This window comes from Rana temporaria, chromosome 9, assembly GCF_905171775.1.
Source record: "Rana temporaria chromosome 9, aRanTem1.1, whole genome shotgun sequence".
Lineage (NCBI taxonomy): Eukaryota > Metazoa > Chordata > Amphibia > Anura > Ranidae > Rana > Rana temporaria.
The window spans coordinates 171893367-171965455 of record NC_053497.1 but is presented as its reverse complement, the minus strand read 5'-3'; the positions used below and the strand labels follow the sequence as shown (position 1 = coordinate 171965455).

Here is a 72089-nt window from a genome sequence, read left to right as displayed (position 1 = left end):
TCACCTTATAGACTGACTGTCTTGTAAAGCAAAGAACACCAACTGATAGAAAAAAACGTTTTTTTTATTTAGAAAAAGTGAAGGATTTCATACATTCATGGACAAAAAACAATAACACTGATAGAAACACAAACAGTTTTTGTTTGCAACAACTTTTTTTACACAAGAAATTGGAAATGGAACTGGAATATGTGGCACCCTACATATAGGATATAGAATTCCCAAAGATCTTTTATTCTCATTTCCCAGATCTATCTGTAAAACCCATGTATGGTGGGCTTTAGTTTTCTCCAGTAAGAACCACTATAGCTCCGGAACCAATTTCTCCTTGGTCCTTTCCAAACAGATCTGTGTTATCTCCAGAACCAATTCCTTGGTAGTCCTTTCCAATCAGACCTGCATTTTCTCCGGAACCTTCCACTCCCTGATCCTTTCCAAACAGTCCTGTGTTATCTCCAGAACCTTCCACTCCTTGGTCCTTTCCAAACAGTCCTGTGTTATCTCCGGAACCCTCCACTCCTTGGTCCTTTCCAAACAGTCCTGTGTTATCTCCAGAACCTTCCACTCCTTGGTCCTTTCCAAACAGTCCTGTGTTATCTCCGGAACCTTCTACTCCTTGGTCCTTTCCAAACAGACCTGTGTTATCTCCAGAACCTTCCACTCCTTGGTCCTTTCCAAACAGTCCTGTGTTATCTCCGGAACCTTCTACTCCTTGGTCCTTTCCAAACAGACCTGTGTTATCTCCGGAACCTTCCACTCCTTGGTCCTTTCCAAACAGTCCTGTGTTATCTCCAGAACCTTCTACTCCTTGGTCCTTTCCAAACAGTCCTGTGTTATCTCCGGAACCTTCCACTCCTTGGTCCTTTCCAACCAGTCCTGTGTTATCTCCAGAACCTTCCACTCCTTGGTCCTTTCCAACCAGTCCTGTGTTATCTCCAGAACCTTCCACTCCTTGGTCCTTTCCAAACAGTCCTGTGTTATCTCCGGAACCTTCCACTCCTTGGTCTTTTCCAACCAGTCCTGTGTTATCTCCAGAACCTTCCACTCCTTGGTCCTTTCCAACCAGTCCTGTGTTATCTCCAGAACCTTCCACTCCTTGGTCCTTTCCAGTCTGTCCAATTTCATCTCCAGAACCATGTTCTTCGATAACTTCATTAATGTAACCTTATAGTAGAAAAGAAAACAGTTATTAATTTCTGAGGAATATTTTTGCTACACATGATTTCACGTTCAATAATAAAACTATAAGATGCTGTAGTTATCTTCTTTACAGGAGGAGAAACATATTCCGGTACTGAATAAAGCCCAGTATACACAGGTGGAATATCGGTCGGTATTGGCCGGTTCAACAGAAACCGGTCGACATTCGGCCCGTGTGTACAGCAGCCTGTCCTACAGAAGCCGGCCAAATGGCCAGTTTCTGTCAATGGGGCCAAAAAACATCTGCCGATCTGTACCCGATCAGTGCTTTCAGCCAATGGCTGGGAGGGCTGACCGGTGTGTTCTGGCGAGGGAGCCGAGTGGACCAATGAGATCTTCACTTGCAGGAAGACAAGGCTGGATTCAATGGACTACTAAGTATTTTTTTTTTCTATATTTTCATACAGGGACAATTTATAGGGATTTTTAATTTTATGCAGATATCTAGGGTGGAGTTCCTCTGCTAGCAACAGTTCTGGACATACATCCTTTTGTGTCACTTACCAGGATTTGTGGTTACGTAACAGTCATCACCAACGCATATGAGGGAACGCACCATGCGAGTCGCTGAAAGATAAGGACAGAATATTAGGATTACAGAAGACTCTGGACATCAGATTCATATTGCTGGTTGAACTAAGCATACTCAGTTGAGAAAAAATAATAATAGTAAAAAACAATTTTTTTTCTATAACCTCCACTGAAATAAAACTTGGTCACTAGAAGAAACACATAGAGGCTTACTCAATAAAAAGTGCATGGAGAAAGGTGTTAAAGCGGGAGTTCACCCGAAATTTTTTTTTTTAAATCAGATTGGGCCTAATTACGGGAAGCAGAATCGGGTGTTTTGTTTACAATCGATGCAGTACTTACCGTTTTAGAGAAAGATGTTCTCCGCCGTTTCCGGGGATGGTTTTCGGGACTGGGCGTTCCTATTTGATCTACAGCCTTCCGACGGTCGCATACAGCGCGTCACGAGTTGCCGAACGTTGGTGCGGCTCTATACGGCGCCTGCGCACCGATGTTCGGCTACTTTCGGAAACTGGTGATGCGCTGTATGCGACGGTCGGAAGGCTGTCAATCAAATAGGAACGCCCAGTCCCGCAGCCCATACCCGGAAGAGGCGGAGAACATCTACCTGTAAAACGGTAAGTACTGCATTGATTTTAAACAGAACACCCGATTCTGCTTCCCGTAATTAGCCTCAATCTAATGTTAAAAATTGATTTTTTGGGTGAACCTCCACTTTAAGTGCAATAAACCTATAGAAACCAATCAGAGCCGACTTTAGTGCAGTCAGACAATTATGGGGTAAATTCAGTTTGCTCTATGAGTAAGAGCAAGTCTCCGCGAAAGGCATTGGAGACTCCTCACTCCTTGTATGGTCCCTGTTTTAGCACAATAAACAATTTTGCATCATATGCTGGACTATACTATCATTCATTGTTAATGAAGTGTAAGCACCAAGCACTTAGGCATATACATGCGCACCGTGTGGGTCGGGTGTGTCTGGGCACACCCTAATCACCCTGTGAGATGCAGACTCCCCCCTGCTGAGTCTACAGAGAAAGGAACTGGGGAATCTCTGTCCTCAGTCCCTTTCACTGCTATTTCACCAAAGCCCCTCAATGGGGCTCATAACGTTGTAAAAATAAATAAATAAATAATAATTATATATATATACCCAAGCGCTTAGAGGCCTTCGGGTAATGACTGCGCTCCCAATAAGCATTTTTATAAATAAAATAAATAAATATATATATAAATATATATATATATATATATAAATAAATAAATATATATATATATATATATATATATATATATATATATATAAATATATATATATATATATATAAATATATATATAAATAAATAAATATATATATAAATAAATAAATATATATATAAATAAATAAATATATATATAAATAAATATATATATATAAAAAATAATTAAAAACGAAGAATAAGACTTTGTGTGATGACTATAGTCAATGGAAAAACGGTAAACAAGACAAACAGAGAGAGTGAATCTTCCTAATACAGACACAGACAGCAATACAAATCTGGCAATGGTTCTAATCATCACCACCACAAAAAAGTTTTGCCTTTTAGTTATACTTTAAATAAACAAAAATTGCAAGTGTGTGTGTGTGCTCATTTAAATTAAGGATCTGTGGAGAAAAAAAAATCAAAAAATTACCCGTTTTTTTTTTTCTCTATTGAAAAGCCTGTGTCGTGCAAAACACAACCCAAAAACTCCACCCGGTGCAGGAAAAATGTGCACACACAAAGTGTGACACAAAAAACTGATGGGTGCATCGTCAAATGGTCCTACGAAAAAGGGCCCAACTCTAATCCCCCGGGGCGTTAGGCTCCTGGGGGGACTCGAGTAATCTGTGGCCCGTGCAGCCGAAGTCGACACGGACCCAACATCCTCAGAGGGTCTGCCGAAACAGAACCCTCCTCGGTGAGGCTCCCCCGAAGGGAGACCCCATGAGAGCAGGCGAACTAAGCCAGAAGGCCATGTCCGCCCACTCCCAAGACTTTCAGAGCAGGCCCGAGGAGCAGCACCCTACTCATCACACAGTGCTGTGCACCAAGAAAAAAAAGACGTAAAGTGACAAACAGGGGCAAAATAAAAAAGAAAGTGGGGGGAAAAGGAAGGTGGGAGAGGTGAGTGGAAAGTGGCCACCGTGCAATACGATGGCCGGCCCTCCGGCCAGGAACAAAAATTCCCCTGGTCCTAGTTATTAACTAAAATTGCTGGGTTTGCTATAAACTAATAAAAATAAATCTACACAGGATCCAGATCATGGGATTTTATGGGGTCCCGGATGACTCATGGAGATCCTTATAGTAACTTCAATGTATTTAAAATCCCCACAAGAGAGTGAGAAGCAATTGTATTATTATTATATTGTAATAAGTATCTATATAGAGAGAGAAATAAATAAAGAGAGAGAAATAAAAAAAAGACACAATATCAAAGTAAGAGTAAAATAAATAGGGAATAAATAATAGAATAAAATAAATAGGGAATAAATAATAGAATAAAATAAATAGGCAATAAATAATAGAATAAAATAAATAAATAGGGAATAAATAATAGAATAAAATAAATAGGGAATAAATAATAGAATCAAATAAATAGGGAATAAATAATAGAATAAAATAAATAGGCAATAAATAATAGAATAAAATAAGGAATACATATTCACCATAGAACTTGCTACATTGTAACAAATCACACCAGAATAGATATAAGAGAAGTAGAATTACCTGGCCGAGATAAAACTTGATGGAAGAAGCACAAAGTGATGAGAAGAACGACCTTCATTTTGATGGTGAGCTGTGAGTCCAGGTAGGAGGGTGGGGGGCAGATGGTGACGAGGGTCTTTATATAGCACAGACCACCTCTACATTGTCTGGGTGGGATTACACTAAACAATAAAGTCTCCTCCCAGTAATTTGCATTCAGATAGCAAAGCCTAATGTAAAAAAAATCTAATCAAATGTTGTTTAACAACTTGTACACCCCCCTTGAGTCCTGAGGCTTTTTTTAGGTTTTGGACATAAGACCAAAATGGTAGAATTTATTAAAAAATAATCTGTTGATCTTGAGCACATAAAAAAAAGTAAAAGACAGTGTTTTTTTTTTTCTGAAATAAATTCTTGTATTTGTCTGGAATCAAACAATATGAAACATGCCTGTTTATTCCAAATTAATTCGGAAAACATAATGTGTAGAAATAATAGTGTATATATTACATTTTATTTATAAAGCTTATTTCTCACACTTTGACTTTAACTTACATGCTTTCATTTTCATGAAAGATACGTCGAACACTGCCGACGACGTGAACGTAACTTACGCACAGCCCTATTTGCATACGACTTACGCAAACAACGTAAAAAGATAGGCTTGTTCCGACGTCCATACCTTGCATGGGCTGCGCCACCCTAAGATACGACGGCATAGGAGACTTACGCCGCTCGTATCTTAGCCTAATTTAAGCGTATCTGGTTTCCAGAATACGCTTAAATTTCCGACGGCGTAGTTTCGGAGTTACGACAGCGTATCTACTGATACGCCGCAGTAACTCTCTCTGAATCTAGCTATATGACTTTAACTTACATGCTGTAATTTTTATAGAAATTAAAAAAAAATTGGTGAAAATTATGAAAAAAAAAAAAAAAATTCTGTTGATTTTGACCACATAAAAATGTAAAAGACAAGGCTTTGAGTTTTTTTATCAGAATTGTTTTTTATTAACTGAAATCTAGTATGACATTTGACTGTTGTTCCAAGTTATGGAGAAAACATATGGTGTGGAAACAAATAAGTATATATTAGATTTTATTTATGGTGCTTTTTTTCCTCACACAATGGCCCGGATTCACAAAGCACTTACGCCGACGTATCTGGAGATACGGCGCGTAAGTGTAAATATGCGCCGTCGTATCTATGCGCCGTACTCTGAAACCGAGATACGCCTGAAAATAGGCTTCATCCGACCGACGTAACTTTCCTACGCCGGCGTATCGTGGGCGCATATTTACGCTGGCCGCAAGGGGCGCTACCATTGATTTCCTATTCAAATATGGAAATGAGGGGGATACGTCGATACACGAGCGTAGTTGCGCCCGGCGCATAATATACGCGGTTTGCGTAAGTCCGGCGTAAAGTTATTCCCCATATAGAAGGCGCAACCCATGCAAAGGTATGGGCCAGGGAACACAGCCGTCGAATTTTACGTTGTTTACGTTGTACGTGAATATGGCTAGGCGTAGGTTACGTTCACGTCGTAGGCAGTGATTCGACGTATCATAGGCAGTTGTTCCGACGTGATTCTGAGCATGCGCACTGGGTTGCGTCCACGGGACGGCTCATGCGCCGTTCGTTTGAAATACTTGTATGACGCTCGGCCAATCATTTGCATGGGGTCACGCCTCATTAGCATGCCTCACGCCCACTTCCACCTATGACGGCTTACGCTGAGGGAACCCAGCGCAGTTTGGGAGGCAAGTGCTTGTTAAATTTGGTGCTTGCCTCTCTTCGAAACGTCGGCGTAGCGTATATTAGATACGCTACGCCGGCATAAATATGTGCCAATGTATGTGAATCCCGGCCATTGACTTTCAAATGACAAACTTTATAAAAAAAAAAAAAAAATTCTATTTAGAAATGCGTAAAAATAATAAAAAAATAAAAAAAAAACAATTGTCTGTTGATGTTAAAAATGTAAAAGACAAGTCACAGTGTTTTTTCCTGATTTTTTTTTTTAACTTGTCTGAAATCAAATATGAAATATGACTTTTTTCAAGTTATGGGTGTAGAAACAATAGTGTATATATTACATTTTATTTATGAAGCTTTTTCTCACACTATGGCCCAGATTCACGTACAGCGGCGTATATTTGAGCGGGCGTAGCGCAGCTCATATGCGCTACGCCGACGTAACATAGAGAGGCAAGACCAGTATTCACAAAGCACTTGCTCCCTAAGTTACGGCGGCGTATCGTAAATGGGCCGGCGTAAGCCCGCCTAACTCAAAGTAGGCAGGTAGTGGGCGTGATGTATTGAAATTAACCGTGACCCCATATAAAATGAAGGGCCGAACGAACGGCGCATGCGCGCGCATGCTCAGAATCACGTCGAAATTTACGCCCTAAGATACGACGGCTCAATGGCAACGACGTGAACGTAACCTACGCCCAGCCCCATTCACATACTACTTACGTAAACAACGTAAAATCCGACGGCTGTTCCGTCGTCCACACCTTTGCATTGGCTGCGCCTCCTATTTGGTGGTTTATCTTTACGCCGGACGTACGCCTTATGTAAACGGCGTATACTCATGCGACGGGCGCAAGTACGTTTGCGAATCGGCGTATCTCGGTCATTTGCATATTCGACGCGTAAATCAATGGAAGCGCCCCTTGCGGCCAGCGTAAATATGCGCCCAAGATACGACGGCGTAGGAGACTTACGTCGGTCGGATGAAGCCGAAATTCAGGTGTATCTCCTTTGCAGAATCGAACGCATAGATACGACAGCGCATCCATGGACTTACGCGGCGTATCTGTAGATACGTTGGCGTAAGTCTTTCTGAAAGTAAGTCAGAGAGGCAAGTGCTGTATTCACAAAGCATCTGCCTCCTAAGTTACGGCGGCGTAGCGTAAATGGGCCGGCGTAAGCGCGCCGAATTCAAATGAGGAACAGGGGGGCGTGTTTTATGTAAATTAATAGTGACCCGACGTGATTGACGTTTTTAACGAACGGCGCATGCGCCGTCCGTGGACATATCCCAGTGTGCATTGCTCCAAAGTACGCCGCAAGGACTTATTGGTTTCGACGTGAACGTAAATTACGTCCAGCCCCATTCACGGACGACTTACGCAAACGACGTAAAATTTTCAAAATTCGACGCGGGAACGACGTCCATACTTAACATTGGCTAGGCCAGCTGTTTGTTGGACTAACTTTACGCCTTAAAACGCCTTACGTAAATGGCGTATCTTTACTGCGACGGGCAAGCGTACGTTCGTGAATAGGCGTATCTCGCTGATTTACGCATTCTAGGCGTAAATCAGCGTTCGCACCCCTATCGGCCGGCGGAACTAGACAGCTAGGATACAACTGCGCAGGCGGTCGTATCTTAGCTACATTTAAGTGTATCTCAATTTGAGAATACACTTAAATGTAGGACGGCGCAGATTCAGAGTTACGATGGCGTATCTACTGATACGCCGGTTTAACTCTTTCTGAATCTAGCTAATTGTCTATCTTTGCACATGTATGGCCAAATCTAAGATCAGCCAATCATTAATATAAGTTAAGTTTAGGTCGTCATCATTATTATTATTATAATTTTTTTTTACATTTTTTTTGTTTCATAAATATTACTATTATTATTATACAGGATTTATATCACACCAACAGTTTGCACAGCGCTTTACACCATGAGGGCAGACAGTACAATTACAAAACAATACAGGAGGGATTAGAGGGCCCGGCTCCTCAGAGCTTACAATCTAGGAGGGAGGGTCAGGAGAAACAAAAGGTGATACCTGTGGGGGATGAGGTGATGAAAGAAATAAAAGTACAGTTGTTAGGTGGGGGCAGGGCGGGTCATGTGACTTTATCTTTTCAGGCACAGCCAATTTCAGCGTCAGGCCAGCCAAAGTTTCAGTTTTTGGTAAATTCTGAAGTCTTAAACCATTAGACATTTTTTTTTACTAGTAATAAGTTAAAGTTTGAGTCGAGTTCAGTATATAGTTCATATATGGCGAAGAAATAATTCGCTATGGCAAAAGATCTTCAGGGTGGATATATACCTCAATCTGAAAAGGAATTGTGGCCTATAAAACGTTTATTGTAAATTCCGAAGAGAAGTCAAAACATGTTGGCAATGGTTTCGTGCAAAAAGCTCCTCATCAGTCCAAACATTTTTTGGGCTTGATGAAGAGATCTGTGTTTTGGCGCAATGAAGGGCTTATTACCCCCAAATCATTGCCAACATGTTTTGACGCTGTACGGCAGGGTTGCCAACCAATGCGCATATAGTTACCCTTGCTATATGAGGCGTACTCAATATTAAGTATGGCCCTCGTTCCCGCGTCGAATTTTGAATTTTTTACGTTTTTTGCGTAAGTTCGCGAATACGGCTATGCGTAGAATGACGTTCACATCGTAAGCATTGGCTTGTTGCGGGTTAATTTCGAGCATGCGCACTGGGATATAGGTGTGAGAGAGGGCGCTAAAGTGGTGAAAAACCTGCCACCAGGGGCGGACTGACCATTGAGTCACTCGGGCACTGCCCGAGGGCCCCATGCCACTAGGGGGCCCCATCCGGGTTGCCAGGCTCAGTAAAACCAGGGACAGTATGTAAAAATCTGTGTTTTTTTTAGATCTGTCCCTGATATGTCCGAAAATGACATGCTTTTAATGTGAATATCCCAAGATTTTAGCTGCCCGCCTCTGCACTACCTCCTGGCGTGGTGGTCATCTGTAAGCCAGAGGGGCCCCATAATCTTCTATTGCCCAGGGGCCCCATGAGTTGTCAGTCCGCCCCTGCCTGCCACTTGGGACACCCTGTGGTGAGAGTCCCAATATAGCAAAAAATGTGGTAAGATTATATATAATATACCATAAGGAGAACCTATATACAAAATAAAATGCTCAATATGTGACAATATTTACATCTCTAATAGATTCATAAGAAGGTACAAGCTTAATTAATGACAAGCTGATTAGTGACAAATATATGAGCAAGAAGGTCAATAAAAGGCAAAAAACGCACTGGGATACCCCCACGGACGGCGCATGCGCCGTTAAAAACAAACGTTGTTTGCGTCGGGTCACGACGTATTTAAATAAAACACGCCACCCATCACAGCCATTTGAATTCCGCGCCCATACGCCGCCAAAGATACACTACGCCGCCGTAACTTACGGCGCAAATTCTTTGAGGATTCAAAAAAAAAAAAAGTTATGGCGGCGTAGTGTATCTTAGATACGCTGCGCCCGGCGGAAAGAAGCGCCGAGGTACGTGGATCTGCCCCTATAACTTTTGCGCAAACCAATCAATAAACGCTTATTGCGTTTTTTTACGAAAAATATGTAGAAGAATACGTATCGGCCTAAATTGAGAAAAAAATATATTTTTTATATATTTTTGGGGGATATTTATTATAACAAAAAGTAAAAAAATATTCATTTTTTTTCAAAATTGTCGCTCTATTTTTGTTTATAGCGCAAAAAATTAAAACGGCAGAGGTGATCAAATACCACTAAAAGAAAGCTCTATTTGTGGGGAAAAACAGGACATCAATTTTAGATTTAGATATAGATAGATAGAGAGAGAGAGAGAGAGAGAGAGAGAGGGAGAGAGAGAGAAATATATATATATATATATATATATATATATATATATATATATTATACAAGAAAAATGCAATGAGTAGAGACTTCTATCTGATTACAAACTATACAGTTTATATATATATATATAAATAAATCTGTCTATCTAGAGATAAATATATATATATATATATATATATATACACACACACACACATTGTATATATATATATATATATATATACACACACATACATACATATATTTATTTATATACATATATTTATATACATATATATATATATATATATATATATATATATATATATATATATACACATACACACACACATATATTTATATTTATTTATTTATATATATACATACATACACACACACACATATATTTATATATATATATACATATATTTATATATATATATATATATATATATATACACACATACACATATATACATACAAATATATACATATAAATATATATATATATATATATATATATATATATATACACATATTTATAAATATATATATATATATATACATATTTATAAATATATATATATATATACACATATTTATAAATATATATATATATATACATATTTATAAATATATATATATATATATATATATATATATATATATATATATATAACTGTATAGTTTGTAATCGGACAGAAGTCTCTACCTATTGCATTTATCTTGTAGAGTCAGCAGAAAGTCTGGAATAACGGGCTTTGTCTCCAGGGCAGTTTAATGTAATCATCAGGTCCTGTTTATATGATAATAATGAATTAGCACATCAATCGGTGGACATGAAAGGAAAAAGAACAATCCAGTGATGTTTACATTAGATAGGTCTGCCAAACTGCCACCTCATTTACATAAGATAGCATGCAATCCAATCTTTTGAACCGACTTATGCATAGACATTCAGTCTCAGACTCCGCATGTCTATCAAATTACAGCGGGGAAAACAATTCTTCGATCCCCTGAATATTATGGAAGTTTGGCCACTTGCACAGAAATGTATGATCTCAAATTTTTATCATAGGCGCATTGTAAATAATAGAGACAGAGGGCCAGACCCACGTAGCGCGGGGCATTCTTCCGTCCGGTGTAGCGTATCTCTGATACGCTACGCTGCCGTAACTTACAGCATATCTTCGGTATCCTGAAAGAAATTGCGCCGTAAGCTACGGCGGCGTAGTCTAACTTTGGCGGGGTAAGGGCGCGCAATTCAAATGGATGTAATGGGGGCGTGTTTTGTGTTAATACGTCTTGACCCAACGTAAATTACGTTTTTTTTTTTAACGGCGCATGCGCCGTCCGTGGGGGTATTCCAGTGCGCATGCTCGAAATTAACCCGCAACAAGCCAATGCTTACGACGTGAACGTCATTCTACGCAAAGCCTTATTCGCGAACAACTTACGCAAACAACGTAAAAAAATTTGAAATTCGACACGGGAACGACGGCCATACTTAACATTGAGTACGCCTCATATAGCAGGGGTAACTATACGCCGAAAAAAGCCTTACGGAAACGACGTAAAAAAAAATGCGCCGGCCGGACGTACGTTAGTGGATCGCCGTATCTAGCTAATTTGCATACTCGATGCGGAAATCGACGGAAACGCCACCTAGCGGGCCAGCGTAAATATGCACCTTAGATCCGACGGCGTACTAAGACGTACGCCAGTCGGATCTAGCCCAGATACAGGCGTATCTTGTTTTGTGGATACAAAACAAAGATACGCCGGAGCAAATTAGAAGTTACGCGGCGTATCAATAGATACGCCAGCGTAACTGCTTCGTGGATCTGGCCCAGAATATCAATCAAAAATCCAGAAAAAAACACATGATGCAAATATTATAAATTGAGTGCCCATACACACGATCAGACTTTTTGACAACAAATGTCCGACGGACGTGTTTGATCGGACAATCTGACCGTGTGTATGCACCACCGGACAATTGTTTCCGCTTTTTCATCGGACAAATGTTCGGTGTGAATCGCGGGCTTCCGCTGAAATTTTTTCAGGGGGGGGGGGGGGGGTATCACTTCGGCTATACAGTCGCATTTAACCTTTTCTTCAACCGCTAGCGGGGGTTAAAATTGCTCCACTAACTGCCGAATAGCGCAGCTAAAACAATGGCAAAATGCCGCTTTTTAGCGGCGCTTTACCGATAATGCGGCCAGCTGGCACTGTGTAATAGCTCTTGAGATAATTCAGCTTCACTCAATGCCCAAATAAATATAGCCTAGAGAATGTACAGACCCCCACTCTGCACAGACCCCCCCACTCTGCACAGACCCCACCATTCAGTACAAATGGACCCCCCATTATGCACAGACCCCACCATTCAGTACAGATGGACCCCCCATTATGCACAGACCCCTCCATCTTTGGAGCGGTGAAGGAGCAGTGTGTTTACCGCTCCTCCATCGCTGCCACCCATTGAAATCAATGGGACAGCGTGGCTATACCGCCGCAATGCGCTGCTTCAGCGGTTTTTAACCCTTTCTCGGCTGCTAGCGGGGGTTAAATGCACCCCGCTGGCGGCCGAAATGCGCCACAAATCCGCCCATAGCGTCGGCGGTAAAAATAGCGGCATTTTAACGCTGATGCTATGGGCGGCTCGGTGTGAAAGGGGGCATAGTGTGAACTCAGCCTTAGGTGTGACAACCCCTTTCGGATCTGCCTGTCCGTTTTTCGGGCGGATCTGAGTGGGCCATTCATTCACACCTATGAGCAGGCGGATGTCATCGGAGATGTGTCCGCTGCCACCCAATCCGCTCAAGACAGACGTCTTGGCGGATCGGATGGGTTGAGATCTGATGAAAGCGGACATGCTGTCCGTTTTTGTCCGATCTCCCCATGGGAATCAGTGGGGCTCTGACAGGTCTCTCCCCGCTCACTAAGCGGAGAGGGACCTGTCGTCCGCCGGTTTAGCGGAGATCAACGGAGCGATCTCCTGCTGAGCTGGGGGGGACTCCGCTAAACAGATCCACCCCGTGTGGAAGGGGCCTTAGAGTTTAGAGGGAGCGGACTATGGCCAGTAGGAGTAGAAGATGTTCTGGTGTTGGTAACAATGGCCCATCGTTGGTGTCACATAGAGGAATAGTGCCCCATCATTGCTGTCCTTAAGAGCAATAGTGGCCCATCATTGGTGTCAGTGGGAATAGTGCCCCATTATTGGTGTCAGTGGGAGGAATAGTGTCCCATCATTGGTGTCAGTGGGAGGAATAGTGCCCCATCATTGGTATCAGTGGGAGGAATAGTGTCCCATCATTGGTGTCAGTGGGAGGAATAGTGTCCCATCATTGGTATCAGTGGGAGGAATAGTGTACCATCATTGGTGTCAGTGGGAGGAATAGTGTACCATCATTGGTGTCAGTGGGGGGGAATAGTGTCCCATCATTGGTGTCAGTGGGAGAAATAGTGTCCCATCATTGGTGTCAGTGGGAGGAATAGTGTCCCATCATTGGTGTCAGTGGGAGAAATAGTGTCCCATCATTGGTGTCAGTGGGAGGAATAGTGTCCCATCATTGGTGTCAGTGGGAGGAATAGTGTCCCATCATTGGTATCAGTGGGAGGAATAGTGTACCATCATTGGTGTCAGTGGGAGGAATAGTGTACCATCATTGGTGTCAGTGGGGGGGGAATAGTGTCCCATCATTGGTGTCAGTGGGAGAAATAGTGTCCCATCATTGGTGTCAGTGGGAGGAATAGTGTCCCATCATTGGTGTCAGTGGGAGAAATAGTGTCCCATCATTGGTGTCAGTGGGAGGAATAGTGTCCCATCATTGGTGTCAGTGGGAGGAATAGTGTCCCATCATTGGTGTCAGTGGGAGGAATAGTGTCCCATCATTGGTGTCAGTGGGGGGAATAGTGTCCCATTATTGGTGTCAGTGGGAGGAATAGTGTCCCATCATTGGTGTAAATAAAAAAATAAAAAAAACACACTGACAATTCACTCCCCCCCCCCCCAAAAAAAACAACAAAAAAAAACAAAAAATAATTACTGTAAAAAAATAAAAAAAATTGTACAAAAAAATATAAAAAAAATACCACTGTCACATGAGATTAAAAAAAGTATCGTTATTTGCGAGTACTTGAAAAAAAAGTATCGGTAAAAAAGTGGTATCGGGACAACCCTAGACTCTAGGCTATATTTATATGGGCATGGAGTGAAGCTGAATTATCTCAAGAGCTATTTCACACTGCCAGCTGGCCGCGTTATTGGTAAAGCGCCCCATAAAAGTGCAGCTATACCATTGTTTTAGCTGCGCTTTTCAGCTTTTAACCCCTGCTAGCGTTTGAAGAAAGGGTTAAATGTGTATCGCCGCTGTGGAAGCGCCACGCCCATGCTTATAATCACTGGACATTTGTTGCACCAAAACTTTCAACAAGTTTGAAAACCTCCGTGTGTAATAACCAGCATTTCCAGCTACCAGAAGTGCTCATCCCTTCCCCCGACACAGGCCCCCCCACATGGCCTAATCCTTGGCTTGGAACGGAGTCGGGATGTCTATGGCCAGCCGAGGACAATGTGTCAGGACTTCTCCTATGGTGCTACACAAGCAAATAAATTAGCACTTTTCGCATATGCATGACGTTGAGTCTGTAAAACCGGCAATTGCAGCTTCCAGAAGTGCTTGTCTGGCCAGCCTAGGACAATATGTCGGGGCGTTTTCCTACATTTCTACACATACTCATCATTAGGACTTTTTGCATATGCGCGCCATTGTATTTGTTTTTGAAATGTTAATCAGATTCCCTTAAAAAAAGTTCCATTTGGTCCTCAAGCTGCTTGACTTTCAGTTGGCTAATAAGATGTGGGACTGTTTTTTTTTTTTTTTTTTGTAAATTTCATCAAAGCCAGATCGCAAAGGGGCAGATTCACGTACAGCCGCGCAATTTTGTGCGGGCGTAACGTATCCGATTTACGTTACGCCTCCGCAACTTACACGGGCAAGTGCTGTACTCTCAAAGCACTTGCTCCGTAAGTTGCGGCGAAGTAGCGTAAATCACCCGGCGGAATTCAAATTCGGCGGGTAGGGGGCGTGTAGCATTTAAATTAAGCGCGTCCCCGCGCCGAACGAACTGCGCATGCCCCGTCCGCAAAATATCCCAGTGTGCATTGCTCCAAATGACGTCGCAAGGACGTCATTGGTTTTGACGTGAACGTAAATGACGTCCAGCCCCATTCACGGACGACTTACGCAAACGACGTAACTTTTTTAAATTTCGACGCGGGAACGACGGCCATACTTAACATTGGCTGCGCCTCATATAGCAGGGGCAACTTTACGCCGGGAAAAGCCTAACGTAAACGTCGTAACTTTACTGCGTCGGCCGCGGGTACGTTCGGGAATTCGCGTATCTAGCTAATTTGCATACTCAACGCGGAATTGCGACGTAAGCGCCACCCAGCGGTTAAAAAAAAAAAATGCAGTTAAGATCCGACGGCGTAAGAGACTTACGCCTGTCGAATCTAATGGATATCTATACGTAACTGATTCTAAGAATCAGGCGCATAGATACGACGGTTTGGATTCGGACTTACGATGGCGTACATGGCGCTACGCCGTCGTAAGTCCTCTGAGAATCCGGGCCAAAGACTTTTTTTTTCTTTTCGGTTTGAACCCCTTTCATGGTTTTATGTGTCTTTATTAACCCCCCCAAGGATTTGGCTGCCTAATGACCGGGCCACTTTTTGCGATTTGGCACTGCGTCGCTTCAACTGACAATTGCGCGGTCGTGCGACGCTGTACCCAAACAAAATTGGCATCCTTTTCCCCCCACAAATAGAGCTTTCTTTTGATGGTATTTGATCACCACTGTGTTTTTTTGCGCTACAAACAAAAAAAGAGCGACAAGTTTGAAAAAAAAAAAAAAGCAATATTTTGTACTTTTTGCTATAATAAATATCCCCATTTTGTTTTAAAAAAAAAAGCCAATTTTTTTCCGCAGTTTAGGCCGATACGTATTTTTCTACATATTTTAGGTAGAAAAAAGCGCAATAAGCGTATATTGACTGGTTTGCACAAAAGTTATAGGGCCAGATTCTCGTACAGCCGCGTAAAATTGTGCGGACGTAAGTGTATCTGATTTACGTTACGCCTCCGCAACTTACACGGGCAAGTGCTGTATTCTCAAAGCGCTTGCTCCGTAAGTTGCGGCGGCGTAGCGTAAATCGGCCAGCGTAAGCCCGTCTAATTCAAATTTGGATCAGGGGGGCGTGTTTTATGTAAATGTACTGTGACCCAACGTGATTGACGTTTTTCCCCGAACGGCGCATGCGCCCTGTCCGTGGAATTTCCCAGTGTGCATTGCTCCAAAGTACGCCGCAAGGACGTCATTGGTTTCGACGTGAACATAAATGACGTCCAGCCCCATTCACGGACGACTAAAGCAAAAGACGTAAAATTTTCAAACTTCGACGTGGGAACGATGGCCATACTTAACATTGGTATGGCGCACTTACGCCACCATATAGCAGGGGCAACTATACGCCGGGAAAAGCCTAACGTAAACGGCGTAACTTTACTGCGTCGGCCGGGCGTACGTTCGGGAATTCGCGTATCTACCTAATTTGCATACTCGAGGCGGAATTCAACGGAAGCGCCACCTAGCGGCCAGCGTAAATATGCATTTACGATACGACCGTGTAACACAGTTACGCTTGTCAGATCTAAGGGAAATCTTTGCGTAACTGATTCTAAGAATCAGGCGCATAGATACGACCGCTCAACTTAGAGATACGACGGCGTATCTGGAGATACGCCGTCGTATCTCGTTTAAGAATCTGGGCCACAGTGTTTACAAAATTAAGAATAGATTCATGGCATTTTTATTATTCGTTTATTTCTTTTACTAGAAACGGTGGCGATCTGTGATTTTTTATCATGACTGCGACATTATGGCAGACACATCGGACACTTTTGATGCCATTTCAGAACCATTGTCATTTATACAGCGATCAGTGCTATAAAAATGCACTGATTACTGTGTAAATGACACTGGCAGTGAAGGGGCTAACCACTAGGGGGCGATGAAGGGGTTAACGAGGAAGTAAATCCCAAATTTTTTTCCTGTAAAAAAAAAAAACCTGCAAGAAAAAGGCACAATGAGCCAGTTGTCTGGTTGGGTTTACAACCACTTTAAGTGTGTCCTAGGGAGTGATTCTAACTGTAAGGGGGGTGGGGCTTACTGTGTCACAACACCGATCGCTGCTTCCGATGACAGGGAGCAGTAGATCAGTGTCCTGTCACTAGGCAGAACAGGGAAATGCCTTGTTTACATAGGCATCTCCCTGTTCTGCAGCTCCGTGACACAATCGCGGGACACTGGCGGACATCAAGTTCACAGGTCCTGCGGGCACGGTCGCGGAGTTCGCAGCAGGGGCGCGTGTGCGCCCTCACGGTGGCACATTCTAAGGGACGTACAGGTACGTCCCTTTTGCGCAGCTGTGCCATTCGGCCGCGGTAAATGTTTGTGCGGCAGTCGGGAAGTGGTTAAGGAGATTTACCCCCATTTGCTGTCCCTGTAAAATGGAAATGAAGTCTCTCAGTTACACTATATTGTCAAAAGTATTGGGACGCCTGACTTTACACACACTTTGGCCCAGATTCTCAAAGGGCTTACGACGGCGCAACGCCATGTACGCCGTCGTAAGTCCTAATCTGGGCCGTCGTATCTATGCGACTGATTCTTAGAATCAGTTACGCATAGATAAGCATTAGATCCGACAGGCGTAAGGCTCTTGCTAGATACGTAAATTCCCGAACGTACGCGCGGAAGTTACGACGTTTACGTTCGGCTTGTCCCGGCGTAAAGTTTCCCCTGGGTATATGAGGCGCAATCAATGTTAAGTATGGCCGTCGTTCCCGCGTCGAAATTTGTAAATTTACGTCGTTTGCCTAAGTCGTCCTGTGAATGGGGCTGGACGCCATTTACGCTCACGTCGAAACCAATGACGTCCTTGCGACGTCATTTGGAGCAATGCACCCTGGGATATTCTTTGGACGGCGCATGCGCAGTACGTTTCTTGGCGGGAACGCGCTTAATTTAAATGCCTCACGCCCCCTACCCGGCTCATTTGAATTAGACGGGCTTGCGCCGGGTGATTTACGCTACGCCGCCGCAACTTTACAGGCAAGTTCTTTGTGAATAAAGCACTTGCCTGTAAAACTTGCGGCGGCGTAACGTAAATGAGATACGTTACGCCGCCGCAGAGATACGCCGATCTCTGTGAATCCGGCCCATAAACTGTAGGCTACATGCACACAGGACGTTTTGAAATGTCTTTCTGGACGTTGGACTGCTGGCAGGAAACCGCCGCTGTAAAGACGCGCGTCTATCAGCATTTTTTTAATAGCGTTTATGATCGTTTTGAGTGTTTTTTAGTGTCAGCGGATTTTTTTTTGTCAATTTTACACCAAGAACACTTTCAGCTCTGCAAGGTCAAAAACGCGGACACTGATAAATGCAAGTTTTTCAGTGTTAGGCGTTTTTTTGTGGTCAGAAGAACTGCTTTGAATGCAGTTTTAGGGCGTTCTGACAACAGCACACAAACTCCTCTGCTGATAAACATCAACAAAAATGTCCATGTGCACATAAGATAACAGGGGGGGAGGTTAAGGACTGTTAAAAAAAAACCTCCCAAAAACTTGTTTATCAGCTTCAGTGTGCATGAGGCTTTAATGCGGCGCAGCGTACCGTATTTACGCCGTAACTTACGGCGCAAAATCGTTGAGGATTCAAAATTCCGCCAGGTAAGGTACGGCGGCATAACGTATCTCTGATACGCTGTGCGGATCCAATTCTCTCTGGATCTGGCCCAATACCTTTAATTCAATAGTTAGTAATAGTCAAGTTATTATTAGTTCGTTATTTTCAAATTCCGAATTTCTGAAATTCCGAATTTCTGAAAATTCAAATTTTTGAATTTCCAAAATTAAGAATTTTCGGATTTTCTAATTTCCGAATTTCAAGGTTCCGAAAAACAGGAAAAATTTGAAATATTCAGAAATTCAGAATTAACAGATTTAGCCAAATTCGTTACCGTATTTATCGGCGTATACCGCGCACTATTTTGCCCTGAAAATCAGGGCAAAATCGTGGGTGCGCGATATACGCCGATACCCGCTTTCCCGCCATGAGTTTGAATACTGCGCCCGCATATAGCGAGCGCAGTACACTCGTGAATCTTCGGCCAGTCTCGGCGCCTCTCGTACTGACGTCCTGACGTCCTGAGCGTACAGGACGTCAGTGCGAGAGGCGCCCGAGCCTGCCCGAAGATTCACGAGTGTACTGCGCTCGCTATATGCGGGCGCAGTATTCAAAGTCGTGGCGGGAAACGAGCGGGTGGACGCCGCCGAAGGACGCCGAACCCGCCGAAGATGGACACCGGACCCGCCGAAGATGGACACCGGACCCGCCGAAGATGGACACCGGACCCGCCGAAGATGGACACCGGACCCGCCGAAGACGGACGCCCGACCCGCCGAAGAGGACACCCGACGAGGCCGCAGAAGGACGCCGCGCAAGACATCAAAACTGTAAGTACAAAACAACAAAAAATCTTTTTTTCCCACAGGATAGGGGGCCACTTTGGGGGTGCGCGGTATACGCCACCCCCAAATACGGTAATTCCTAATATCTGAATTTCCGAATTTGCACATTTTTCTGAGTATCCGAATTTGCAAATTCGAATTTGGAACTAAACAAATTGCACGTCTACTCTTGAGAGAACAGCCATTTTTTTTTAAGCCCAGTGTGCATGGAGCCTTACAGTGTTTTGTTTAACCGCTTCCATACCGCGCCATAGGAAAATGACGGCGGCAGGAACCCCTAACCGATCCGGGTGGGCGTCATAGGACGTCCTGTGTTCCCGGCGATCTAGGGCGCGCAGGCCCCCGCGGCCACGATTGCCGCCGGGTGCCCGCGATTGCCGGTAATCACGGCAGGAGTGTGGATCCACCTCCTGTCAGCGGTGAGGAGACCAATGTGTGTTCCCAGTACAGAGGAACACACATCGGTCTCCTCCCCTTGAGAGTCCCCTCCCCCTTCAGTTAGAACACACCTTAGGGAACATATTAACCCCTTCAACGCCCCCTAGTGGTTAACCCCTTCCCTGCCAGTCACATTTACACAGTAATCAAAGCATATTTATAGCATTAATCACTGTATAAATGTGAATGGTCCCAAAAAAGTGTCAAAAGTGTCCGATGTGTTCGCCGCAATGTCACGGTCACAGTAAAAAAAAAAAAAAAAAAAAAAAAAAAAAAAAAAAATAAAAAAAAAATCGCAAATCGCCGCCAATGCTAGTAAAAAAATTTATAAAATAAAAATGCCATAAATCACCTATTTTGTAGACGCTATAACTAATATACGATTATTGCGATCTTTTTTACCAAAAATATGTAGAAGAATACGTATCGGCCTAAACTGAGGGATTTTTTTTTTTTTAAATTGTGATATTTAGTAAATAAAAAAGTAAAAAAATATTGTGTTTTTTTTTTTTTTAATTGTTGCTCTTTTGTTTATAGCGCAAAAAATCAAAACCGCAGAGATGATCAAATACCACCAAACGAAAGCTCTACTTGTGGGGGGAAAAAAAACAAAGATTTACTTTGGGTACAGTGTTGCATGACCGCGCAATTGTCATTCAAAGTGCAACAGCGCTGAAAACTAAAAATTGGTCTGGGCAGGAAGGGGGTGAAAATGCCCTGTATGGAAGGGGTTAAGAAACTTCTGTAGGAGACTGGTAAAATGTTGGATGAGAAGGCTAGAAATCGCCGCCATAACAGTCCTTTTACAAATTCTGCTCCCGTTACCGATATGCGAGACCCAAAGGCTGCACAAGGAATGTCAAAATGGTCTCAGGTTGACCTGTAAGGATGCAAAAAAATATTTTATTTTTCCATCTCATCTTAAATCTATCTTAGACTGCAACTGGGTCTGGTGAGTTTGTACTCTTCATAATTGATGACGGCTAAGATACTACGAAGGAGGATTTTTACATCGTTGATCACTATGGTCTACATGGGAACTTTATACATTATTTGATGGACACTTGATGCATTATGGATAAGATGCAATTATATGGTATAGCAATTTTATAAGCGCTGCATTTTTCTTTATATGTTGAAGACGGTGTTCTGTATATCTACACTCTCTGACCAAATCAGTACCAACACAGGTTCCATAGTGTAGCGGTTATCACGTCTGCTTTACACGCAGAAGGTCCTGGGTTCGACCCCCAGTGGAACCATTTTGTAACATGAGATCAGATACTGACTTTCTGAAAGGCAGAGTTAGGAACGCGCCTCACACAACGCAATAAAAGTTGAAGTTCACTTTTACAGATAATCTGAATTTATAATGGACCCCCCCGTCCCGCTGTGCCAGTGTTTTGTGATCCCCTGCTGTCAGATTTCAGTCTGGGGATTTCAAATCTCAGCGGCTTAATCTCCTCAGCCTGTACATATTGGGGGCATTCTAGTTGCTCAACATTGTACCATGGACAGCGCTGACCAATCAGAATCCATATAGTCTGTCCTGTCAGCACTGGATGAAAGGAGAGAAAGCAAGGATTATTTCAAATCCCCAGACCGCTGGAGTGGCATACAGGTGCCTGATAGCAGAGGATTGTGGGACACAGGTTCAGCAGGACCGGGGTGGATGGGGAGCAGGTCCAGTGTAAGTTCACCTTACAGATCTTTCTTTTAATCACTTGCCTACTGGGCACCTTCACCCCCTTCCTGCCCAGGCCAATTTTCAGCCCTGTCACACTTTGATTACACAGCCCTCTGGACCTCTTTACATTACACAGCGCCCTACACCTATGGATCCCTTTACATTACACAGCGCCCTACACCCATGGATCCCTTTACATTACACAGCGCCCTACACCCATGGATCCCTTTACATTACACAGCGCCCTACACCCATGGATCCCTTTACATTACACAGCGCCCTACACCCATGGATCCCTTTACATTACACAGCCCCCTACACCTATGGATCCCTTTACATTACACAGCGCCCTACACCTATGGATCCCTTTACATTACACAGCGCCCTACACCTATGGATCCCCTTACATTACACAGCCCACCTTTACATTACAATGCCCCCACACATCTGGATCCCTTTACAATACACAGCCCCCCGGCACCTATAGACCCCTTAACATTACACAGCCTCCTGCACCTCTGGACCACTTTACATTACACAGCCCCTACCCCTTGCAGCTCTGCCCCCTTCTACCTTATTGCAGAGCAGGAGGCATGCAGACAGAAGCACTGAATAGACAGTGGGAGCTGCCAGATTTAATGCTCCAAATTAACCAACATGTGATTGATTGGTTGGTTGGTGGTCCCATCAACCAATCACCTGCTGGTTAACTTTGAAAGTCAACTCTGGCAGCTCCCGCCGTCTATTCAGCACTGCCGTCTCAAGTGGCGTTGCTATGTGGGTGCGGCCCACATAGGGGTGACACTGGGGTCGCCGCGCCGCTAAACACTGCACTGTATTGATTGTAGCGGAGTGGTGCGAGCAAGTCATCCAGCCATGCAGGGAGGCTGCGAGCACAACACTCCACACCAGGAAGAAAGCCTTGCATTACGGTGTGGAGTTACAGACAGAAGAACAGAAAGTGAGGATTTCCCAGAAGAAATAAGGACATTTAAAAGCAAAAATGGAAGGATGAGGTAAGTGAAGGAGGACTGCACTAAGGTAAAGGAAGCTATTTAGGGAAAAAAATTGTACCTTTACAACCCCTTTAGGTAAAAATTGCTATATTCTAGGAGACATTTACACACAGGGATGGACTGGCCATTGGAACTACAGGGAGTTTCCCGGTGGGCCGATGGCTCAGTGGGCCGGCTACAGTGACAGCGGCCTGGGAGTTTCTCACTTCTGCCATAAGGGGGGGGGGGCACCAAACTGATTCTTTGCCCCGGGTGAAATAATGTCTAGCTTCCCAATGGTACTGCCTATAAGAGGACCAGTACCAGCCGTTCTACTCTAGTGGCTAGTGAAGGGGGAGAGGGGGCTTGGGTGGCCGGAGGGGGGGGGGGGGTGCGGGAGTGGTCCGGCCGCTGTGGGAGAAACCCATCAAAGTGGGCCAGTCTGGATGAAGTCCAGGGCCAAATTGTTGTCCCAGTCCAGCCCTGTTTACACATGTTAATTGTTCCTAAGCAGTACCCTGTAAAATGCTGATTGGCTGCAGCTGCCGATCAGCAAAATGTTTCCAACAGTCCCAACCAACTTCTGTAATCTTGGCCAGTCTCTGCTGAACCAGATGAATTTCAATCCATCTATGGGCAGCCCAATTCCAGAACTTGGCCGACTTGTCACAGAATCTATACATTTTTAAGAGGTGATAATTTATAATAAACACTCACAGTTTAGAAGAAAAAAAGTTTATTGTCCAAGAACATTTCACTGTCATCCTAAATACAATAAGAAAAAGTCACATTAAAAGCAGCATATAATACTGATATTCCACTCGATGTGCTGGTCATAGGAGGATTATCACACATCATTGGTAAACACAAAAAAAAAATTCCCTTTCGGTCTCAGAATACAGAAATATCACCAATATAAAATACATGTGAGGTCCATCAAAAAAAAAAAAAAAGATCAGCTAAAAAGAAAGAAAGTCGCTGGAATCTTATACAGAGAAAAAGCTTAAAAAAACACCTGCAAAGTCTTGTATAGTAGCAAAAAAAAAAAAAAAAAGCTAAAAACCTATAAAATCAGATATAAGGGGCTTTACTAGAATGAAAAGATCAGGTCGCAAAAGATTTCAGTTTTGAGGGTTAAGAAAAAAAAATGTTTTTTTTTGTTTTGTTTTGTTTTTAGTATATTCACCTATATTGTGTGCGATTATTCAATAATCTTCAAAATGCTAAAAAAAAGTGATCATTCAAAACAGAAAATAGATTAAAAAATTATGTTTCCCTGATTTTTTTCGGTCTATGGTAAGGATTACTCAAGTAAAGAGTTGCACAATTTTTCCTAAATGAATGAGTGTTTGCACACAAGCCATGCAGACCCAAGCAAGTGTCCCCCCCCCCCCATAGCAGACTATATTCACCATCCCATTGCTCCGCCATGGCTCCATTCTCCACCAGAACTCAACACGAAAAAAGGTACTACTAGGTACGTGGGTAGCATGCGACTGTGCTGGTGCTTGGTCACTCAGGGGTGTCACACAGGGGGTGGGGAGAGAGGTCTCAGCCCTGTGTAAGCTCTGGCTAGGACAGATCAAAGATTTTCTGTCTAGCTGGGTAAGTGCAGTTAAGGCAAGTATAACTTGCTGTTGGGGCCGGCTTTAAAGTGAAGGCCACTTCCCATCAGTCAGGTCCACTGTGATGCATTAAATGCATGGGCAGTAGCATGCCTTGTGTTAAAGCGGCCCGTTCAATTCAAATGGACTGCCCAACGGACAAAGAATGGTCAAACATTCCCATGGACACACTCCTAAACCTTGTGGACGGCCTTTCCATAAGATGTGAAGCTGTTATAGCGGCAAATGGGGGATTAGAGTGTACATAACCCATTATGTCGTGTCAAGTAAACATCCCTCCTGCCCATAGGTGTGCGCAGACTTTGGCATTAGGGTGTGCACCCCAAAGCTCAAACACACTCTGCCGATCACTCACAATGTTTATTCAGTAAGGGAAGGGGCCGGTAAATGGCATATTTACTAGCTCCTTGCCCCACTGATCCTAAAACATCCACAGCAACAACCGGTGGGAGAGGAGGAAAGCCAGTAGGGGAAAGAGGGGAGCCAGGTCAGTAGGGGAAATCCGTTTTGCACAGGGCGATTAGGGTGTGCCTGGGCACACCCTGTACGCACGCCTATGCTCCTGCCATATTGCTTGGGAAGACCAACGCATAAAGCAATTTCTGTTTGATGTCGCTCATCGTGTGGATATGCTGGAGTTGAGGGGGGGAACAGGGAACGTCATGCCCAACCATGGCTGTTCAGGAGACAAAAATGGAGAATTTGCATGAAGGGGGCAACACTGCAGAGGGAAGATCAGTCTGCAGGAGAGTTGCCACCGCTAATGAATTTCAAGATACTAGCAGGATCACCAGGAATTTACCATTTACTGAAATGGATTTGCAGTAAAATAGGAGTACCGTGGTGGAACCTTAGATCACGAGCATAAGAATGCATGTAATCCGAAGCACTCACATATCAAAGCGAGTTTCCCCATAGAAGTCAATGGAAACAAAGATAATTCGTTCCGCATTGACTTCTATGGCAATACCGCATGTGGCCAGAGGTGGGTGGGGGGGCACCGAACAGCCTTGGAAATAGCTTGGCCGATCTTGGTAACACTCGGGAACAGAGTATTTCCAAGTGTTTCAGAGTATTTTTTCTGAACGGCTCCGAACCGTTTCGGATGTCACCGGCGCCCCCGCGGCACCTCTGGCCAAATGCGGTACTGCATACCCCATTAGGTTGAATTCTGCTCGTTTTGCGAGACAACACTCGCAAACCGAGTTAGAATAAAAAAAAAAAAAAAAAGTTGCTCGTCTTTCAAAACGCTCGTTAAGCGTGAACCAAGGTTCAACTGTATACGGAAACTATTTTAATTAGGGGGCCTCCATTGAAAAAAAAATACATGTTGAGTTTGACGACGCCTTGAAGCATGACCCCCAGACAATTCATGAAAGCGTTGGATGGAATGGGGAAGAGCCAACATATTTGTTTTTTTGTGTCTGCGACTGTTTTTGGGATACGGGTTGCCTCACGTTGTAGTAACATGAGAATTTTGGCAGTGTCGGCGGTGGGCCCTTAGTGTGGTTTCAGTTAAGGAACATGAGAAGTATCTGTAGTGTTTTGTTCTAGATTATAAAGGTTAATCTTCCTCTGAACAAAAATTGATGCACTAAGGACATTTGCATGGATTCTGAAGGAGCAAAATTCCCTTTTTCACTGTATAGCGTTTTTTTTGCAATTATGCGCTTTGTGATTGGACAACATTAGGAGAGCTGCAGATTTCGGACAATGCCTTAAAGTGACTGTAAAAGAAAAAAAAAACAAAAAAACGCAGTATATTCCCCTTCAGGTGGTGCTGATGCAAGAAGATGGGGGCTGATGTAAAATATGGGCTGAGTGATGAGAAAACCCCCTTCTCTGCGCGTCGGCGTGATCATAAATATCTGAGGATTCACAGAATAATTCCCTGAAAAGAGAAAAGCTAAAATGAATAAAAAAAAAAAAAAAATTACATTAAAAGTGAGTTTTTTTTTTAAATAAACATGTCAATGATTTTGCACAGAGCAGCCCCGATCCTCCTCCTCTGGGGTCCCCGCCAGTGTCTGCCTCCTCCCCCTTCCGGGTACTCCCACTAGCAAGCCGCTTACTAAGAGGGGTGCTCGCGTGGGCTTGCTACCGAGCTCTGCTGCCTGCCTCTATTGACTCAGACACTGGGGCTTTGCCACCCCCCCCCCAATCCCTCATTATAGGATTTGATTGACAGAAAGAGGAGCCAATGGCTCCAACTGCTATGAATCAGCCCTGTGAGGATGGAGAGATCCGCTGCTCTCATGCACATCGCTGGATTGAGATTGGGCCCAGATAAGAATACTGGGGGATCCTGCAGCACAGAGTTTTTTTTACCTTAAAAGGGGTTGTAAAGGTAATTTTTTTTTCCTAAATAGTTTCCTTTACCTTAGTGCCGTCCTCCTTCACTTACCTCATCCTTCCATTTTGCTTTTAAATGTCCTTATTTCTTCTGAGAAATCCTCACTTCCTGTTCTTCTGTCTGTAACTACACACCGTAATGCAAGGCTTTCTCCCTGGTGTGGAGTGTCGTGCTCGCCCCCTCCCTTGGACTACGGGAGAGTCAGGACACCCACTAACACACAGCTCTTTTCTTTATCTGCAACGTAGAGAGCGTCCCGACTCTCCTGTAGTCCAAGGGAGGGGGCGAGCACGACAGGGGGGGACAGGCATTCAACAGCTGAATAGAAGCCTAGAGGAGGGAGGGAGGAGCATTCAGCAGCTGCATAGGATTCTTTCCTCTACATGCCACCGCCCCAGCCCTTGGAGAATGGGGCCTGGGTCGCAATGGTGACCCCTGCGACCCCTGTATGTACGCCCCTGGCTTTAACACCACTTTAACCTTGCTGTCCACAAAATGCATATGTGCAGTGGGACAGAGGGTGTGCTTTAACACCCACACACTGCACATATGCATCCATGGACGTAAAGCACACTCTCAGCACAGTGACAAAACTACCAATGAGAGTTCTTGGTCCATACAAATGATGGGGAGTCGGCAAGACTGGCTCCCGATAATGCGACCACTGTGACAGCCAATCAAAGGGATGTGGCGGGGGCAGGGCAGAAAGGGGTTTAATTGTGTAAAAATGATTTAAAGCAGAACTCCAGGGAGATATAACATACACACAAAAAATACAACAAACTGCTTATATTATACCTTATCATATGGTTGAGATTCACACCATCTCATACTGGTTGTTCGTAATGTAACGCGATAGACAGCAAGCCAGGAACATTCCTATAAGCTACAAAGTAACAAAAAAAAAAGAAGCAGCTTAATAATACACTCAGAAACAAGAAAAATCTCTTGTACTTTTTATTTGGACTGAAGATTCAATTGGACTTTAAGAGGACCCAGGGTGTTAAAAAATATCACATAATGCCCCCCCTTGACTTTGGGATGAAGATCCAAGAGAAACTGGGGATCCCCTGCAATCCGGAGTACATTCCAAGAGACATACCCAGACTGCCCATCTCCCATAGTCACATTTATGTTAGAAATTAGGAACACAGTCATTAGGCATAATCTAGCTTAGGGCAGTGATCCCCAAACTGCTGCCATTTGGTTACCATTAACTGGCCCAAAGGCACCATTCTTCCTCCCAAAATCACAATTCCTCCCAGCGACACCAAGGACGGGGCGCTATTCCTCCCAGCGACACCAAGGACGGGGCGCTATTCCTCCCACCGACACCAAGGACGGGGCGCTATTCCTCCCACCGACACCAAGGACGGGGCGCTATTCCTCCCAGCGACACCAAGGACGGGGCGCTATTCCTCCCAGCGACACCAAGGACGGGGCGCTATTCCTCCCAGCGACACCAAGGACGGGGCGCTATTCCTCCCAGCGACACCAAGGACGGGGCGCTATTCCTCCCAGCGACACCAAGGACGGGGCGCTATTCCTCCCAGCGACACCAAGGACGGGGCGCTATTCCTCCCAGCGACACCAAGGACGGGGCGCTATTCCTCCCAGCGACACCAAGGACGGGGCGCTATTCCTCCCAGCGACACCAAGGACGGGGCGCTATTCCTCCCACCGACACCAAGGACGGGGCGCTATTCCTCCCAGCGACACCAAGGACGGGGCGCTATTCCTCCCAGCGACACCAAGGACGGGGCGCTATTCCTCCCAGCGACACCAAGGACGGGGCGCTATTCCTCCCAGCGACACCAAGGACGGGGCGCTATTCCTCCCAGCGACACCAAGGACGGGGCGCTATTCCTCCCAGCGACACCAAGGACGGGGCGCTATTCCTCCCAGCGACACCAAGGACGGGGCGCTATTCCTCCCAGCGACACCAAGGACGGGGCGCTATTCCTCCCAGCGACACCAAGGACGGGGCGCTATTCCTCCCAGCGACACCAAGGACGGGGCGCTATTCCTCCCAGCGACACCAAGGACGGGGCGCTATTCCTCCCAGCGACACCAAGGACGGGGCGCTATTCCTCCCAGCGACACCAAGGACGGGGCGCTATTCCTCCCAGCGACACCAAGGACGGGGCGCTATTCCTCCCAGCGACACCAAGGACGGGGCGCTATTCCTCCCAGCGACACCAAGGACGGGGCGCTATTCCTCCCACCGACACCAAGGACGGGGCGCTATTCCTCCCACCGACACCAAGGACGGGGCACTATTCCTCCCAGCGACACCAAGGACGGGGCACTATTCCTCCCAGCGACACCAAGGACGGGGCGCTATTCCTCCCACCGACACCAAGGACGGGGCGCTATTCCTCCCAGCGACACCAAGGACGGGGCGCTATTCCTCCCACCGACACCAAGGACGGGGCACTATTCCTCCCAGCGACACCAAGGACGGGGCGCTATTCCTCCCAGCGACACCAAGGACGGGGCGCTATTCCTCCCAGCGACACCAAGGACGGGGCGCTATTCCTCCCAGCGACACCAAGGATGGGGTGCTATTCCTCCCACCGACACCAAGGACGGGGCGCGATTCCTCCCACGGACACCAAGGACGGGGCGCTATTCCTCCCACCGACACCAAGGACGGGGCGCTATTCCTCCCACCGACACCAAGGACGGGGCGCTATTCCTCCCACCGACACCAAGGACGGGGCGCTATTCCTCCCACCGACACCAAGGACGGGGCGCTATTCCTCCCACCGACACCAAGGACGGGGCGCTATTCCTCCCACCGACACCAAGGACGGGGCGCTATTCCTCCCACCGACACCAAGGACGGGGCGTTATCCTTCCCATTGACAAGGATGTGGCACTATTATTCCCCTCACTGGCATCATGGATGCCAACACAAACAACTGGGCACTAATCCTCCTACTGATACCATCAGTGGGGTACTATTCCCATCATTGACTTCAAGGATGGGGCACTATTCTTCCTACAGACACCAACAACTGGGGCGCTATTCCTTCCAGTGATGGGGCACTATTTCTGATTCCACCAATTTTCACAATTCGGTATTCTTCCTTTTACCGACACCAAAGATGGGGCATCATCCTTCCCACTGGCAAGGATGTGGCACTATTATTCCCCTCACTGGCATCATGGATAAGGTGCTATTCTCTGACACCAGAAATAGGGCAGTGTTCTACCAACACTAACTGGGCACTAATCCTCCCACCGATACCATCAATGGGGTACTATTCCTTTCATTAATATCCATGATGGGACCCTAATCCTTCCACTGACAACAAGGATGGGGCACCAATACTCCCACTGACACCAGTGATAGAACACTATTCCTCTCACGGATACTATAGGGCACTATTCATTCTACTGACAATTGGGAACTATCCCTTCCACTGACAGCCACAATGGGGTACTCTTCCTTTTACGGACACCAATAATGGCGCAATATTCGTTTCACGGAGACCAACAATTGGGCACTATACTTTCCACGGATACCGACAATGGGGTGCTATTCCACCAACTGACACCAACAATGGAGCATTATTCTTGCCCTCACCGACCACAGGCACAAGGACATATTTTTGCTCCCACTGACCACCAAACCACGGGGATTGTGTATTCCTATACACACTACGTTTTTCATATGCCCTAAACTCTAAGAGACAGTGAACTGGTCCGGTTTGGTGACCCCCGGCACTTGGACTTCAGTCCTTCACGTCACACGGGAGTTGTGCTTACCTGGAAGCAGGCTATGCCAAATGAAATGCCGGCGACTACACCCATCCGTGACTCCATGATGGTGGTGACAAAAGACATACAGCCCTGAACATAAAAAGAAGAAAAAGAAAAGAAAAAAAAAAAAGTGAGGCCATGGTCAAATTAATATGTGATAAACCCTTAAATAATTACCCGTGATACAAAGCAGAAAAATGTAGGGTATACATTTTATTTGCCACCACTTTGTTTGCCTGGAGTTTAGCATTAAAGTAGATTTCCAGCCAAAACTTGTTTTTTTCTGTACATTTTTAATGTGAGAAAGGGTTAGAACCCGTGTCTGATTTTTACGGCTATCCGGGTCTCCGTCAGATTTTTCCACCGACTTAATCCCGCCATAAATGGATAAAATCTCCGCTGGTAAAGCAGGGGATGGACACGTTTTGAACCATCTATGGCAGTGATGGCGAACCTTGGCACCCCAGATGTTTTGAACTACATTTCCTATGATGCTCTTGCATTCTGCAGTGCAGTGGAGCATCATGGGAAATGGTAGTTCCAAAACATCTGGGGTGCCAAGGTTCGCCATCACTGATCTATGGGCTGGCTGTACTCCATTGATCAACTTGGGTACAACCAGCCTGTTGGATTTCATGTGACAAAACTGAAGAAATTACACTTTGCTACAATGTAGTGAGTGTACAGCTTGTATAACAAAGTGTCATTTCTTCAGTGTTGTCGCATGAAAAGCTAGAAGAAAATACTTACACAAATGTGAGGGGTGTACTCACTTTTGTGAGATACTGAACGTGTGTGTGTGTGTGTGTGTATATATATATATATATATAAAAAAAAATAAAAAAATTATATATATATATATATATATATATATATATATATATATATATATATATATATATATATATATATATATATATATATATATATATATATATATATATATATACATACACACATACACACACACATACATACATACTATATACCCAATAAAGATTGCGTCTTTTTTATGACCCCTACGTTTACACAGAGGTATTGTATAATTGGATTAATTAATATACTATGCAATACTCGGTGTACTGAAATACAAGCCTCATTGTGTTCTGTAATGATTCCTTTGTACTAATGTAAGTTATTGGTGTATTTATGGATTAAAACCCTCCGTTATCTCCTGAGGAAGTAGACCTTTGATCAAAAGAAACACGTAGACAGCTAGTGCCATTCAAGTCACTTCCTCTAAGCCCTGGCTCTTAAAGGCGCACCCCATGGGATCACCATACAGCCTGGACTTTAAGGAACACTAAAAGGCAGATTTTTTTTTTTTTAAATAACTAACATGTGATACTTACCTCCACTGCGCAGTTTGTTTTGCACAGCGCGGCCCCGATCTACGTCTTCTGGGGTCCCTCGGCGGCTGTCTCGGCTCCTCCTCGCAAAAGCTTTCCACCTTCATGCGAGCTTGCATAGTGGACAGCATATTAGCACATTAGGGTACACTTAAATTGTCAGACTGAGCCCTCCAGTGCTTCGCTGTGATCTGTCCGGCGGGTCCCGGGCGCTTCCATCTTCACCCGGTCTTCCTTCTGGGCTCTGTGCCTTCGGTCACTTGCCTTGGCCGGGTTGCGTTGATGTCATTCCCACGCATGATCATGCGCATCCTCTCTCTCTCATCCCCCATTTCTCTCTCATCCTCTCTCCCTTACCCCTCACTCACCCCCCCCCCTTTCTCTCTTTAATTTGTTATAACAAAACATTTTTGTATATTTATTTATTATATATAAAAGGCCCACGATGTTCTTAAATCGGGCCCTGACCATGGCTCATGTTCCTGTAAAGGCAGGTGTCCCAATACTTTTGGTAATAGAGGGCCAGATTCACATAGGAGAGCGGCGGCGTAACGTATCGTAGATACGTTACACCGCCGCAATTTTTCATCGCAAGTGCCTGATTCACCAAGCACTTGCGATAAAAACCTACGCCGGCGGCCTCCGGCGCAAGGCGGGCCAATTCAAATGGGCGTGTGTCATTTAAAATTAGGCGCGCTCCCTCGCCGGACCTACCGCGCATGCTCCGTTTCCGAACTCCCGTCGTGCATTGCGCGCCGTGACATCATTTTTTCGAACGGCGACGCGCGTAGCGTAATTCCGTATTCCCGGATGGCTTACGCAAACAACGTTGATTTTTAAATTTCGACGCGGGAACGGCGGCCATACTTTAGACAGCAATACGATTGCTGACTAAAGTTAGGGCACCTAAAACGACGACTAACTTTGCGACGGGAAACTAGACTAGCGGCGACGTAGCGAACGCGAAAATCCGTCGTGAATCGCCGTAACTCCTAATTTGCATATCCGACGCTGGTTTACGACGCAAACTCCCCCCCAGCGGCGGCCGCGGTACTGCATCCTAAGATCCGACAGTGTAAAACAATTACACCTGTCGGATCTTATGGATATCTATGCGTAACTGATTCTATGAATCAGCCGCATAGATAGAAACAGAGATACGACGGCGTATCTCCACTGTGAATCTGGCCCATTGTGTATATATACACACACATTCTACATATAGATATAGAGACAGAGAGACAAAGAATGTTGCAGATTTTTGTAGAGATCATCTTCTCTCTGTGGGTAACTTACATCATTGTAGACGACATCCTTCGCCTTATCCATGTATTTCAGCACATCATCCGTGCAGTTTGCTTGAACCTTACAGCAGCTGTGCGGGATGCCGCTCGCCTTGAAATACGCGGTCTTGCCCCAGTCGATGTACGTCTTGGATCCGCAACACATGAGCTGTGTGAGAAAAGAGAGAAGTTAGGCTGACAGATCAATAGGGCTGGTGAGAAGGACCTGCAAGTCCTAGAAACTCAACAGGAACCAAAGACTGGCAGGAGCCAAAAACTCAGCAGGAACCAACGACTGGCAGGAGCCAGAAACTCAGCAGGAACCAAAGACTGGCACAGGATCAGGAGCCAGAAACTCAGCAGGAGCTTTTTACATATCTCCAGATGCGGCATGTCATCCAAGAACAGTTCAGGTCACATACAATAGAATGGACTCAGATCCCTGTCCTCCTTAAAATAATTACGACAAATACATCCAAAGGTCTAATTCCAGAGATGTACACTAGATTGGGGGCTAGAGTAATAAGTAGAGCAGGACCCTCTAAGAGCAGGATGGGAAAGAGATGTGGGGACAGTAACTGTCGAACAATGGGACGAGATCCTAGAACGGGAAACACTGGTTTCAATTGCTCCGGCGTAGAAATGGTCCCATTTGTTCCTACTACATAGAGTTTATCATACCCCCTAAAAAAATGTTTAACCACTTCCATACCGGGCACTTACGCACCTTCCTGCCCAAGCCAATTTTCAGCTTTCAGCACTGTCGCAATTTGAATGACAATTGCGCGGTCTTGCTACACTGTACCCAAATGAAATTTTTATCATTTTGTTCCCAAAAATAGAGCTTTCTTTTGGTGGTATTTGATCACCTCTGCGATTTTTATTTTTTGCGCAACAACTAAAAAAAGACCGAAATTTTTGAAAACAAATTTATTTATTTTTTTCTGTTAATTTTTTTGTAAATAAGTACGTTTTCTTCTTCAATTATGGGCACTGATATGGCAGCACTGATGGGCACCGATGAGGCAGCACTTATGGGCACCGATGAGGCAGCACTTATGGGCACCGATGAGGCAGCACTTATGGGCACCGATGAGGCAGCACTTATGGGCACCGATGAGGCAGCACTTATGGGCACCGATGAGGCAGCACTTATGGGCACCGATGAGGCAGCACTTATGGGCACTGGGCATAGATGGGCACTGGGCATAGATGGGCACTAATGGACACTGGGTGGCACTGATGGGCATCATTTTAGTCAGTGCCCATGTTGCCAGTCAGTGCCCATTTGTGGGCACTGATTGGCATCGATTGTGTTAAAGAAAAAAAAAATGTTATTGTTTTTTTTTGTGCCTATTTTGGCATCCAAGGGGGGGGCTGCGCTGATAAACAATCAGCGCGAACCCCCCCGGTCAGGATAGCCACCGATCGGCTCTCCTCTACTCGCGTCTGTCAGACGCTAGTGAAGAAGAGCCGATCAACGTCTCTTCCTGTTTACATCGTGATCAGACACGGCTGATCACGTGGTAAAGAGCCTCCGCCAGAGGCTCTTTACCGAGATCGGAGATGCAGGGTGTCAGACTAATATGATATCCATCTTTTCAGCCGGCGATTCTCTGCACAATAAAAATGATCATAGCGGCAGTTCCACCGCTTGATCGTTCTTATAGGCGACGGGAGGGGACGTCCCCCCCTCCTGCCGCCATCCGGTGCTTCTCCGGGCTCTCCCGTGCCATCGGGGACCCCGGAGAAACGATCTGCCAGCGCCGGATGGGGGGCATAGAGATGAGTGGTCATCTCTATGATCGTCGGAGGCCCGGGCGCGATGCTATGACGTCACGCCCAGGTACTGGAATGTAAACAAAGCCGCAATTGCGGCTGAAAGCATGAGATCCGTGAATTTTTTTCACCGATCTCATGCTTTCCAGCCTGGAGGAGAGAGGTGGAGTCTTATTGACCCCGCATCTCTCCATAAAGAGGACCCGTCACACACATTCCTATTACAAGGGATGTTTACATTCCTTGTAATAGGAATAAAAGTGATAAAAAAAAAAAATTGTAAAAAAAAAATAAAGTGTAAAAATAAAATTAATTAAGTAAAATAAAAAAATTTAAACACCCCTATCCCCAGTAGCTCGCGCTCAGAAGCGAACACACACAAGTCCCGCCCACATATGTAAACTCCGTTCAAACCACACATGAGGTATCGCCGCGTGTGTTAGAGCGAGAACAACAATTGTAGCACTAGACCTTCTCTGTAACTCTAATCTGGTAACTTGTAAAAAAAAAAAAAAAGGCGACGCCTATGGAGATTTTTAAGTACTGAAGTTTGGCGCCATTCCATGAGTGTGCGCAATTTTAAAGCGTGACATGTTTGGTATCTCTTTACTCGGCGCAACTTCCTCTTTCACATTATACAAAAAAATTGGGCTAACTTTACCGTTTTGTTATTTTTTTATTTCATGAAACCGTTTTTTTCCACAAAAAAAAGGTGTTCGAAAAATTATTGCGCAAATACCGTGCGAGATAAAACGTTGCAATGACCGCCATTTTATTCCCTAGGGCAGTGATGGTGAACCTTGGCCCCCCCAGATGTTTTGGAACTACATTTCCCATGATGCTCATGCACTCTGCAGTGTAGTTAAGCATCATGGGAAATGTAGTTCCAAAACATCTGGGGGGGCCAAGGTTCACCATCACTGCCCTAGGGCAGTGGTCATCAACCTTGTCCTGCAGGGCCCACTAACAGGCCAGGTTTGCAAGATAACTGAAATACATCACAGGTGATATAATTTGCTGCTCAGTGATTGCAGTATTCTAGACTGCATCTCCCCAAGGTAAAACATAAAACCTGGCCTGTTAGTGGGCCCTGCAGGAATGGTTGATGACCACTGCCCTAGGGTGTCTGCTAAAAAAACATATATAGTGTTTGGGGGTGCCGAGTAATTTTCGAGCAAAAAAAAATAAATATGATTTTTGCATGTAGGAGAGAAGTGCCAAAATAGGCCCGGTATGGAAGTGGTTTAATAGTAATACTTTTATTTTATTTTTAAAGTAACCAAAGGCAATTAAAAAATTATATATCTATCCATCTTAAAAAAAAAAAAAAAAAAAAGAAGCTAACCACAAGGTGGCGCTGTGACTCCAGATGACATAGTTACATTGTCAGTGGACTCCACTGAGAGGTATCGGAGGTGACGTTGGCGACAGATTGCCCCTCTTTTTACATGCTCAATTGTATTTTGGATTATGTGAGTACCCCTGTCTATTTTCTTTGAGAATTAAAACCTTTTAAAACGGTATCACACCATCGATGCTTTATTTCTTTGGGGCGAGAAACTGACCAATCTGGGACGAGAACTCCAAGGAGGACCTGCCGTTGTTGGATCAGAGCCCATCGAGAGAACCATCTAATGTGATTGGACCTATATGCTGTTACCTTACAGCAGTAAGGTAAGGGGACATCCTGACTTACCCTAAAAGGATCACCGGATATCCATTCCCTTTTCATTCCTTATTGCGGACCCACACTTGCACTTTTGCTTTCTTGGACTGTTGAAATTTTATATATATATATACTTTTTGTTGATATTTTTCCAGCCCTGTTAATGGACTGTTTATTCACCAGTATAGAAGTGTCACTTAGCACAGTTACTTGGGAATTTTTGCACCATTATTTATAGTGTATTTTACAACACTAAGAGGAACCTGTGGAGTCATATGATTTACACCAATACTGTTATTGTTCACTGATCATTTTATATTCATTATTTATATTTACTTTTATGCTGATGCCATTTGGGCTATACCGCTCCTCATTTTAATTACACGTTATCTTCATTCCCTTCCCCCACTTGCTTATTCACCTATCCATTCACTACTGATTAGCGCAGCACTACCCTCCCCAATATCAATTGCTTATGGTTTGATACACCTTTCAGTGCCGCAGCTGTACTTCCACTTCTCCTCACTTTCATTTCCCCCCCCCCCCCCTTCCTTTTTTCTTTTTTTCACCTCCTTTGATAAAGCGCGGTAATATCCATTTTTTCAATATATATATATATATATATATATATATATATATATATATATATATATATATGTGTGTGTGTGTGTATACGTATATATATATATATACACACACACATACATACACACACACACATATATTAACTTCACAATTGTCACTGAAACAAAAACTCATCCAAATGGATTCAACTGGTGAGAACAGTCCAAGAGGGAGGAGCTCTCCCTCACTTGGAGAGATTTCTTCTCATTTCCTGTGGTGCCTCCAAACAGGAAGTGAATGAAAACGTCCCCAATGGGACATGGCTAGAGACACACCTTAAACCACTTCTGCTCCGGAAGATTTACCCTCCCCTTTAGGAGCAGGCCATTTTTAGCGTTACTTGAACCAATTGACAAATGACCAGGCCAGTTTTTGTGATTCGGCACTGCTTCTCTTTAACAATTGCGCGGTCATGCGACGTGGCTCCCAAACAAAAATTGACATCCTTTTTTTCCCCCCACAAAAGAGATTTCTTTTGGTTTGCCAGTTTGATCACCTCTGCATTTTTTTTTTGCGTTATAAACAAAAATAGAGCGACAATTTTTGAAAAAAAAAAGCAATATTTTTTACTTCCTGCTTTAATAAATTTCCCCCCCAAAAATGTTTTATTTTTTTCCTCAGTTTAGGCCGATGATTATTCTTCTACATATTCTTCCAGCGCTGTCGCAATTTTAATACCAATTGTGCGGTCATACAACATTGTACCCAATTTTTAGCCCCTTTTTGCGATTCGGAACTGCGTCGCTTTAACTGACAATTGTGCGGTCGTGCGACGTGGCTCCCAAACGGCTTTTTTCCCCCCACAAATAGAGCTTTCTTTTGGTGGTATTTGATCACCTCTGCGGTTTTTATTTTTTGCGCTATAAACAAAAATAGAGCGACAATTTAAAAAAAAAAATCAATATTTTTTACTTTTTGCTATAATAAATATCCCCCAAAAAAGTTATAAAAAAAGTTTTTTTTCCCCTCAGTTTAGGCCGATACGTATTCTACCTATTTTTTGGTAAAAAATAAAATAAAAAAATGCAATAAGCGATTGATTGGTTTGAGCAAAAGTTATAGCGTCTACAAAATAGGGGATAGTTTTATGGCATTTTTATTATTATATATTTTTTTTTACTAGTAATGGCGGCGATCATCGATTTTTATAGTGACTGCGACATTATGGCGTACACATGGGACACTTTTGACAATTTTTTGGGACCATTTATACAGCGATCAGTGCTATACAAATGCACTGATTACTGTGAAAATGACACTGGCAGTGAAGGGGTTAACCACTAGTGGGAAAAGAAGGGGTTAAGTCCTAGGAAGTGATTCTAACTGTGAGGGGCTGGGCTACAAGTGACACAACAGTGATCACCGATCCAGATTACAGGGAGCAGTAAATCACTGTCCTGTCACCAGGGGCGGACTGACAACTCATGGGGCCCCCGGGCAATAGAAGATTATGGGGCCCCCGGGCAATAGAAGATTATGGGGGCCCCCCGGGCAATAGAAGATTATGGGGCCCCCCGGGCAATAGAAGATTATGGGGCCCCCCGGGCAATAGAAGATTATGGGGGCCCCCGGGCAATAGAAGATTATGGGGGCCCCCGGGCAATAGAAGATTATGGGGGCCCCCGGGCAATAGAAGATTATGGGGGCCCCCGGGCAATAGAAGATTATGGGGGCCCCCGGGCAATAGAAGATTATGGGGCCCCGGGGCAATAGAAGATTATGGGGCCCCGGGGCAATAGAAGATTATGGGGCCCCGGGCTTACAGATGGCCACCAAGCAGTACAGAGGCGGGGCAGCTAAAATGTCAGGATTTTCACATCAAAAGCATGTCGGTTTTGGACATATCAGGGACAGATGTAAAAAAATAAAAAAAAAAACACAGATTTTTACATACTGTCCCTGGTTTTACTGAGCCTGGCAACCCTGATGGGGCCCCCTAGTGGTATGGAGCCCTCGGGCAGTGCCTGAGTGCCTCAATGGTCAAGGTGCCCCTGCCTGTCACTAGGCAGAACAGGGAAATGCCCCTTTCTGCAGCTCCGTGACACGATCGCGGGCACCCGACATAGAGTCCGCGGGACCCGCAGTCACACTCAATGCTGCACCTTAAAGGGGATGTACGGGTACGTCCATATGTGCAGCCGACTACTATAGTGTGAAATGCGTCGGCTGTCCGGTCTGCTGTGATTTGTAGCGCTGCTGTGATTTTACAATAAAGGCAACTTTTCGTTTTGAGTGTGGCTGTCCAGAAAGACATTTTCTTTTTCTGCCAAATTTTTTTCTTTAAAAAAAGTCAGCAGCTACAAAAACACTGCAGCTGCTAGAGTAGAATTTGCACTATGCTGATGCACTTTGGAAATTTCTCTTGTGTCAAAAGAGTGAGTACGGGTCATCCTATGCAGCTCATTAGATCTGATCTAGAACTGGATTTTCCGGATAATGGTACAGAGCCTTCCCACCCCACCCCCCCTGTGATTGGAGGAAGCGACTCACCGTCCTCTGAATGGTGTCCACAGCCCGGCTCTGCTCGTCCCCCGTGGAGTTGTACTGGTTCAGAGCCTCCATGTATCCATTTTCAAAGCTGCTCCTAATCTGAGAAGAGAAAACACAATGAAATGAATGAGTTCAGCTCCCCCACCCCCAGACACCCCCCTACACCCCCACCCCCATGGACCAGACCAGAGCAACCTCCACACTTTTATTCCATTACAACTTTGTCATTACTTAGGCCTCATCCACTCTGTGGGCATAGGCGAGCGCACAGGGTGGGCCCAGGCACACCCAGGGGCTGACTGACCATTGAGTCATTCGGGCACTGCCCGAGGGCCCCATGCCACTAGGGGGTCCCCCAATAGGGTTGCCAGGCTCAGTAAGACCAGGGACAGTATGTAAAAATCTATGTTTTTTTTTTAGATCTGTCCCTGATATGTCCGAAACTCACATGCTTTTGATGTGAAAATCCAGAGATTTTAGCTGCCCCGCCTCTGCACTGCCTCCTGGAGTGGTGGCCATCTGTAAGCCCAGGGGCCCCATAGTCTTCTATTGCCCGGGGGCCCCATGAGTTGTCAGTCTGCCCCTGGGCACACCCTAATGCCTAGCTTCCCCCTACTGCCCTAGATCCCCCCCTTCCGCCCGCACCTCTGGCTTCCCTCCTCTCCTCTCCCGGCAGCTGTTGCTGCGGGGATGTTTTAGAGTGAATGGGGGAAGGGAACGGTAAATATGTAATTTACTGACCCCTTCACATCGGGGGGAGCCGATGCACGTGGCCTCAAGAGAGCCAGAACAGGGATCGGTTAATGTAAACAAAGCAGATCCCCGTTCTGTCAGGGGAGGAGAGACTGATCTGCTGTTCCTAGTGACCAGGAACAGAAATCTCTCTCCTCCTCGAGTCAGTCCCCTCCCCCCCACAGTTAGAAACACCTCCCTAGGGAACACCTAACCCCTTGATCGCCCGCTAGACAAATACTGCAGCTGCTGACTTTTAAAATAAGGATACTTACCTGTCCAAGGCGCCCGCGATGTCGGCTTGCTTGTGCCGCCATCTTCGGCTTCACTTCCTGGTTCCCTACTGCGCATGCGCGACTCGCACTGCGCAATTTCACCTGTGCGTCTCCCAGAATAAAGCGGGGGGCGAAGGAAGTGACATAGATACCCAAGCCACCCGTGGGTATCTACGCCTGGAAGTTGGAGCGAATACCTGTATTACACTGATATCTGCTCCCCCCCCTCCCCCTGAAAGGTGTCAAATGTGACACCGGAGGGGGGTTCCAAAAAGCAGAAGTTAAATTAACACCGCAAGATCACCATTATCGGTGGCGCGAGAGGCCCCCCCCTCTCCTGCGCCCTCCGCCACTTACCGGAGCTGTCGGCAGCGGCGCAGGTGATTGGGTCCTTCATCCTGCATTGCTGGGATACGAGCGAGGGGAAGATGGCCCCCACCCATCCCCATAGCATAGCAGGGGGGAAGCGACGTCAAAACGTCACTTCCGCCCATGCGTCTTAAAGACACTTTTTTTGTTGTCATTTTTTCAAATGACAATTTATTTTTATTTTTTTATTGCATTTTAGTCTAAATATGAGATGTGACGTCTTTTTGACCCCCAGATCTCATATTTAAGAGGACCTGTCATGCTTTTTTCCTATTATAAGGGATGTTTACATTCCTTGTAATAGGAATAAAAGTGATCCAATTTTTTTTTTTTTTAAACTGTATACAAATAAATAAAATCAAGTAAAAGAAGTAAGAAAATGTATTTATTATTAAAATCGCCCCGGTCTGACGAGCTCGCACACATAAGTCCCGCCCACATATGAAAACGGTGCCACACATGTGAGGTATCGCCGCTGCGATCGGTAGAGCGCGAGCAATAATTCTAGCCCTGGACCAGAGAAATGCAATTAGCGGACCTCCAGCTGTTGCAAAACTACAAGTCCCATCGTGCCTCTGCCTCTGGGTGTCATGCTTGTGGCTGTCAGAGTATTGCTATGCCTCATGTGATTTGTAGTTCTGCAACAGCTGGAGGTCCGCCAATTGCATATCCCTTGCCCTAGACTTCCTCTGTAACTCAAAAACTTGCAAACCTGTAGAAAAATTTTTAAACGTCGCCTATGCAGATTTTTAAGGGAAAAAGTTTGACGCCATTCCACGAGCGGACGCAAGTTTGAAGCGTGACATGTTGGGTATCAATTTACTCTGTGTAACATTATCTTTCACAATATAAAAAAAATTGGGCTAACTTCACTGCGGTCTTATTTTCTTATTAAAAAAAGCGAACTTGTAAGACCGCTGTGCAATTACAATGTGACAAAAAGTATTGCAATGACCGCCATTTTATTCTCTAGGGTGTTAGAAAAAAAAAGTATAATGTTTGGGGGTTCTAAGTAATTTTCTAGCAAAAAAAAAAAAACTGTTTTTAACGCGTAAACACCGATTCTTAAAAACAGGCTTGGTCCTTAAGTAGTTAAACACACATAAGTGAATGGCAAACATACAGCCAGTCTATGAGGTCCTCCATTATCAGAGCAGCTGGACAACTTCACATAATAATTGTTCCAACTGAATGCTCCTTGTATATCTCTATCAGGGCCGCCATCAAGAATTTTGGGGCCCCTTACACAGCTTCAGGCTGCATTCACACTTAATCGTGGCATTTTGTCCCGCAAATTGCGGCGTTTTGTATCGCGATTTGCGGCGACATAACGCCGCGATTTTAACCCCCATTAACCCCCAGGTCCACATCTCCTATGCCGAACGCCGAAGGGTTCGGGACTTGTTTTAAGCTTCAGGCATTCGGCGTTTCGGCGTTCGGTGTGGAGATGTGAACCATCTCTATAGAGGGCAATGGTATTTCTCCCCTCCAGCGTATTATTGAGCGTCGGGCATAAATACGCCTAGGTGTGAATGGAGCCTCAGGCATGGGCCCCCTGGAGAAGAGAACCGGTTGCTGCTGCCTGAAATTGAGAAGCGGTGGGGGGGGGGGGGCTGCCGCAAATTGAGAAGCGGTGGGGGGGGGCTGCCGCAAATTGAGAAGCGGTGGGGATGGCCTTTACAGAAAAAAAAAAGAATAAAGAAGAAAAAATAAACATTTATAAAAAATACATAAAAAAAGAGAGGTTGCCATCCGGGGCCCTCTGGGCCTTTTAATAAAAAAAAAAAAATATATAAAAAAAAAAATAAACATTTATAATAAAAAAATAAACTTTTTTTTTTTTGTTTATATATATTTTTTTTTTTATTCAAGGGTGCAGAGGGCCCCATGTGGCAACCCCCCCCCTTTTTTTTTTTATAAATAAGGGAGGGGTTGCCACATGGGGCCCTCTGCGCCCTTTAATAAAAAAAAAATAAGGGGGGGGTTGCCGTCCGGGGCCCTGGGGACCTCTGGACCCCTTACAGGTTTACTGCCTGTACCCCCCCAATGGCGGCCCTGATCTCTATGGACTATTGTTGCCAGATACAAGGGACCCCTCCTATAGGGAAATGTGCCCTTACCTCATGCCTGAACACCAGTCCTACTATGGCAGCAATCAGCTCAATCAGGAAGATGATAGACAAGAACATGGCATACTGAAAAAAAAATAAAAAGAACATTATAAAAACACATTATAATAAATGTCATAAGATACCAATTTGTAATATTCCACATGCAACAACCCATGCAGCCAATCCCCGATTACTGCAGTCAGCTTCTATAACCACTTCAATACCGGACACTTATACACCTTCCTGCCCAGGACAGTTTTCAGCTTTCAGCGCTGTCGCAATTTGAATGACAATTGTGCGGTCATGCAACACTGTACCCAAACAATTTTTTTACAACTTTCTTCCCACAAATATAGCTTCCCTTTGGTGGTATTTGATCACCTCTGCGATTTTTTTTTTTTTTGGCGCAACAAATAAAAAAAAGGACGAAAAAAAAATGTAATATTTTTTTTTCTTAACCGCTTCAGCCCCGGACCATTATGCGGGTAAAGGACCTGGCCCCTTTTTGCGATTCGGCACTGCGTCGCTGTGACAATTGTGCGGTCATGCAACACTGTACCCAATTTTTTTACAATTTTCTTCCAACAAATAGAGCTTTCTTTTGGTGGTATTTGATCACCTCTGCGTTTTTTTTTTTGTGGCGCCGAAAGGAAGATCACCCCCTCCTCCCTCCCTCCAATCTTCTGGGACAAGTCACAGAAGATTACCCAGCCATTCACAGTGCGCGCCCCGGCTGTGTAGCCACAGTTATAATGACGACGCCGCAGAGAGGAGGGCAGAGAGGAGCGGTGCTTCGTTCGCCCGCATCGCTGGACAGGTAAGTGTCTGATTAGTAAAAGTCAGCAGCTACACTCTTTGGAGCTGCCGACTTTTAAATAGGTGGAACTCCGCTTCAAGAAAAAAAAAAAAAAAAAAAGGGACCCAGAGTACAATTACAATACAATATAAGATGTGGGAGGACTTGTACTTCTATCCCCTTTATATCTCAATACACAGGTGTCAGAAAACCTCAGGGTCGGGTTGTACAGAGATCACACTATCAGGCGTCTAACATTGATGACCCGTGTTAATAAATAACTACTTTACAAGGTGTTGTCTTAAAAATAGAAGAAAAAAATAAAAATGTATCCCGCAGCGATGCAGCTCTTATCTGGTGAAGAACAAATGTCAGGAATGTAGAATTTCAAGCCTGACGTGTCATGTTCAATGTTTCCACCCGTTGTCTGCACATATCAGAGGCGGCATTCACTACTATATATCTCTTAGATTGTAAGCTCCAAGGATCAGGGCCCTCTGATTTCTCCTGTATTGAATTGTAATTGTACTGTCTGCCCCAACATTGTAAAGCGCTGTACAAACTGTTGGCGCTATATAAATCCTGTATAAAAATAAGTATTAGATTTAGATATACATATATATATAAAAAAAATAAGAGATAGATAGAGATATATCTATATTAGAGATAGATATATATAACAGATAAATATATATATTAGATATAGATAGAGATATTAAATCTCCATCTATATCTCTAAAATATATATTATATATATATATATATATATATATATATATAAATAATATCTATATCTTAATTAGAGATTTAGGGGCAGATCCACATAGAAATAGATGGGCGCAGCGTATGTGAGATACGCTACGCCGCTGTAACTTACTTTTGGCCGGTTCGAATCCCCAAAGAATTTGCGCCGTAAGTTACGGCGGCGTAGTCCATCTCTGGCCCGCGGAATTCAAATCGGCGATTAGGGGGCGTGTTTCATTTAAATGAAGCACGTCCCCACGCCGAATGAACTGCGCATGCTCCGTTTCTAAATTTCCCGCAGTGCATTGCGCTAAATGACGTCGCAACGACGTAATTTTTTTTAACTTAGACGTGATTTACGTCCATCCTGATTCACGGACAACTTACGCAAAAACAATCAAAATAAACGCGGGAACGACGGCCATACTTAACATGGCAGGTCGAACTATACGCAACGAAATACCAGCTTTAACTATACACCGGAAAAAGCCGACTACAGACGCCGTAAAAAAATGCGCCGGCCGCTCGTACGTTTCGTGGATTGTCGGAAATAGCTAATTTGCATACCCGATGCGGAAAACGACGTGAACGCCACCCAGCGGACGCCAAAGTATTGCATCTTAGATCCGAAGGCGTACACCTGTCGGATCTAACCCAGATGCCGTCGTATCTTGGTTTGAGGAGGATTCAAACCAAAGATACGACGCCGGCGTATCAGTAGATACGCCGGCGTACTCGCTCTATGGATCTGCCCCATAGAGATTAATAATATATATATATATATATATATATATATATATATATATATATATATATATAATTTTTTTTTTTTTTTTTTTATTAGAGATATAGATTTATCTCTCTCACCTACATACAATATATATATATATATATTATACAGCCCTTCCTCCAAATGACCGACTTCAGGAGTTTCCACTGAAGGGAGCCGGTAACACATCATACAAAAGAGGTTTTAGAGAATTGCTCACTTCCAACTTTGTGGTAACAGTTTGAGGAATGCAATTATCATGCAAGGCCGGCTTTATTCAATAGAGGAACGCCTCCATTGCCTGGGGTGCAGTTTTAAAGTTCCAGCTGCCTAAAGCTGACGTTTAACCTGCTTATATATTTCTTCCCTGGTTCTTCCCCCCCCCCCGCCATCAACATGCTAATTACATTTTACTGCTACAGGGTGGCAGCTGTGTGCAGAATCACGTTTTTATTATGTATATATAGATATATATATATATAGATATATATATATATATATATAGATATATATATATATAGAGATATATATATATATATATATATATATATATATATATATATATACACACACACACACACACACACACACACACAGGGCTTTTTTTCACCACCTCTGTCTCAGACCCTTGGAGGTGCCCACTCACCACAATCACTTGTAAACACAGAAGTCCGGTTTCTCTGTTTACAAGTGACAGCTCTGCACTCTGTATAATGCAATCCTGGTACTTAAAGTAGAGGTTCACCCGAAAAGTTAATTTTTAACATTAGATTGAGGCTCATTTTGTCTAGGGGAATCGGGTGTTTTTTTTAAAATCGAAGCAGTACTTACCGTTTTAGAGAGCGATCTTCTCCGCCGCTTCCGGGTATGGGCTGCGGGACTGGGCGTTCCTATTTGATTGACAGCCTTCCGACAGGCTTCCGACGGTCGCATCTATCGCGTCACGATTTTCCGAAAGTAGCCGAACGTCGGTGCGCAGGCGCCGTATAGAGCCGCACCGACGTTCGGCTTCTTTCGGCTACTCGTGACGCGATAGATGCGACCGTCGGAAGCCTGTCAATCAAGAAGGAACGCCCAGTCCCGAAGACCATACCCGGAAGCGGCAGAGAAGATCGCTCTCTAAAACGTTAAGTACTGCTTCGATTTTAAAAAAAACTACCCGATTCCCCTAGACAAAATGAGCAAGCTTTAAAGAGGTTGTAAAAGTAAACAAAGAGGAGAGTCAGGACGCCACTAACACACAGCTCCTTTCTCTATCTGCAAAGTAGAGAGCGTCCTGACACTCCTGCTCGCCCCCTCAGGAGGCTTTCTCTACACCAGGGAGAAAGCCTTGCATTACTGTGTGGAGTTGCAGACAGAAGAACAGGAAGTGAGGAATTCTCAGAAGAAATAAGGACATTTAAAAGCAAAATGGAAGGATGAGGTAAGTGAAGGAGGACTGCACTAAGGTAAAGGAAGCTATTTAGGGAAACATTTTTTTACCTTTACAACCCCTTCAATTGTGTCCCTCCCCCATCGAAAACTGCCTCCTGTGATGTGCGCATGCGCCATGGTCATGTCACTCCAGCTAATCGGGAAAGCACTATTTTATGGAGGGCACTTCTCGATAGAACACCGGCACGCAGCTTATGCTGTGATAATTCACAGCATAAGCCGAACTGCGGGCGCCAGGCACTCAATGTCCTCCGGCACCCGCCGATTAGGCACAATTTACATTAGATATAAAAAAAAGTCCTCTTGCACACTGAAGGTTGTGAAAGCTCAGGACAGCTTATTTTTTTACTGAGCTAAAATACAGCCCATTAATTGTAATGTGCCTAGCGCTGTGCATTCTTCAGTTAAAAAAAAATAAAAAAATAAAAATAAAATATTTCGGCATTTTTTTCACCCCCGGGTCTCTGTGCCTGCAATGCAGGAAGAATATAAGTGGGAGGGGCCAATAGAAAATAAAAACAACATCTTACCAGTTTCAGCATCCAGGTGCTGGCCCGACAGGTGGCAAAGCAGCCGAAGGTGCCCAGGAGGATAATGACGGCTCCAGTGCCGATGAGGACATAGGGCACGTTGGTGGCATTTTCGTTGAGGATGGAGAAGTAGACTTCCAGGCTGACTTTCCCCCAAACGCCAACCGTGAGCAGGATGACGCCGGTGATCTGCGGACACAAGAGGGCGACACTGAGAACACGTCTAATCCAGGAGAACAATTACCAAGAGAGAAGAAGGGAGGGCTCATCACTCCCCAGACACCTACTGCCGGGATAAAAAAAAAAAAAAAAAAGGGGGCAACACCCATCCCCCGTTGGTTAGCATTTAAAATTCGGGAGCGCAAAGTTGTTGTTTTTTTTTTATTATTGCCCCACCCTATTAGATTGTAAGCTCTTCTGAGCAGGGCACTCTCAATCATCTTGTATGTTATTGTATTATAACTGTATTGTCTCCCTTTTTAGATTGTAAAGCGCTGCGTTTACTATTGGCGCTATAAAAATCGTGTATATTATTAAAAAATATTTTTATTATTATTTTGATTACTACTACTACTATTATTAATAATAATATAATATTTTTTATTATTACTATAATAATATTATTTGTATTACTACTATTAATAATAATAATAATAATAATAATTATTATTATTAGTAGTAGTAGTAGTAATACAAATAATATTATTGTAGTAATAATAAACATATTATATTATTAATAGTAGTAGTAGTAGTAGTAGTAATCAAAATAATAATAATAAATAGAAATAATATTGATATTATAGTAATAATAAAAAAAAAATAATAATAATAATAATAATAATAGTAGTAATCAAAATAATAATAATATTATTATTAAAAAAATATTATTCTTATTATTATGATTACTACTACTATAATATTTGTTATTATTACTATAATAATAATAATAATAATATTTTTATTACTACTAAAAATATTATTATAGTAATAATAAAAAATAATATTATATTAAAATAATAATAATATTAATAATAATAATAAATAATAATAGTAGTAATCAAAAAATAATATTTTTATAATATTTTTTATTAATAATAATAATAATATTATTATTTTTATAATTACTATAATATTATTTTATAGTGTTATATTAATAATTATAGTAATAATTAAAATATTAATAAAAATATAATAATAATATTTTTATTATTAATATTATTTATTATCGTTTTGAGTGGAGTGCAGAGCGATCTGACCCACTGCTGTTTTTTGATTTGCCTTTGCTGGGGGTGACACCAGTCACAGGAAGTAATAGGAAATCCACCCGGTGGGGACACAAAACCCGACAGGGGCCAATTTATCCTGATAACTTTTAGGGCCCATTGGCACTTAAGGCTCCATTCACACCGGCCCTGCTGGACAGCAATTCCAAAACGCACTCCCAACCTAAAGCCACCATTCACCTTAAGGCGTCCTTTCACTCTGCTCCATTAATTAAAAAAAAAAAAAAAAAGACAGTAAAAACGCATATGCGTTTTTGACACATTTGTTTTCTGGTAGCCCGACTCCAATCACGCACCTGTGAAACATGGACATGCGACTCAAAAAGTGAACAGAAAAAAAAAAAAAAAGCAACCGTGGTGCGTTTTTGATGCATTTTCTATTCATTTCGGCTGTGCCTCACACCTATGCACTTCGCAGTGCGTTTGCATAAACGCAATACAGACCACTTAGCATTAGTTCTTATGGGTCATGGCGTTCACATCCATGCAGTCTCCACTGATGCATTTTTTTTATAAAGGCGCAGGGACTTTTGTTTTTTCTTTTCACTAAGTCCCTGCACCCTTCCAAAAAAAAAAGTGGGCGGGGAAACAGGCGCCGTGTATTCTTCAGTAATTTTTTTTAGAAAAATCTACAGTAAATTACGCCTCATTGTGAAAGAAAGAATACAGTTGTGCGCAAACGCATGTGTGTGAAATTATTACAAGCAAATACTTGTGCGCAAATTCTGAAATTATTACAAGCAAATACAAAAAAAAAACAAACACCTGAAAAATAAAATGCTCAAAACAGGCGTGTCTGGAGCATCACGTCTCCTTTCCTGACCCCCTCTGGCTGGTTCATCCCAGAAGGCTCCCGTTATCAGCGTGTCACCAGTCCTGGAATCTGTGCCACGGGGACGCCTGCCAACTGCCAGATCAACAGCTGTGACATGTGAACTTTGATCCCGCCATTATCTCCGCTCACATAATAAAAGTCTCTAATACCCGATACAAATGCCTGCGCTCCCCTTTGTTATCCGCTTCTCACTCCTGAACCCGCAGCTCACATTTTTCCACATCCTATCCGGAATAGATCTGCCGTGCGTTCTGCGATCGCACACCCCGCCAAACAAAAAAACGCCAATTCATTTCTTCTTCGCTTGATAAAGCAAAGAGCACACAGACAGGACAATTCACAGGACAACGTCAACATTTCCCAGCTGCCCAGGATAGAAAATGCTACTTTGTAGCAACAATTTGCACATTGCAATCATTCACATTGGAGCGACTTGCAGGGAGGATATAAATCAATCATAAATAAAAAAAAATAAAAAATGATATATATATATATATATATATATATATATATATATATATATATATATATATATATCTATATATATCTGATTATCTGATATATATATTTTTTTCTTTTTTTTAAATAATAATAAAAATAATAATAATAATAAAAAAAATGTAATCAGAATTTTTTTTTTTTTTTTGCTTGTCCCAGTGATTGAGGATAGAACCAGCTCATGGCAAAAGCTGGCACCGAAGACATAGCACCGGGCATTCTCTACCTCCGTACATTACACACTGGGGTACCGACAACTCCCAGCGTGCCAAGAAATGGAGGACTTGTTTTTGATTTAAATAAAATTTATTTTAATAAAATGCTTTTGGGGGTAAAAATGTATCAAATGATTGTTTTCTATTTAACCGCTTGAGGACCGCCGCGCGACAATATAAGTCGACAAAAATGGCACGGCTGGGCACAAGGGCGTACATGTACGTCACCTCTAAGATCCCAACCGTGGGACGAGAGCGTGCCGCCGGTGGCGCACTCACGATGCCGGTCCTCTTCTCCGTCACCATCCCAGTGGGAACAGCGGACCCGATCGCCGCCGGTGTCCCGCGATCGGGTCACAGAGCTGAAGAACTGGGAGAGGTAAGTGTAAACACAACCTCTCCCCGTGCCAATTATAGTAATAATAAAAAAAAAATATTATTTTTATTAATAATAATATTATATTATTTTTATTATTATACTGTTCCCTGTCATTGGGGATGATCAGTGATGTCACACCCCCATACAGTAAGAATCACTTCCTAGGGAACACTTAAGCCCTTCAGCGCCGCCTCCTGGTTAACCCCTTCACTGCCAGTGTCATTTTCACAGTAATCAGTGCATTTTTATAGCACTGATCGCTGTAAAAATGACAATAGTCCCAAAAAAGTGTCAAAAGTGTCCGCCATAATGTCAAAGTCATGATAAAAAAAACGGAGATCGCCGCCATTACTAGTAAAAAAAAATAATAAAAATGCCATAAAACTATCCCCTATTTTGTAGCTCCTATAACTTTTGCACAAACCAATCAGTAAACGCCTATTGCGATTTTTTTTTTACCAAAAATATGTAGAAGAATACGTATCGGCCTAAACTGAGAAAAAATGTTGTGTGTGTGTATATATATATATATATTGGGGATATTTATTAAAAAAATATAACTTTTTTTTCAAAATTGACGCTTTTTTTTTTGTTTATAGCGCAAAAAAAAAAAAAAAACGGCAGAGGTGATCAAATACCACCAAAAGAAAGCTCTATTTGTGGGGGAAAAAAAAGGACACCAATTTTGTTTGGGAGCCACATCGCACGACCGCGCAATTGTCAGTTAAAGCGACGCAGTGCCAAATCGCAAAAAGTGGCAAGGTCTTTAAGCTGCATAATGGTCCGGTCCTTAAGTGGTTAAAGGGACGCAGTGCCGAATCGCAAAAAATGGCCCGGTCATTGGGCAGCCAAATTCTCCGGGGCTGAAGTGGTTGTAAGCACAATTCTGTGACTTCTACCTATAGGAAAGCCTAGAATAAGGCTCACCTATAGGTAGTGAGAAACGTCATGCGGCACTGGTGTGACGCAGAGATTACAATCGCTTTCAGAAAAGCACATTTCCCTGATATGCAAATGACCCAAAAACCTCCATATGAAATCCTAGAACCAAAATATAAAAGCAGCAACAAAGTAAAAATATGGAAGTCAAGCCAAGCGTTTTGTTTAGGTGAATGTTACAATGTTACACTTTGCAATGTGAACTTCCTGACAAATACAACATAATAAAAAAATCACACACATTACTTACCCATCTGATACAATCCCAGCCAAGGAAGAGCAAAAACAAAAAAGAATAGAGAGAAGAGTTAACTGGATGACCTTCATCTCCCAGCAAGGAACAAACTATACAAGTCCTTCCAATAATAAATAAAAGCAGCACAGGCCAACAGACCAATGCAAGCACAATACAAATGAATAAAAAATAATGTATGAAATGGAAAAGAAATTCGCATTTATTTTCCAAGATTTTTATTAACCACCTAAAGACCGGGCCCGTTTTTTTTTTTTTTACAATTAAAGCAGAGTTTTACCCTAAAAATGAACTATTAACCACTTAAGACCCGGACCATTATGCAGGTTAAGAACCTTGCCCCTTTTTGCGATTCGGCACTGCGTCGCTTTAACTGACAATTGCGCGGTCATGCAACGTGGCTCCCAAACAAAATTGGAGTCCTTTTTTCCCCCCACAAATAGAGCTTTCTTTTGGTGGTATTTGATCACCTGTGCGGTTTTTATTTTTTGCACTATAAACAAAAATAGAGCGAAAATTTTGAAAAAAAACAATATTTTTTATTTGTTGCTATAATAAATATCCCCCAAAAAAAGATATAAAAAAAAAAAAAAATTTCCCTCAGTTTAGGCCGATACGTATTCTAACTATTCTTGGTAAAAAAAAAAAAAATCACATTAAGCATTTATTGATTGGTTTGCGCCAAATTTATAGCGTTTACAAAATAGGGGATAGCTTTATGGCATTTTTATTAATATATATATATTTTTTACTACTAATGGCGGCGAACAGCGATTTTTTTCATGACTGCGACATTATGGCGGACACATCGGACAATTTTGACACATTTTTGGGACCATTGTCATTTTTACAGCGAAAAGTGCTATAAAAAATGTACTGATTACTGTGAAAATGACAATTGCAGTTTAGGAGTTAACCACTAGGGGGTGCTGAAGGGGTTAAGTGAGACCTCATATGTGTTTCTAACTGTAGGGGGGGCGGGGCTGGACGTGTGACATCACTGATTGCCTTTCCCTATATCAGGGAACAGACGATCAGTGACACTGCCACAATGAAGAACGGGGAAGGTGTGTTTACACTCACCTCTCCCCGTTCTTCAGCTCCTGTGACCGATCGTGAGACACCGGCGGCGATCGAGTCCGCAGGTCCCGTGGTCACAGAGCTTTGGACCGGGTCGCGACCCCACGGCTGGGCACTTAAAGAGGACGTACAGGTACGTGCTTGTGCCCAGCTGTTCCCTTCTGCCGACGTATATCGGCGTGAAGGGGTCCTTAAGTGGTTAACAGCTTGCCTTTAACTGCTTCGATACACAGCCATAGTAATACGACGTCCACAGAGGGGATCTCCCATCCTGAGTGGACGTCGTATGACATCCTGGGCTTTGTGGGGGGATATCTGAATAATGCCTGCAGCTAGAGGCATCGTTCAGATATCCTTCTCTTCTGTCAGAGATTCTGTGCACGATAAGAATGATCATAGCGGCAGTTCTTCAGCTTGATCGTTTTTATAGGCAGCAGTAGGGGACATCCCCCCCCCCCTGTCCAGCCGCAATCCGGTGCTTCACATGCCCACACATATTATGGACACGCTCACACATATTATGGACACGCCCACACATATTATGGACACGCCCACACATATTATGGACACGCCCACACATATTATGGACACGCCCACACATATTATGGACACGCCCACAACATGAGCTGGAGGATAGAAGGCAAGTGTTTGCAATGATTTCTGGAACGATTGGGTAGCTATTAATATGTTTTAGGAACCATTTAACCAGTTGCCGACCAGCCGTCCCAGTTTTACGACGGCAGGTCGGCTGCGCAAAATCACGTAACATTACGTGATTTTGCATTTCAGCCACACAGCTCCCGGTCCTGTCAGGGGGAGAAATGACTGATCGTCTGTCCATACAATGTATGAACAGCGATCTGTTTTCCCCTAGTCAGTCCCACCCCCCCTTCAGTAAGAACACACCTAGGGAACATAACTAACCCCTTCCTCACCCCCTAGTGTTAACCCCTTCCCTGCCAGTGACATTTTTTACAGTAATCAATGCATTTTTATAGCACTGATCGCTATAAAAATGGCAATGGTCCCAAAAATGTGTCAAAAGTGTCCGCCATAATGTCGCAGTATCGATAAAAAAAAAAAAAAAAAAAAAAAAAAAAAAAAAAATCGCTGATCGCCGCCATTACTAGTAAAAAAAAATAAAAAAAATATTAATAAAAATACCATAAAACTATCCCCTATTTTGTAGACGCTATAACTTTTGCGCAAACCAATCGATAAACGCTTATTGCGATTTTTTTTTAATAAAAATAGGTAGAAGAATACGTATCGGCCTAAACTGAGGAAAAAAACGTTTTTTTATATATTTTTGGGGGGATATATATTATAGCAAAAAGTAAAAAAAATTGAATTTTTTTCTTCAAAATTGTCGCTCTATTTTTGTTTATAGCGCAAAAAATTTAAACCGCAGAGGTGATCAAATACCACCAAAAGAAAGCTCTATTAGTGGGGGAAAAAAAAAAGACGCCAATTTTGTTTGGGAGCCACGTCGCACGACCCCGCAATCGTCGGTTAAAGCGACGCAGTGCCGAACCGCAAAAAGGGGACGGGTCCTTTAGCTGCATAATGGTCCGGGGCTGAAGTTGGTTAAAGTGCCGCAGTGCTGCATCGCAAAAAAACAGGCCTGGTCATTAAGGGGGCAAATCTTCCCCAGGCTGAAGTGGTTAAACCATGGGTCGTCAAACTACGGCCCTCCAGTTGTTCAGGAACTACAATTCCCATCATGCCTAGTAGGGGTGCAACGGATCGTCATTGATCCGTGATCCGAACCGAAAAAGATTGATCCGAACCGCACACACGTGATCCGAGGATTGTTTTCTAAAAAAAATAATAATAATAATTTGCACATGTTCAGTCCACACACAGCGTGGTCATGGCGAACGGAGGAGCTTGAATGCCCCGCGTCATTTAAATCCCCTGTATGGGAGCATTTTGGCTTCCCTGTCAAATATAATGATGAAGGAAAGAGGTTAGTGGATAAAACCGTGATGGTGTGTAGGCACTGTGGCACAAGAATGCCATATGACAGTGGGAAATTGTCACTAGGGGTGCAACTGATCCGTACAGATCAGCACCTTCAGGTCGGGACACACGGCGATCCACGGGCCTCCCGGTCCATAGGAAAGGCCGCGGCTTCGGCCTAGCTATCGAAGCGGCGGCCATCGAGGTCCACCCGGCGCGGGGGATGCAGGCTGCTCCTCGGAAGTTTGTGGGCACTTGAGCTCAATATGTCATTGACTCCTAACAGCCCAGCGATGAGCTCCATGCTGCACCTTGAGGAATCCACACGGGGAGCCGCTGCCGCCGCCGCACCGGGCGTCCTGCTGCTTGCCAGAGAAGAGAGAGGAGGCGATCGGGGGGATCTGTATGGACTGAGCACGTAGGGGGGATTTTCACTAGACACTCAGCCCGCCGATCAATGACACTAAAGGGATCTGATGATTGGGATAATTCAGGTCACAGTAGGGAACTGATGACACCACTTTCGTACATGGGGCTGCGACTTCCACTTGGCTGCACATATAAGTATTGCGAGATGCAGTTATTTCAACACAAAACAGAGCTTATACGCTTAAATACAGTATTTGTAAATCTGACGGACTGTTTAAATGTGAAAATCAGAGGTGTTCTGTCACATTAGCAATAAACAGTCCGTCGGATTTCCAAACACTGTATTTAAGCACATAAGCTCCGTTTTGTGTTGAGAAGAACTGTTAAATCTAAAACTCTGGTGGGTGTAACAAGATTTGTCTTTTTTTTTTGCTACTCCGAAAATGATCCGATCCGTGACTCCTGATCCGAGGATCGATCCGATCCGTGAGTTTTTTGATCCGTTGCACCCCTAATGCCTAGTCATGTTTGTGAATGTCAGAGTTTTACAATGCCTCATGGGATGTGTAGTTCCGCAACAGCTGAAGGGCCGTAGTTTGAGGATCCCTGGGTTAAACAGTCTTAATGATTTTTGGGTATATTTACCCCCTATTAATGAATAGAAGAGATTGAAGATCCTAAACCAAAATCTCTGGCAAGTGAGCATTTAAAAAAATGTGATTATTCTGCGCTTTTAGTTGCACTTTAGTGACAGGGCCTCTTTAAGCCGATGACGCAACACGTAAGAGGTGAACTTAGAGTGAAGTCCTAACATCTGATATCTACACAACACCAATTAATGTCATAGTCACAGTGACACAAGCCGCGACTTGCATTATCAGCCCTATGGGTCTACATTACTCACAGTGACTATAATAGAGAGTCTACCAACAAACGGTAAAGAAGAATTGCTGTTTACCTAACAGGACAATAAAAGAGGAGGACGCACCCAGATCCCACTGTATGGCAAGGACGACACCGAGGAATGCGTGCATAGAAATATGAAAGGCAATTTTCATGTACTAGATGCAGTACATTGAACAGGGGGGTATAAACTATACAGACGAAAAGAGCCTGGACCAGTCGATAGTTCCTACTATGGCAGCTCACCCCACCGATTACCCCGGGGGCACACAGCGCACCTAATGACATGTTCTGAATCTGGCTGCTTGTTCTCAGAAATAAGAACACATGTCAACATTGTGCTTGGCACCAGTGCAATACAATGTTTATGTAACAACTTGTTCCTCCAGGGGAGAAAAAAAACAAACAATTAATAATATTATTATGAACAAGAAATAACTTCCACCAAGCAGAGAGTTTGGCTACAGCTACGTAAGAGCCGGTTCACACAGCCGCGGCACGACGTCAGGGGCGACTCTGCAAGTCGTCCTGAAGACGACTTTAGAGGTGCCCTGCAAAACGACTTTTGTATAGAAGTCAATGCAGGTCGCCCCGAAGTCGTACAAGAACCTTTTTCTAAGTCGGAGCGACTTGCTTTGCTCCTATTAGAACGGTTCCATTGCATTGAATGGGACGCAACTGGTCAGGCGGCTGAGCCCCAGTGTGAACCGGCTCTTAGGCTCCATTCACACTTGTGCGACTCAAGTCATTCCCCATAAAAAGCGAAACCTCGAATTGCGAGTAAAGCGGTTAACGAGCGTTTTTTTTACAATACGAGCATTTGTTGTCTCGCAAAACCAGCAGGATTGAAGCCACAGCGGTGTGCAGTACCGCATTTGGCCAGAGGTGCAGGGGCGCCGGAGCCGAGCCAATTGGAGCCGTTCGGAAATACTCAGAAAAACTTGGAAATACTCCGTTACCGAGCCTTTCCGAGGTCAGCCGAGCCTTTCCGAGTATTGCCAAGGCTCTCTAGCGCCCCCCACCTCTGGTCACATGCGGTATTGCGTACAATAGAAGTCAACGCGGACCAAATTATTTTCGTTTCCATTGACTGTTCGGTGCCCCCCTACCTCTGGCCACGTTTCCATTGACTTCTATGGGGAAACTCGCTTTGATATGAGAGTGCTTTGGATTACGAGCATTCTCCTGGAACGGATTATCCTCGTAATCCGAGGTTCCACTGTATTTTCCAACGATAACCATTCATATATGTGTGACCAAGCCTACGTTTCCCATTGTGTGGCGGGTTTGAAACGCGCGCACAATTTCAAACCCCCATTCCAGAGCGAGTTTGAAAGACATCTGTGCGAGTTCCTGCACAGACGTCTACTGAAATCGCCCCCCCCCCCCCAAAGTCACCAAAAGAACTACTTTTGGAAAAAAATCGGTGCCTCGCCGCAAAGTCGGCGTCGCACCGAATGGGACGGTGTCGGCAATAGGCTGCGATTTGGCGCGCAATTTTACATATCGCCCAGATATGAATGGGGGCTTAAAGTTGCAGGCACCAACGATGAGGCGCTATTCCTACCACACAGGCACAAGTTTTTTTTCGGGTATTTACCAAAACATACTCGATTTATAGTTATATAAATGGATATGGGGTGAAAAGTGCGCACTTGTGAGCTCAGCAACATAAAAAGGCCCGGACGTCCACGGAAGACAACAGTGGTGGATGATCGCAGGATCACAACATCCAGACAAGTGAAGGACACTCTCCAGGAGGTGGGCGCAGTGCCGGAACAAGGTCATCCAGCGCCCAGGCCAAAGATGCCAAACTGCGCCCCCCCCCCCCTTTCCCTTAGGGTTAAGGTCAGGGTGCTTCCCATCCATGCAATAAACCATTGCTCCAGGGGCAGCCGACCCTCCTGCCCACCCCTTTTGTCCTGGGCCCTGGGTGGGCGTATCATTGTCAAAGTCTACAATCAAGAGAAGACTTCACGAGAGCAAATACAGAGGGTTCACCATAAGGTGCAAACCATTCATAATCCTGAAGACTAGAAAAGCCACATTAGACTTTGCCAAAAAACATCTCAAAAAGCCAGACCAGTTCTGGAAAAGCATTCTTTGGACTAGAAAACAATAAGTGCAGCGCTAAAGTTGATATTGAGTGGAAAAATGTTGCCAAAATCACATATCATTGGAAGTGAGAACAACAGAGGACTGTGAGGAATGTGAATGGGAATTCACTCAGCATGGGGGCAATGCTTGTAATGAGTCCATGTGTGTATAACCTAACAGGTGAATGGAAACACCGACCAGGTGCAATGAACAATGAAAAGTTCAATGAACAAATGGAAACAGTTCATAGGTATGCTTCCCAGTGGAAGGATAAAACACTTCAAACGTAATGCTGGTTCAGATAAGGAAAGTAGCAGTCATGGCTTGTCTGTAACAATCTTCAGAAAATCATAAAGAGGGTGGATACTCTTACCAGCTAAGGTGGACTTGCATGTTAGTACTAACATCAAGTCGGATACAGCATGGTGGTCACAGCGGACCCTGGGCTCTGTACGGATGGATCTGTGGGATGGTCTCTCCAACTGGAACGATGGAACCGATCTTTTCAGATACCTCTCTCAGGAACAGAAACCCAAATGGACAGGGCCGATGACTTTTTTTTTTTTTTTTTTCCCACAATTCTTTGGACTAGGACTAGGCCGAAGCCGGGGCCTCGCCTAAAAATCCTGCCTGCAGCTCACCGCGTTCCTAGTAAAAGGGTGCGAGGCCGTATGTCGCTCGCGGCCTTTTCCCAGGATCATGGCGAGCTGCGGGCAGAGTTTTTTAGGCGAGGCCGTGGCTTCGGCTTAGTCCGCAGCCTTTTTCCAGGATCGCGGCAGGCAGGATTTTTTAGGCAAGGCCGCGGCTTCGACCCAGTCCACGGCCTTTTCCCAGGATCGCGGCGACTAGGCCAAAGCGTGATCAGACACATTTTTACCTCCCAATTAGGGCTGGGATTGTTTTAGATTTTTTTTCCATAGGTCAGCGCTCTGCTGACTAGGCCGAAGCCACGGCCTCGCCTAAAAAATCCTGCCTGTCCAGGATTTTTTAGGCGAGGCCGTGGCTTTCAGCCTAGTCCACGGCCTTTTCCCAGGATTGTGCCAGACTAGGCCGAAGCCGGGGGCCTCGCCTAAAAAAATCCTGCCCGCCGCTCGCGGCTTTTTCCCAGGATCGCGGCGAGCTGGGTTTTTTAGGCGAGGCCGTGGCTTCGGCCTAGTCCACAGCCTTTTCCCAGGATCGCTGCGGACTAGGCTGAAGCTGCGGCTAAAAACTTAGGACCGGCGCGGTGTCCATGGGGGTAAAAAATACTCGGTTCGTATCGTGAATCGAGTTTTTTTTTTTTTAAATAAAATAATCTCAGATTTTTTTTTTTGCCTAAAATCGCCCAGCTCTACTCCCAATCCAATCACGGTTGGCTTAAGGTTGCCTTACTAAAGGTTTTTTTCCAAGGGCCCTTTCACCACGGGCGGATCCCGTGATGCCCCGTTCAGTAAATATCCGCTTGCTCGGCGGGGATCGCACCATATGTCCCTTTTCATCCGTAAACAGACATATGGTCCGCATGTGTGAAAGGGGCCCGTGGGCATGTGTGAAAGGGGCCCAACACTACAAAAGGGTTATTAAAAGATTGAAACCTAAACACCACCGTTTTAAATATCAGGAATCTATTTGTAAACATTTCCCTGTGTTTGCGGCTCTGAAGATTTCACTAAACAAAAGATCTTCTCCTGAGCTCCTCAGACCCCCCCCCAGGAGGAGATGGAAGCCCCCTCTGGAATGTAACACTTCCGTGTCTCTTTTCTCCTTTAGAAAAATTCTCTTCTGCAGAAGTCCATCGGCAACACCAGTCACTTCTCACCCAGACCCTTCCCTTCATATTACAGCACATGGAAAACAAGAATCCGAGCAAAGCCGATCCTTCCCTTTCTTATTGCCGAGCGAAAGATAGGAACTTCCTACAGACCCCATCCCCCCACCCTCCATAGAAGAAACGTTCCAGGGCCAGAAAATAGGACTTGTCTGCCGGAGTCACATCTCCAACAATACAGACCCCCCCGTCCCCCTTCTCTCCATATTACAATGAAGACTCCTCTACATTCTATATAATGATACATTGTATCTCGGCTCTCCTCTCCAGTGAAACAATGTAACGAAATCTTCCGGTTCTCTCCCCTCTAAAACCCTCTATATAAAGTTCCCCTCCCCACATATCTCTATACAAGGCAACCCCCCCATTCATCGCTCCTCTATATAAACTTCCCCCTCCCCACATATCTCTATATAAGGTTCCCCCTCCCCCATTCATCGCTCCTCTATATAAAAGTTCCCCCCTCCCCATACATCTCTCTTTATAAAGTCCCCCTTCCATATATCTCTCTATAAAGTTCTCCCCCTTTCCTATATATCTCTATATAAATCCCCCCCCCCATATAACGATATATGCAGACTTTACATAAAGTCCCCCCTCTCCATATAAAGTTCCCCCCTCCCTATATATCACTTAATAAAGTCCCCCTCCCATATAGCGCTATATAAAGTTCCCCCCCTCAGCATATATCTCTCTATAAAGCCCCCCTCCCCATATATATCTCTATAAAGTTCTCCCTCCTTCCTATATATCTCCATTTAAACCCCCCCCCCCCTAATAGCGCTATATAAAGCTCCCCCCTCAGCATACATCTCTATATAAAGTTCTCCCCCCCTCCCCACATATCTCTATACAATGTCCCCCCCATTCATTGCTCCTCTATATAAAGTTCCCCCCATCCCCCCATATATCTCTATATAAAGATATAAAGTTCCCCCCATCCACATATATCTCTACAACGTTCTCCCCACATATCTCTATATAAAGTCCCCTCCCTCCCCATACATCTCTCTATAAAGTTTCCCCTCCCCATACATCTCTCTATAAAGTTTCCCCTCCCCATACATCTCTCTATAAAGTTCTCCCCCCCCCTCCCCATACATCTCTCTATAAAGTTCTCCCCCCCCCTCCCCATACATCTCTCTATAAAGTTCTCCCCCCTCCCTCCCCATACATCTCTCTATAAAGTTCTCCCCCCTCCCTCCCCATACATCTCTCTATAAAGTTCTCCCCCCCCTCCCCATACATCTCTCTATAAAGTTCTCCCCCCCCCCTCCCCATACATCTCTCTATAAAGTTCTCCCCCCCCCCTCCCCATACATCTCTCTATAAAGTTCTCCCCCCCCTCCCCATACATCTCTCTATAAAGTTCTCCCCCCCCCCCTCCCCATACATCTCTCTATAAAGTTCTCCCCCCCCCCCTCCCCATACATCTCTCTATAAAGTTCTCCCCCCTCCCTCCCCATACATCTCTCTATAAAGTTCTCCCCCCTCCCTCCCCATACATCTCTCTATAAAGTTCTCCCCCCCCCTCCCCATACATCTCTCTATAAAGTTCTCCCCCCCCTCCCCATATATCTCTCTATAAAGTTCTCCCCCCCCCTCCCCATACATCTCTCTATAAAGTTCTCCCCCCCCCCTCCCCATACATCTCTCTATAAAGTTCTCCCCCCCCTCCCCATATATCTCTCTATAAAGTTCTCCCCCCTCTCCCCATATATCTCTCTATAAAGTTCTCCCCCCCCCTCCCCATATATCTCTCTATAAAGTTCTCCCCCCCCTCCCCATACATCTCTCTATAAAGTTCTCCCCCCCCTCCCCATATATCTCTCTATAAAGTTCTCCCCCCTCCCCATATATCTCTCTATAAAGTTCTCCCCCCCCCCCTCCCCATACATCTCTCTATAAAGTTCTCCCCCCTCCCCATACATCTCTCTATAAAGTTCTCCCCCCCCCCTCCCCATACATCTCTCTATAAAGTTCTCCCCCCCCTCCCCATATATCTCTCTATAAAGTTCTCCCCCCCCTCCCCATATATCTCTCTATAAAGTTCTCCCCCCCCCCTCCCCATACATCTCTCTATAAAGTTCTCCCCCCCCTCCCCATATATCTCTCTATAAAGTTCTCCCCCCCCTCCCCATATATCTCTCTATAAAGTTCTCCCCCCCCTCCCCATACATCTCTCTATAAAGTTCTCCCCCCCCTCCCCATACATCTCTCTATAAAGTTCTCCCCCCCCTCCCCATACATCTCTCTATAAAGTTCTCCCCCCCCCATATATCTCTATAAAGTTCTCCCCCCCCCTCCCCATACATCTCTCTATAAAGTTCCCCCCCCCCCCTCCCCATACATATCTTTATAAAGTTCTCCCCTCCCTCCCCATACATCTCTCTATAAAGTTCTCCCCTCCCTCCCCATACATATCTTTATAAAGTTCTCCCCTCCCCTCCCCATACATCTCTCTATAAAGTTCTCCCCTCCCTCCCCATACATATCTTTATAAAGTTCTCCCCTCCCCTCCCCATACATCTCTCTATAAAGTTCTCCCCCCCCCCCTCCCCATACATCTCTCTATAAAGTTCTCCCCCCCCCCCCCTCCCCATACATCTCTCTATAAAGTTCTCCCCTCCCCTCCCCATACATCTCTCTATAAAGTTCTCCCCTCCCCTCCCCATACATCTCTCTATAAAGTTCTCCCCCCCCTCCCCATACATATCTTTATAAAGTTCTCCCCCCCCCCCTCCCCATACATCTCTCTATAAAGTTCTTCCCCCTCCCCATACATCTCTCTCTATAAAGTTCTCCCCCCCCCCCCATATCTCTCTCTCTCTATAAAGCCCCCCCTCTCCCCACATATCTCTATATAAAGTTCCCCCTCCCCATATATCTGTATAAAAGTTCTCCCCACATATCTGTATATAAAGTTCTCCCCTCTCCCCCACATATCTGTATATAAAGTTCCCCCTCCCCCACATATCTGTATATAAAGTTCCCCCTCCCCCACATATCTGTATATAAAGTTCCCCCTCCCCCACATATCTGTATATAAAGTTCCCCCTCCCCCACATATCTGTATATAAAGTCCCCCCCATATGTGTATATGAGGCCCCCCCTCACCCAGAAGATGAAGGTGTAGATGAGGAGGACGCTCTTCAGACAAGTGATAACGGGTTTAGTTTGCAGTCTCCGGGACGGGGACGCCATGACCGCACCGATCTTCTGCCAGCCAAGCGCCTCTCTGCGATCTCCGGGCGGAAAGAGCCGAGCGATCTCCGGAAACTGCCGAACACCCGAAGGGGACTTGGAGGGGAATTCGGGCGCCGACACCGCCGATGATGTAAATTTTAGGAATCACGACAATCCCGCGGGATGATAAACATGGCCGACCTCCGACTTCACCCAGTGTGGAATGTTATTCTGCTGGATCTCGAAGTTGTCAATGGATGAAATAAGGAGGCGGAAATTGCCGATTAGTGGCGGACGTTTCCGAGTCTGTTTACGGAAATAGCCGAGCTTGTTAGAGGCAGGAGGGGGACAGGGAGACATATGGAGGGTGGGGTTCAGGGGGGGTAGGATGAGCTATGGAGTCTGGGCTGGGAGTGAGAGGGGAGGCATGGGGTAAGGGGGTTAAAGTGAGGCATGCATAGAGTCTGAATTGGGGGGGGAGGCATAAAGATTGGGGGAAGGGGGTTAAAGTGAGGCATGCATGGAGTCTGGGAGGGGGGGGGGTGTAGGGTGAGCTATGGAGTCTGGGCTGGGAGTGGGGGGGGGGCATTAAGGGGTATGAATACTTTTTTAAGGCACTGTAACTCCTTATTCTTCTCTATTTAATTATTATTTTCCTGATGAATTCCCCCCCCCCCCACATATATTCACTTATATTTCACTTATATTCAAAATATTATCGATTAAAACTTGTTTCTGTTTGTTTTGTTTGTTATTATTTCTACACCTTTAACATACAATATATTTACACATTTAACAGTAGAAAAAAGTGCAAAATTTAAATTAAAATAATAGTTTGTAAATAACTTTTCAGTGCTTTGTACCGCTGCTGACAACTGAAGTCTAAACAAAACAGTTACGGTTGGTATTGGTAATTGGTATCGGCGAGTACTAAAAAAAGAATATCAGTACTCAAACTCGTAAAATAAATGGCATCAGTGCATCCCTACTCTATGGTCATCCACCGACATAAACTTAAAGCGGAGTTCCACCCAAAAATGGAACTTCCTCTTTTCGGAACCCCCCCCCCCCTCCGTTGTCACATTTGCCACCTTTCAGGGGGGAGCAGATACCTACGCCACTTGGGGCACCTTCTCAGTTCCCTCCCGCTGTTTTCTGGGAAACACACAGGTCACAGAAGACAGCAGGGACCAGTGGGATAGCGCAGCGCGAGTCGCGCATGCGCAGTAGGGAACCAGGAAGTGAAGCCTCAAGGCTTCACTTCCTGATTCCTTTACTGAAGATGACGGCGGCAGCACCCGAGCGCCGAGCAATAGATCGACTTCGGGTGCCAACATCGCGGCCGCCGTGGACAGGTAAGTGTCCTTATTTTGCAGTATTTGTAGCTTAACCTCTTCAGACCCGGGCCATAGTAAAAAGATGGCCACAAGGTGGCTCCAAAATGTCGGGAGGCCGTCTTTTTACGGCCTCTGGTCCACCGGCCACTGGGGGGCGCGCGCGTTACTGGGATGCCAATGCGCGTGCCTGGCGGCTGCGATGTCCGCCAGGTGCCCGCGATCGGCAGTGACAGCGCAGGGACGTGGATCTCTGTGTGTAAACACAGAGATCCACGTCCTGTCAGGGAGAGAGGAGACCGATGCTGTGTCCCTTGTACATAGGGACACAGATCGGTCACCTCCCCCAGTCACACCCCTCCCCCCACAGTTAGAATCACTCCCAGGGTACAGATTTAACCCCTTCCTCGCCCCCTAGTGTTAACCCCTGCCCTGCCAGTCACATTTATACAGTAATCAGTGAATATTTATAGCACTGTTCGCTGTATAAATGTGAATGGTCCCAAAAATGTATCAAACGTGTCCGCCTCAATATCGTCCTGACAAAAATCGCAGATTGCCGCCATTACTAGTAAAAAAACAAAAATAATAATAAAAAAAAAATTCTGAATTCTATCCCCTATTTTGCAGCCACTATAATTTTTGCGCAAACCAATCACTATACGCTTATTGCGATTTGTTTCCCCAAAATATGTAGAAGAATACGCATCGGCCTAAACTGAGAAAAAAAAGTTAAAAAAATAAAGTAAAAAGTGGGATATTTATTATAGCAAAAAGTAAGAAATATTGGCCCAGATTCTCAAAGGGCTTACGACGGCGCAGCGCCATGTACGCCGTCGTAAGTCCTAATCTGGGCCGTCGTATCTATGCGACTGATTCTTAGAATCAGTTACGCATAGATATCCACTAGATCCGACAGGCGTAAGTCTATTACGCCGTCGGATCTTAAATGCAATTTTTTTTTGTCCGCTAGGTGGCGCGTCCGTCGCTTTCCCCGTCGAGTATGCAAATTAGCTAGATACGCGAATTCCCGAACGTACGCGCGGCCGACGCAGTAAAGTTACGACGTTTACGTTAGGCTTGTCCCAGCGTAAAGTTGCCCCTGCTATATGAGGCGCAGCCAATGTTAAGTATGGCAGTCATTCCCGCGTCGAAATTTATAAATTTACGTCGTTTGCGTAAGTCGTCCGTGAATGGGGCTGGACGCCATTTACGTTCACATCGAAACCAATGATGTCCTTGCGACGTCATTTGGAGCAATGCACCCTGGGATATTTTACGGACGGCGCTTTATTTAAATTCGGGAACGCGCTTTATTTAAATTCTACACGCCCCCTACCCGCCTAATTTGAATTAGGCGGGCTTACGCCGGGTGATTTACGATACGCCGCCGCAACTTTACACGCAAGTGCTTTGTGAATAAAGCACTTGCATGAAAAACTTGCGGCGGCGTAACATAAATGACATACGTTACGCCGCCGTGGAGATACGCCAGATGTACCAGAATCTGGTCAAATGTGTTTTTTCAAAATTGTCGCTCTTTTTTTGTTTATAGCGCAAAAAATAAATAACGCAGAGGTGATCAAATACCACCAAAAGAAAGCTCTATTTGTGAGAAAAAAAGGACGTCAATTTTGTTTGGGAGCCACGTCGCACGACCGCGCAATTGTCAGTTAAAGCGACGCAGTGCCGAAACCTGAAATTTCGCCTGGGCAGGAAGGGGGTACATGTGCCCAGTCAGCAAGTGGTTAACTGCTGACTTAAAAGAAAAAAAAATTAGGCGGACCTCCGCTTAAATTTCTGCATATATTACTTTTTTTGTATCTCTGCCCCCTTTGTTAACCTGTCTTTGCTTAATGTAATTTTGTACCCTCTTTCCTCCATTATTTCTATACCCCGGGGTGGTGCTTTGCCACCCACAGATAATTACACCTCTGATTACAGGGTTTTAGACTTTCCTGGCTCTGGAACAAGCGTCCAATGCTTCGGGGCGGATGTACGTGTCCTCCTGATGGACTTTAGGAACATCAGGATTAGCTGATACAGTCTCATGTCAGGACAATCCCAGCCACTGTTTACACAGTCCAAAGCCTCCAGGGAAGATGTTATCCATCACGCTGTAGTTATTTGAACCCTATGAAGAATGTACATGTTCTGGTTTGGTAGTATCTATGAGCATTGCATGCTGTTTGGTCCTCTTGCAGAATTTTTTTTTCAAAATCAGCTTTTTACTCCTATCTCTCGAGGGCCCATTCACACACTTCCACATCATGGGTTACTGCAATGCGTAGTAATGCATGTTAGATGCATTGCGGTACTATTCATTTAGAACGGTACCTTAAAGTGGAGGTTCACCCAGAAATAACATTTTTTAACATTAGATTGAGGCTCATTTTGTCTAGGGGAATCGGCTAGTTGTTTTAAAATCGAAGCTGTACTTACCGTTGTAGAGAGTGATCTTCTCCGCCGCTTCCGGGTATGGGCTGCGGGACTGGCCGTTCCTATTTTGATTGACAGTCTTCCGACAGGCTTCCGACAGTCGCATCCATCGCGTCACGATTTTCCGAAAGTAGCCGAACGTCGGTGCGCAGGCGCAGTATAGAGCCGCACCGACGTTCGGCTTCTTTCGGCTACTCGTGACGCGATGGATGCGGGCGTCGGAAGCCTGTTGGAAGACTGTCAATCAAAATATGAACGCCCGCTCCCGAAGACCCATACCCGGAAGCGACGGAGAAGATCGCTCTCTACAACGGTAAGTACAGCTTCGATTTTAAAACAACTAGCCGATTCCCCTATAGACAAAATGAGCATCAATCTAAGGGTAAACATTTTTTTATGGGTGAACTCCCGCTTTAACCAGTGGAGGCTGGTGCTCAATATTTTGGGGGGACGGCAAACAACCCCCCCCCCCTGTTTTTTTTTTCATTTACACCTTAAATAAAAATCCCAGAGGTGATCAAATGTCACCATAAGAAAGCTCTATTTGTGTGAAAATATACAAGGTTCCCCTATATAGATCTTTATATCACTAGAGAGATCACCAACAGGAGGAAAGAGGTCCTGATTCCACTATATAGATCTTTATATCACTAGAGAGATCACCAACAGGAGGAAAGAGGTTCTGTATTTTCTATATAGATCTTTATATCACTAGAGGGATAACTAGCAGGAGGAAGGAGGTCCTGATTTCTCTATATAGATCTTTATATCACTAGAGGGATCACCAACAAGAGGAAGGAGGTCCTGATTCCTCTATATAGATCTTTATATCACTAGAGGGATCACCAACAAGAGGAAGGAGGTCCTGATTCCTCTATATAGATCTTTATATCACTATAGAGATCACCAACAGGAGGAAGGAGGTCCTGATTCCTCTATATAGATCTTTATATCACTAGAGGGGTCACCAGCAGGAGGAAAGAGGTCCTGATTCCTCTACATTTGAAATCTGTTCTTTAGTTCAGAAAGAGAATCTCAAAACATCTTCTGTACATCATCATAATAACATGATAGACATACCCCACCAACAAGATACTGGTTACATTTCAAGTCTTAAATTAATTTTGTTCATAAACACAATAAACCACTTATTTCTCCAAGTATTCATCTCTCTTTGGTCATGTATTTAAGGACTCAGTCTATTAAGATATCCATAGTACGGTATCTATCTCTTTCCTTCCCTTTCCATTACCACAACCAACAAACATATAAAGAGACAAAGACACAAAACACAAACAAAAAAGAAGCCTCCCCACTCCTTAGCCTCCCCCCGACCCCATCATACAGGATATCACACTCCTCCTCTATCTCCCTTCTCAACTGTTGGGGCCAGGGGCGTCAGGAGGGGGTGGCTAGCCAAGGCTGAAGCCCTGAATGTGACCCCGTAAAGCCCCGAGTCTCACGGTGGCAGGACTGCATTATTAGCCCTGAGCCGCTGAGCGAGTGGCGACAAAAAACAATGAAAATAAATAATAATAATAAAATAAAATGGGCAGCTGGACTTCTCTGTCTTTTTCTGCCGTCACTTTTCTATGTTTCTAAATACTAAGGTTTTCAGACAATGTTGTAATGTCACAATGCCTGTAAACAACCCAGGCCAAAGGACAGCAAAAAGGCTAACTATTGGCAGATTTTATTTTTTGTACAATATTTTACTCACCACTGTTATTAAAGTAAAAATCATTCTAAATAATAAATTTGAAAAGTTTTGTGTTGCTTTACAAAATTGTTAAGTTACACTATCGATGACGTTCACACCACTTTTTTTTTTCTTTTGTGTTGAAAACAAAACCTTTTAGAAGTGTAAGTGTTGGAGGAAGCCATTATTTGTGGTTCCTTACCCAAAATCTCGATGACGTGTGATTTAGGAAGTTTCCTTTCTTATTTGCTAATGGTTTTCCTTTCAACGATTCGCTTTGATCAGTGTTGTTTGAAGTGGAAACACCCTGGTGGTTTAGTTTTGAGTTTTTTTTGGTAAAAACAACATTCATTTATTTCTATACATACATCCTTTTTCAGTTGAATTTGGCCATTTTGAAACTTCTGTTTTCATTTCATGCAGATCGAACCTAAAAGATACAGAGGAAAAAAATAATTCAATGTTAGCGTATATACTCGAGTATAAGCCGACCCGAATATAAGCCGAGGCACCTAATTTTACAAAAAAAAAATGTGAAAACGCATTGACTCGAGTATAAGCCTAGGGTGTCCATCTGCATGCCTCACTTTGCCTCACTGTGTCCATGCCTCACTTTGTTCATGTCTCACTGTGCCAATGCCTCACTGTGTCCATGACTAGACTGACGTTTAACATGGGAGTCTATGGAAGGGGTGCCCAGCTTTGAAAAATCAGTGCTCCCCAGCCGTGGGTCCCCCAGACAACAAACTTTGCACACTTGTAGAAGAGACATGGGGCTACATGTGTGCCAAGTTCCGGGTCCAGGGGACCTAAGACCGGCCAGTACCGGGTCCCCAAAATCACCAGAGAAATTACTATTTAACATGGGAGTCTATGGAAGGGGTGCCCGGCTTTGAAAAATTGGTGCTCCCCGGCTGTAGGTCCCCCGGACAACAAACTTTGCACACTTGTAGAGGAAGAGTGGGGCTACATGTGGACCTACGGCCGGCCGGTGCCAGGTCCCCAAAGTCTGGGATATCAGGCGCAAAATGGTGACTCGAGTATAAGCAGAGGGGGGCATTTTCAGCACAAAAAAATGTGCTGAAAAACTCGGCTTATACTCGAATATACTTTATTTTTAAAAAAAATTGGTTCAGAATACAACAAGAATAATTTACCTAAATCTAATGTAAAACATGGTTTATTAAAAGTACCAAAACATGGCAGAAATTTTTATTTGCTAATTTATTTATTTTTATGTAGTAGCCCCTTGCCAAAACAGGGGTTACTAGTTAAATTTTGCTTTTGGCTGGGTGGTAGTTAGCCCAGACAAATTGTGTAGTTCTCACTTGGTTTTTCCTAAGCTTAGTGAGGTTGTGATTTCTCACTGTCACCAGTAGATATCACTGGTCATAATATGAGATTCCAAAAAAATAAAATAAAACTGAGTTATGAATATTTGAATTTCCTTCAGCCAATCCAGTAGGAGGTTTAGGCCACTGGTGCATGCTGGGGGAGCATATACGGTAAGTATTTTGGACGGGTCATGTGCTCACTCTCCCTGGACTGAGGACTGGGGAGGTGCTGCTGGATGGAGCTCTGCTGTTAAGCCCAATAGCCATGGGCGTCCACTGACATTTTTTCAGGGGGGGGGGGCGCTTCCGCAGCAGCGATACACATTTAACCCTTTCTTCAAACGCTAGCAGGGGTTAAAAGTGCCCCGCTAGTGGCTGAATAGCGCAGCTGAAACAATGGTAAAGCAGCACTGTGAAATAGCTCTTGAGATAATTCAGCTTCACTCCATGCCCATATAAATATAGCCTAGAGAATGTACAGACCTCCCTTCAGCACAGACCCCCCCTTCAGCACAGACCACTTCATTCAGCACAGACCCCCCATTCTGCACAGACCCCTCCATTCAGCACAGATGGACCCCCCTTCAGCACAGCCCCCCCATTCTGCACAGACCCCTCCATTCAGCACAGACCCCCCCTTCAGCACAGATGGACCTCCCCTCCCCCCCATCCCATTCAGTACCTCAGATCAGCCATCAGTACAGCCGGGTCACAGCAGGTTCCCTCCCCCTGTGTACACATAAACACTGGAGGGGGAGGCGGCTTCACTCTGCTCGCTGTGTCTGTGTGACATCCAGCTCGGGACCACTTAGACAGCCCGCGGCCACGAGACTCTATAAAACCTTCTCGATTTTACAGGGGGGGGGGTGTCAATTGCCCCCCCCTTGCCCTATGGAGCGGACGCCCATGCCAATAGCTTGTTTGGGGCCTAATGTGTGCTGAAGTGGTCTTGAAGCTGTCCTGTCTAGTCTGGAGGAAGTTGTGCCAAGGAGGAGATCCAGGGGAGGAGGCTGATCTTTCAGAAAGGGCTGGTGATTCACTTGGAGGACACTGAAATTTGGGAGATTGCTTACAGTGTTGCTGGGTCGGCTTAACTGCTTCACGACCACCCAATAGCAGAATTACTGCTACAGGGCGGCAAACTCTGTGCAGAATCTATTCCATAAAACATGGACTCAATGGAACAAATTCAAGCTCTCGAGAAGACATCAGACTCTCTTTCATTGAAATAGTGGTGCACAACATTTCTTTCTCTCTCCTTCTCCTTTCCACCTTCTTCCTCTCTTCTTCTACCTCTTTAGGTCTATTTAGAAATATAGATTAAAAACGCAATGCAAGATTGCAAGCGGCTTACATTTATTGGTGATTTTTTTTTCTTTTTTTTAGGTCATGAACCGAGCAGATCCATCATCCACATGGATGAACTTTCCCTCCTGCTTTGTTTAAAATGTGAAGGCATCTCTATGGCATTTAAGATAACAAAGAGGGGTGTCTTTTATCTTTTCTATTAGATGTTGGATTTATAAGTCATTATTTATAACTTCCTTGTTTTTTTTATGGAATTGTCGCTTTAAATAAAGAATATCATTCATTTTTAATATTCAAAGCAAGCACCCCCATCCACCCCTCCAGCATTTCTGGCCCTGGCCACCTTGAGTAAGGGCCCTTATACTCGAGATGGCCAGGGCCCAGAAATGCTAGGGCAGTGAGGGCGAACCTTGGCACCCCAGATGTTTTGGAACTACATTTCCCATGATGCTCCACTACACTTCAGAGTGCAAGAGCATTATGGTAATCTGTAGTTCCAAAAGATCTGGGGTGCCAAAGTTCTCCATCACTGTGCTAGGGGGGTATTTTTCAAAGTGATTTTTTAGCAAAATAAAGCATGTAGACATGGATGGGGGGACTTTGCTTTGAATATTAGAGATTTAAAGTGGTTGTAAACCCAGAAATGAAAAAAAAAAAACACCTGCACGACAAAGC

The 72089-nt window shown here is 44.4% G+C and overlaps 2 protein-coding genes and 2 non-coding genes across 4 annotated transcripts; 1 reads left to right on the top strand and 3 right to left on the bottom strand.

The window, feature by feature from the left end:
- Positions 1-48: 48 nt before the first annotated feature.
- LOC120914503 (TATA-binding protein-associated factor 2N-like) lies at positions 49-1990 on the bottom strand. Its single transcript, XM_040325179.1, has 2 exons — positions 1705-1990; positions 49-1164 (listed from the first exon to the last, which is right to left on the bottom strand). Exons 1-2 carry the CDS (start codon positions 1757-1759, stop codon positions 281-283), a joined length of 939 nt encoding a protein of 312 aa, XP_040181113.1. The 5' UTR covers positions 1760-1990; the 3' UTR covers positions 49-280.
- Positions 1991-21304: 19314 nt separating this feature from the next.
- TRNAV-UAC lies at positions 21305-21377 on the top strand. The gene has a single exon. It is a non-coding gene; the product is annotated as a tRNA-Val (tRNA).
- A 4685-nt stretch (positions 21378-26062) lies between these two features.
- On the bottom strand, positions 26063-63530 carry TSPAN6 (tetraspanin 6). Its single transcript, XM_040325019.1, has 8 exons — positions 63232-63530; positions 47495-47683; positions 43231-43305; positions 39735-39833; positions 33189-33344; positions 30550-30633; positions 27574-27661; positions 26063-26313 (listed from the first exon to the last, which is right to left on the bottom strand). The coding sequence occupies exons 1-7, from the start codon at positions 63316-63318 to the stop codon at positions 27593-27595; spliced, it is 759 nt and encodes a 252-aa protein (XP_040180953.1). The 5' UTR covers positions 63319-63530; the 3' UTR covers positions 26063-26313; positions 27574-27592.
- Positions 50259-50392, bottom strand: LOC120914810. The gene has a single exon (XR_005743816.1). It is a non-coding gene; the product is annotated as a small nucleolar RNA SNORA57 (small nucleolar RNA).
- Positions 63531-72089: the final 8559 nt, after the last annotated feature.

Bases quoted from the DNA above. Each gene is read 5' to 3' on its own strand.
- TSPAN6 (XM_040325019.1), bottom strand. From the start codon at position 63,318: ATGGCGTCCCCGTCCCGGAGACTGCAAACTAAACCCGTTATCACTTGT. The intron at 47,684-63,231 runs GTGAGGGGGGGC...TTGTGTCCGCAG, and splicing joins TCTACACCTTCATCTTCTGG to ATCACCGGCGTCATCCTGCT. The intron at 27,662-30,549 runs GTAAGCACAACT...GTTACTTTGTAG, and splicing joins TTGGCATAGCCTGCTTCCAG to CTTATAGGAATGTTCCTGGC.
- LOC120914503 (XM_040325179.1), bottom strand. From the start codon at position 1,759: ATGGTGCGTTCCCTCATATGCGTTGGTGATGACTGTTACGTAACCACA. The intron at 1,165-1,704 runs GTAAGTGACACA...TTCTACTATAAG, and splicing joins TTACGTAACCACAAATCCTG to GTTACATTAATGAAGTTATC.